This window comes from Miscanthus floridulus, chromosome 7, assembly GCF_019320115.1.
Source record: "Miscanthus floridulus cultivar M001 chromosome 7, ASM1932011v1, whole genome shotgun sequence".
NCBI lineage: Eukaryota > Viridiplantae > Streptophyta > Magnoliopsida > Poales > Poaceae > Miscanthus > Miscanthus floridulus.
Genome location: NC_089586.1, coordinates 28,895,484 through 28,967,572, shown reverse-complemented (window position 1 = coordinate 28,967,572; position 72,089 = coordinate 28,895,484). Strand labels below are relative to the sequence as shown.

The following is a 72,089-nucleotide window of genomic DNA, read 5'->3' as shown; positions in this document are numbered from 1 at the left end:
ACAGTTTGTTACCCTCTGCAGAGGTGGTGCACATTCACCGCGAGTCATGATCCCCATATGCCCAGGTTAATTACTCCCATGGCACTGTCAAGGTGAGCGGGCAGGGTACACTATGAAGCCATTTCATAGGTTTCACTAACAAGTTGGGGCCGCTAGGTTTCCTTGGCAGGCGGATGTAGGAACCCCCCTTTCCTATGGCACATATCCATCGCGGCTATACTCATAGGAACAGAGGCAGCCCTATACCCAATGTGGCAAGCCCCATTTGCGCCAAAAAGGTAACCTCTAACTAGCTAGAAAAGATCCTATTACTGAGCTAAAGTCAGAGCCATATGACTCTCTCGGTTGCACTATTAGTCCCAGCTTTTATCGACAGATAAGTCCTTATGGAGGGCTGGGAGCAACATGAACAAAGGTCATTTGCACTTTTTCCCTATGGAACAGTTGTTATAAATCATGTTAAACTCTTTGTTCCATAGAATCATTCATCATCATGTATATCAAGTTCAGTTAGAGCACTAGCAATCTACCCATATGCATTTAACCCATAGGAGACAAGGAACGGGATAAACAATCACTAGGATGTCCTTACGGGTATCAAAATTAGACACATGCAAATGAGTAATTGATTAAAGTGAAATAGGACATAAAGGTAGGCCCATGCTATACTTGCCTTGGTTCACAAACTCGTGCTGGTCTTGCTAGTCATCGAAGAATTCTTGGTCTCCAACGTTCTCCTCACCGTCTGAACGCGACCAACACGACAACATACAACATTCCAAAAGCATTCACACAAGGCAAACATTCCTATCATTAGAACAGTACACCAACAGTATTGAAAACAAGATAAAATGTTTGTGAAAATAATCTACGTCTCGCTACGATCACGTCAACGTGAAATTCACGAAAAACAGAGCTAAAATGCGAAAGTTGTGATTTAAACGGGTTTTCCTATAGCAATATATTTAATTAAATCTAACCATGAAATTAAAAAGTTCCAAACTTGACTAACAGTGGTTCCAACATGTAGGTTATGGAATTACGAAGCTAACGCGATTTGAATGGATCAATTCAGAGCTAAAACGACAATTTTATAAGCAAAACAGTTCAAATGGCATTTCTGTAAATACTAAAAACGTATTTTAGACTTAAGCAGTGAAATTTACGTTTTCAAAACGAGAATGCGCATTCGGGGAACTATGCATTGGACTGCGGGTTCAATTAGATGAAAACCGAGGGTCTCTTTAGAAAAATAACCTGCGAGGGGTATCGGATGTTCTCGGCCATTGGATTAGAAACGAGCGGCCAGGAATGGATCCGGGGAAAGGGAGAAGAAGGTGGCTGGCCGGAATAGTGATGCCGGCGGCAAACTCCATTGCCGGCGGCATGGAGGTCACCGGAGCGCGTGGCCAGAGGCCTACGGGCCACGGTTCGGAAATCCGGAGGCACCGGGAGAAAGCTGGGGAGGAGGGGAACTCGGCCAGGGCAAGGAAGTGGCTGGAGGAGTGAGCCGAGGCGGCGGGCGCCATGGCTGGTGGCCAAAGCTCGCGGGCACATGCGGCCAGGGCTCTATAAGCCATGAAAAACGAAAGTAACGGTACCGGGAGGTAGAGGGAGGCCAGGGGATTCTCACCGTGGGGAAGAACGATGACGGGGAGGCTCGGAGAAGGCGGCAACGCGGACGGGGAGGACGGTGGCCGGCAGAGCTCTTCCATGTGGCGGTTGTGGGGCTTCCGAGGCGTGAACGCGAGAGAAAACGGTGCGGGGGAGCAGCAGGGGGCGCGCGGGGGGGCTCGGCTGCTATTTATCAAGGCCGAGGAGTGGGGGGAGACGCTCCCACGATGCCCGTCGTGGGCGGCGGTTGCTCAGACGCCGGGCGCGGGCGGTTGCTGAGCCGCGCGGGGAAGGGGACGGCGCCAACATATGGGGCCGGGCGGTCCGCGGCTGCGGGCGCGAGGAAGGCGTGGCGGCTGGGCTAGCGGCTGTGCTGGGCCGACAGCGGTGCTAGGCCGGCGACTAGCGTTGGGCCGAGCGAGGCGTGCAAGGAGGGAGGCGAGCTAGGCCGGCGCAGTGGGGGGCTAGGCCAGCAGAAGGAAAGCTTGCGGGCCAAAATTCAAGAAGGGAGGGAGAGAAAAATGATTCTTTTCTTTTTATTTTTCTACAATTTTCCAAATCCAATTTTAAATTCAAATTTCAATTCTTTTTGAAATTTTTAATAAATTCCAAACATTCACAAAATGATATGCAACAGCATATATGCATCAAAAAGTTTCTAACCTTATTTTTAAATTTTAATTCCACAAAATTTATTATTTCCCTATCTTTTAATGCACACATAATTGCGTAAATAAATCAATTTAGCTATTTAAAAGAGTGCAAATTTTAGGATGTTACAGAACGTTATTTTGCAGGTCACAAACACAAATACATGGAATAATTCACCGAAAGGCGCTTTTCAACGCTGATTTGTGCAAAGGAACAAGGGGGACGCTCATCAACTTAGTGCAAACCGGGCAAAACACCATGAAGCAGGGATCCATGTCCAGCCCATGGCCTGCTAGGTGAAGGCGGTGGTGAGTAGACACGGTCAAGGGGTGGCCGACCCCAAGGGGTGGGCGACCCCCTACCGGCGCTGCTCAGCCACGCCTCGCTCTGCCGATGGCATGCTCCCATGCTAAGGCGGTGCATCCCATGCTTTTGCGCCAAAGATAGATAGAAGCACCGCCTTGCTCTTATATAAATAGAGGGGTACCCCTCCCTCTCTCAACACACTTGGGAAGCACACAACACAAGATACACAATGTAGCAAGAAGAGGAGGAGCTCCACTTTCATATCTTACCTCTTTGGCTAAGTTTAGGGAGTGAGTGAGGAAGAAAAAGAGATGGAGAACTACCAGAATTGTCGGCTACCTCTATTTGTTTACTTGGGGCCCCTTGTACACATAGAGGAAGGAATGCCAGGAATGTCAGCTCCCTCTTCACTTGTACCTCGGTGAATCTTGTACTATTTGGAGTGCAAAGGTTCGTGTTTATCTTTAGTGGTGAGTTCTACTTTAAGTTAGTCTTGTTTACTATTTACTTGCTGGTTCATCATCTGTTCTAATAGTGAAACTCTAGTAGAGGGCTCCTGATAAAGACGAATAACCCTGTATAGCGCTAGAGTAGTAGTCGATAGCGTAGACGTGGTGTCAAGGCTAGAGGCTACCTTTGTTTACCTTGTTCCCCACGGTTGAGGGGTAGGCAGCAGGTGGTGATAGCCCTATCCATCCCTCGTATTCCCCCATGTCTAGGTTTGACATAGGCTACAGGATGAAGCAAACACATGACCGGATGCACCAATGGCACTGTTCGTCATCACGATAATGTTTTCAACATGACCAGACGCAGCGGCACTAGACGACCAGACACAGGAACTGCAGCGTCCGATAGGGTCCAGAGAGGTTCTAGAGTTGCGCCAGCGTGACTGGACGCGTCCGATCAACAGTGACTGGACTCAGCGTAGAGTCTGATCAATGCGCGCGCTCCAATGGTCGTGACGACCAAACGCATCCGGTAAGGACGAAAGCAGCATCCGGTCAGTAGCAGAAAGCTGGGTTTCGCCCCCAACAGCTACTTTCTCAGTGGGGCTTATAAATAGACCCCCAACCGGTCATTTGAGAGGAGGAGAGCTGAAGAAACGTATCAAGAGTGTGGATACACCGATCAATGCGCGCACCATTGTTGTACATCGGAGGGGCTTGTAGTCTTGTGAGATCACACCAACCGCGTTTGTGGTGTGGCCACCACCGTGTAGCCAAGGGAATAAGGCCCATGGCGGTTTAGCCAGAAGCTTGATAGTAAAGATGGCGGGGAGTGGTCTAGGAGAGGCTTGCCGGAAGGCACACCGGAGACCCACTTGCACGTGGGGAAGGCCCGGGGCTATCCACGGAGTTACCCGACTAGGAGCTTGGCCCATGCGAGGGATTCCTTATGAGGGGCTCCAACGATGACTAGGGGGAAGCTTGTGTGCTTCTCAATACCTTAGTAAAAATACCGGAGTCATCGACGGGAGTTTGCATATCTCTACCTTACTCTTTAGCTTCCACATTTACATTGTCTGCATAACTCCTTTTGCAGTAGAGATAGCAACACACTAGCAAAACCATAGTTGCACATTTAGATACTTTATCCTTTGCATAGGTTTTGCTAAGAATAGAAAAAGAGGACATAGTTTTTAGTTAGAGTTTTTAAGTTGCCTAATTCACCTCCTCCCTCTTAGGCGTCACGGTCCCTTACAAGTGGTATCAGAACTGGTTGGCTCAATTTGGACCTTTGGCTTCACTATCATTGTACTCTTCTCTTCTGACTTCTTGTTAAACCTCCTAGACACCACTGCCCTTCCTACCAAACATACTCTTTATCATCTTCTTCTTCATAATCGTCCTAGTTCTGATCAACAACTCGCTTTCCAAGCCGATCATTAATGCTTCTATTTTTTAAGCGTCGATCCACATCATTACGTTGATATTCAATTCAATCATGGATAGACCAACGGTTGACTTGAGATTGCCTAAACTCCTAATATTGTTGGTTACATTCTAGGCAATTATTCCTAGTAGGCAATCTCAAACCTTCATTCCAACAATGTCTGAAGAAAAGGCAATTCCAATGTGACTCAACTTGTTCACTTTCATATCTCTCTTCTTCTTGTTGACATTGATATTCCTTCTCTTCTAACTAGCATTGATAATCTTTCTCCTTCTACCATTGCCATTTATTCAATAGAATTCGAGATGTAACACGTGGTCTCATCGCACCATCTCTCGACATTTCTCCCTGCTCATATCGGCTCTTGTTGGTCACGACACCTTTTGATTTCTCTAACTGATGTTAAAACTTTAGCTCTCCCTTTGAACAACTTAGCATCAACCATATTCAGATCCTTTGGGAAAGGATTATCATCAACTTTTATTTTTCGAGTTGTACCAAATTTAAGCTTCCCTTGTTGAATAGCCCTCTGAATATGCTGTCGAAAAATCCTACAATCATTAGTAGTTTGAGTAGTTTGAGAAGTAGTATTATGGTATTTGCAGAACTTCTTATTCTTCAACTGATTTAGAGGTAATATAACATGATTGCTAGGCAGTTTAATCTATCCCTTCTCAAGCAAGCAATCAAAAAGTTTGTCTCCTTTTGTAACATCAAAATCATAACTCTCTTCAACTTCTTTTCCCCAAGGATTTGGAACCATTACTATCTTTTTACCCCAATTCCAATCAGTTGCGGCAATTTCCTCTTCTTCTTCATCATCGTCGACTAAATATGGATTATAAGCTTCAGCGATTGTAGTATTCTTCTGGAATCGGGTATCTCTATGCATATTCTGGAATTGGCTATTAAGTGTTGCCACCCGTTGAGCCAACTGACCTAAATTGTCAAATTCTTGCCCAAGCAACTTTTTTCTCCATGTCGGCAACATTCCTTGAACGGCCAATGTAGCTAGCTAATCATCTGTCAAATTCAACGAAAAGCACAAGTTTCTTATTTCTCGGAACCTCTGAAGGAACTCAGCACCCGATTCATTAGCTCTTTGCTTTATAGTTATCAAATCTATGATCTTTCTTTCCCCTATCCTAGTGTAGAAATATGTATGAAATTTCTTTTCAAGATCACTCCAATTGACAATAGAATTAACCGCTAGTGATGAAAACTAAGTGAAAGCTAGTCCTGACAGGGACAAAGAGAAGAAACAAACTCGATGCGCTTCCTCAATAGAGGCTTCATCCAACTAAGTAAGATATCGACTAACATGCTCTATTGTACTTGTGCTATCTTGACCAGTGAACTTAGCAAATTCTAGAAGCCTGTAATTAGTAGGAAGGGCCACTAAATCATACCACTCTGGACATGGACGTTTGTACGAAAAGGTCTGCCCTTTTGGTTTTAAACCAAACTAATTTTTCATCATTATGGCTCATAAAAGATTAATCAGCTGATGTAGCCTTATAAACTATGATACAGATCGATAACTAACTTATATTATGGCTCATAAAAGATCAATCAGCTGATGCAGCTTTACAAGCACAATACAAGTCGTGATGGTACTCACAAGCAAGCTGGAGGTTGATCAGTCGATGCAGCCCTGTTTGTTGAAGAACTCATCGAGATCTGCAGTACTCCTACTCCTAATGCGATGGCGAAAGCTAGAAAGATTGTATTTATTGAATGTTTATTTTTTTTACAATAACCAGAGTCTAATATTTATACCCGGAACCTAAACATGAATCCTACTCAAATATGACTCGTTATAATTCTTGGAATAAAAGAAAAGTTCCTAACTTAATAATAACCTGAACCCCAATTTTCCTTATTTGTAGAGTCCGACACATCCTCCTGGCGCCACTCAAGTATAGCCCATTAACACCGTCTGCTGACGTCATCCATAAAATAGCCAATTCTGACATCACATCTAAATCAGCTGATACCGATTCACATCTAATCGATTCCTTGATGACACAAACCTGGAAGCTTCGAGTTCCCATATTCTTCTTCCCAAATTTTGGTGTAAACACTTAGGATCTCTATCCCTAGAAAACCTCACTACCCGAGCTATCTTTCTTCTTGTTATCTTAGGTGAACTAGTTAAGAGACTCTTACACATCCGTTCCCTGAGGAAATATGATACCCTGAATACTTTTAGGTGAAATGCTACAATGGTAATTCCATGCACTTGTGAATTATTTCTATATGCGTTAAGAAGTACCAATAGAAAACTTCCACATTTATATGCTACTTGTTTTGCATTGAGTTTGGTCAAGCTTTGTTGATCCTTATGAGAGGTTTTTCATGCTCTTAAAATCAAGATCACGTACACACCATCGACATATGCACTACTCCTACACTGGGGGTAGATGCAAAAACATGCTTTCCATTTAGATCCACCCAAAAATGTTTTACTCCTACACTGGCAGTAAGCAACAAAAATATTCTTGATAGATTCCATCCACCAAATAAATGCTCCAAGTTCTTGTTGCTATCTCTCAAATATTTTACTGCAAAAAAGAGGCATGGGCTATGCAAGAGTTATTCATAAAAAAGAAGAAAGTTAAAAAAAATGGATAAGTGTCCGAGATATTTAAAACAATGGGTACTTAGATGACCGCCTAAAAAAACAAGAAAAAAAGAAAAGAAATGAATAAGATAGCCCATATTTTCATGCAAATGTTTCTAAGTTTCAAAAGAGAGATACGTTTTCAAGGAGCATAGTAGAATTAAGCTAGCCACCATATATATCCACTATAAATTCCACATACATGGACATCTTGATTTGATTGTATGACTCAACTCTCTTTGGATCTATTGTTTGACTTTACAATATATGTATTGTAAGTATGCTCTTTCATATTATTTCTACTCCTATGAGCTCCACATAAGCCTTAGTTGTAGGAAGAGAAAGGCATAACATCACTATTTCCTTGGTGAGGATCCACAAATACCACACATATTGAGATACTTGAGAGTGTCATACAATAGAATCTCTGAGTTTTATTTTGAAAAATTACAAAAACTTCGGAATAATGGTTGAACAAAGAACATGAGACATAGTGACTTGATCATTCTGTCTAGGCCATAAAGTTTGACTTAATCGTTCTATCTTTCAATTGCTCAAGACCCAAGTGAAAGCTACAAGCCCCAAGGTTGAAGGTAATATGGGTAAGTTTGAAAATTAAATCAGTTTGTTCTAATTCGGAGAAGAATTCTTGTTAGAATGCATGTGTACTTTTGAGGAGTGAAAACATTGTAGCAACTCCTAATCCTTTGCTAAGTTTGGCATTGCTCAGGGACGAGCAAAGGTTAAGCTTGGGGGAGTTTATTGACGGTAGTTACCATCCATCATGAACCATCAATATAACTAGAAATCATGCATGAAAATGATCACCAGCATAGGCTTAGGGATTTAAACTAACAATTTTCATGAGTTTTGGTAAATTTATGTTTTCAGCAGGGTTTATCCAGAAAACCGTCAAGGTGAATCAAATTGTCAAATTAAATTCACACTTATCCGTAGCGAAAACAACCCTAGAAGGTTCTAGAAGACTCGAGAGGATACCACACCAAAGCGAAGGCCGAGGAACGTATTAAATGATGGTGGATTTTTGTGAAAGGGCGCCATGGAAAAATTTTATGTGAAATGTGTGGAAATTTGAACTTTGTCTCAAGGCATGAAAACACAAAAAATGGAAACAACTATCGAAAGGGCCAGAAGCACAAGTGCATGGCTGGGTTCACATCTGGCAGTGACCTAGGTATCATATGCCTTCCAAAACTAACTAGATCTCCAAATAGATGTTTTAGTCCATTAAGTTTTCTTTCATTTTTATATTGGCCATTACTAAGTAATAACGTATTAAATGACAGTGGATTTTTGTGAAACGGCGCCATGAAAAAATTTTATGTGAAATGTGTGGAAATTTGAACTTTGTCTCAAGGTAGGAACACACAAAAAATGGAAACAACTAGCCAAAAGTGCCTAAAACACAAGTGCATGGCTGAGTTCACACCTGGCAGATTGAGATTTCAGAGACCACCCTTCTCCTTTCAGGAAATTTTCTCCCTATTTTCCTAGAAACAGGATGGATTTGGATCTGAGATCTTAGGGATATATATATATAATAGTAACGTATTGAATGATGGTGGATTTTTGTGAAAGGGCGCCATGGAAAATTTTTATGTCAAATGTGTGGAAATTTGAACTTTGTCTAAAAACCAAAAAATGAAAACAGCTGCCAAAAGTGCCTGAAGCACATGTGTATGGCTGGGTTCACAGACCTGGCAATGACCTAGTTATTACATACCTTCCAATAGTAACCAGGCCTCCAAATAGATGTTTTAGTCCATTGAGTTTTCTTTCATTTTTATCCTGGCCATTACTAACTAGTAACGTATTTAATGTTGGTTCATCTTATGTCAAAGGGCGCTATGGAAAATTTGTGTGTGAAATGTCTGGAAATTTGAGCTTTGGCTCAAGGCAGGGAAACACAGAAAATGGAAACAACTGCCTGAAAGGGCCCGAAGCACAAGTGCATGGCTGGGTTCACACCTGGCCGTGACCAAGTTATCATAGGCCTTCCAAAACTAACCAGATCTCCAAATAGATGCTTTAGTCCATTATTAAGTTTTCCATCATTTTTGTACTAGTCGTTACTAAGTAGTAACGTATTTAATGATGATGGATTTTTGTGAAAGGGCACCATGGAAAAATTTTATGTCAAATGTGTGGAAATTTGAACTTTATCTCAAGGCAGGAAAACACAAAAATGGAAACAACTGCTAAAATTGCCTGAAGCACAAGTGCATGGCTAAGTTCACACCGGGCAAATTGAGATTTCAGAGACCACCCTTCTCCTTTTGAGAAATTTTCTCCCTATTTTCCTAGAAACAGGGTGGATTTGGATCTGAGATCTTTGGGATATATATAGTAGTAACGTATTGAATGATGGTGGATTTTTGTGAAAGGGCTGCCATGGAAAATTTTATGTCAAATGTGTGGAAATTTGAACTTTGTCTCAAGGCGGGAAAAAGGAAAAAATGAAAACAACTGCCAAAAGTGTCTGAAGCACAAGTGTACGTATGGCTGGGTTCACACACCTACTGGCAATGACATGGTTATTATATGCTTGCCAAAAGTAACCAGATCTCTAAATAAATGTTTAGTCCATTAAGTTTTCTTTCATTTTTATCCTGGCCATTACTAACTAGTAACATATTTAATGTTGGTTGATTTTTTGTCAAAGGGTGCTATGGAAAATTTGTGTGTGAAATGTGTGAGAATTTGAACTTTGTCTCAAGGCAGGGAAAAACAAAAAAATGGAAACAACTACTGAAAGGGCCTGAAGCACAAGTGCATGGTTGGGTTCATACCTGGCAATGACCTAGTTATCATATGCCTTCCAAAACTAACCAGATCTCCAAATATATGTTTTAGTCCATTATTAAGTTTTCTTTCATTTTTATATTGGCCGTTACTAAGTAGTACCATATTAAATGATGGTTGATTTTTTTAAAGGGTGCCATGGAAAATTTTATTATGTGGAATGTGTGGAAATTTGAACTTTCTCTCAAGGCAGGAAAACACAAAAAATGGAAACAACTGCCGAAAGTGCCTGAAGCACATGTGCATGGCTGAGTTCACAGACCTGGCAATGACCTGGTTATTATATGCCTTTCAAAAGTAGCCAGATCTTCAAATAGATATTTTTGTCCATTAAGTTTTCTTCCATTTTTATCATGGCCATTAATAACTAGTAACGTATTAAATGATGATGGATTTTTGTGAAAGGGCGTCATGGAAAATTTGTACGTGAAATGTGTGGAAATTTGGATTTTGTCTCAAGGAGGGAAAAACAAAAAATTGAAACAATTGCTGAAATGGTCTCAAACACAAGTGCATGGCTGGGTGCACACCTGGCAATGGCCAGGTTACTACATACCTGAAAAAAGTAACCAGATCTCGAAATAGATGTTTAAGTCCATTAAGTTTTCTTTCATTTTTATCCTGGTCATTACAAACTAGTAACGTATTAAATGTTGGTGGATTTTATAGGAAGAGCGCTATGAAAAATTTGTAAGTCAAATGTGTGGAAATTTGAACTTTATCTCAAGGCGGGTCCAAACAAAAAATGGAAACAACCACCGAAAGTGCATGAAGCACATGTGCATGGCTGGATTCACACACCTGGCAATGACATGGTTATTACATGCCTACCAAAAGTAACCAGATCTCCTAATAGATGTTTTAGTCCATTATAAGTTTTCTTTCATTTTTATCCTAGCAATTACTAACTAGTAACGTATTTAATGTTAGTTGATTTTATGTCAAAAGGCGCTATGGAAAATTTGTGTGTGAAATGTGTGTAAATTTGAACTTTGTCTCAAGGTAGGGAAAAACAAAAAATGGAAACAACTGGGGAAAGGGCCTGAAGCACAAGTGCATGGTGGGGTTCACACCTGGCAGTGACCTAGTTATCATATGCCTTCCAAAACTAACCAGATCTCCAAATAGATATTTTAGTTCATTATTAGGTTTTCTTTCATTTTTATACTAGCCGTTACTAAGTAGTAATGTATTAAATGATGGTTGATTTTTGTGAAAGGGTGCCATGGAAAAATTTTATCTGACACGTGTGGAAATTTAAACTTTGTCTCAAGGCAGGAAAACACAAAACATGGAAACAAAGCACAAGTGCATGGCTGAGTTCACAATTGGAAAATTGAGATTTCAGAGACCACCCTTATCCTTTCAAGAAATTTTCTCCCTATTTTCCTAGAAATAGGATGGATTTGGATCTGAGATCTTAGGGATATATATATAGTAGTAACATATTGAATGATGGTGGATTTTTGTGAAAGGGCGCCATGGAAAAATTTTATGTCAAATGTGTGGAAATTGGAACTTTGTCTCAAGGCAGGTAAAAACAAAGAATTGAAACAGCTGCCAAAAGTGCCTGAAGCACAGGTGCATGGCTAGGTTCACACTCCTGGTAATGACCTGGTTATTATATGCCTTCCAAAAATAACCAGATCTGATGTTTTAGTCCGTTAAATTTTTCTTTCATTTTTATCCTAGCCCATTACTAAGGACATATCTTACTAGTGGATGCCACTTGTGAGAAGCAACCAACGACCGGTAGTGCAAAATATTGTTGTTTACAATTCTTTGAGTTTTATGCATCGTCCATGAATAAAATCACAAAGTCTCCTCTTGTGTAATTTAACCAAGATGCTAAACAACATTTAGGCTTTCCATTTCTAAATTTCTTTTCTGTCCTCGACTATAAGAAAAACTCGATCTGCAGGGTAAGCCACCCCCGGGCATTGATGTAAGAGAAAAGACCTTCTCACTCAGGGTGAGAAAACCCCCAAACCCCTGCCCCACCCTGACATAGGGACACCGTTGCCCTGTGAGAACCGGGTCGGGCCTTTGACCTACGCTTTGGCCGTGGGATAGACGAGGGGATTTTTTTTAACCCCAGCCCGAGATTCGCTCCCACGGGGAGTCAAACTCAGGACCTGAGGAGTGCCGCCGAGGCCACCTAACCAGTTCAGCTAGGCACTCTTTGGCCCGTCCTCAACTATGAAGAATCTCTAAACTAAATCCGGTTAAATTTTAATGTCAAGCATTTGACTTAATCAGCTTAAGCAGGTTGAATCCTAGTCGTTCTAGGGATGTGCCGCTAGCACATCCCATGACAATAAATTCATCATGTTTCAAACCTTACATAATACATTGACGAGACTTCATAAGGTTCTCACAAACATAGTTCAAGTTGACATCACATGAAGATTCCATTTATTATATATGTCCAATATACATAGGAAAATACATATATAGTGTGTCACATAACATCAGACATCCACATGTACATACCCTCCTACACAAGCATCAAGCACTGCTGGGTTTAAAACATCAGCAAGTGATAATCTACTACCACAAGGGTTTTTATTACAAATCACCAACACCAGCATCACAGTCAGTTTGTAGTTACAACGGGCAATGGTAATAGGTTTGGACCCAAATTTTTTATTGAATTATGTGTTATAAGTTGCTCACCATGTGAAACATAGCAAAATTTACCAACCATCTTTAATGTGCCAATATGATGCTGTGACTCATGATCCGCTAATAGAGTAGTGCTGCAGTGGAAATTATTTTGTGTCCCTATTGTGTTGATCACATGTAGGCTAATGTGGAAATTAATCTAAAAAAAATAGCTAATAAATAAGTATAATTTTGTAAATATAGCGTCACCATAAGGGCAAAGGGTTTTTGTGGTGAAAAGTTTCATCACAAAATCTTATTTTGTCGCCACAAACCAGCCTTTCTGGCGAGCTTTTAAATCGCCACTAGTCGCCATAGATACTCGCCTTACAAATACTCTAGTGATGATTTTTCATTCCCCAGAAATAACCATGTAAGGAAAATAGACCATAGGCCCATTTACTTTGGATTTTGGTGTTTGATGACCAATACAACCAAATTGGACTAATGAATTTACAAGTGTTTGTTTTGTAGTTAAATAGGGTGCAAGACGTGACTTGGACAAAGATGACATGATGATCCAATGATCAACACCTTAAGCAAGACCCTTGGAGCACAAGAGAAGACCCAAGATATCAAGCATAGTCCAAGCACGAAGATGGAAACCAAGCCGGACGCAAGATCATGAAGAAACAAGCTCGGCAGAGGTGGCTGGACGTGGCCCTTATAGCGACCGAACGCGTTCGATCGGCAGTCCTGAGACTACGGCAAGCGTCAGCAGGCGACCGGAACGCTGAAGAAAACACATGACCAGGATGCACCGATGGCACTGTTCATCATCACGGCGATGTTTTCAGCGTGATCGAAGCAGCGGCACTAGACTGACCGAACGCAAGAACTGCAGCATCTGATCGAGTCCAGAGATGTTCTAGAGCGGCGCCAGCGTGACCTGGACGTGTCCGATCAATAGTGATCGGACTCGGCAAAGAGTCTGATCAATGCGCATGCTCCAACGGTCATGATGATCGGACACGTTCCAGTCAGGACGAAAGCAGCATCCGATCAGTAGCAGAAAGCTAGGTTTCGCCCCCAACGGCTGCTTTCTCAGTAGGGCTTATAAATAGACCCCCCCCCCCCCCCACCGGCCATTTGAGAGGAGGAGAGGTGAGGAAACATATCAAGGGTGTTGATACACCATTTTAATGATCTCCACTTGCATATATGGTGCTTACTGATTCATTAGGTGATTAGCGTAGGTGCTTTGCGAAGTGCTTAGGTTGATTAGGCCACCGCTTATGCGCTTGCGCTAGGTTTAGGCCTAGTGTTTAGTGAGGTTTGCACACCTCTTATCACTCGGTGCTTGCGCGCACCATTGTTGTACATCAGAGGGGCTTGTAGTCTTGCGAGATCACACCAACCACGTTTGTGGTGTAGCCGCCACCTGTGTACCGAAGGGAACAAGGCCCGTGGTGGTTCGGCTAGAAGCTTGATAGTGAAGACGGCAGGGGAGCGGTCTGGGAGAGGCTTGACGAAAGGCACACCGGAGACCCACTTGCGTGTGGGGAAGGGATCGGGGCTATCCACGGAGTTACCCGACTAGGAGCTTGGCCCTTAAGAGGGATTCCTAGCGAGGGGCTCCAACGAGGACTAGGGGAAGCTTGCGCGCTTCTCGATACCTCAGGTAAAAATACCAGAGTCATCGATGGAAGTTTGCATATCTATACCTTACTCTTTAGCTTCCGCATTTACATTGTTAGCATAACTCCTTTTGCAGTAGAGATAGCAACACACTAGCAAAATCGTAGTTGCACATTTAGATAGTTTATCCTTTGCATAGGTTTTGCTAAGAATAGAAAAAGAGGCCATAGTTTTGAGTTAGAGTTTTTAAGTTGCCTAATTTACCCCCCTCCCCCTCTTAGGTGTCACGGTCCCTTACAAGTGATATCAGAACCAGGTTGGCTCAATTTGGACCTTTGGCTTCACTGCCGTTGAGCCGACGCTATTTAGAGTGGTTGGGATGGATACCTCTAGGCCTCCGCACTTTGATGGCACTAACTTCCCCTAGTATAAAGCTAGAATGGCTTGTCACCTTGAGGCGTTAGATTTGGGCATTTTTAGAGTCACTCGTGATGGGATGAAACCCATTAAGAATTCCGATAAACCCACAAAGAGTGAAGAAAAAGAAATTCATTTCAATGCTAGAGCTAAAAATTGCTTGTTTGAATCTTTTAGCATGGATGTGTTTAACCAAGTGTTCACTTTAAATATGGCACATGAAATTTGGTTAAAACTCCAAGAGCTTCATGACGGCACAACTAATGTCCAGTGAGCAAAAACATTGTCTAGCTAAACAAAATTATGATTCCTTTAAAATGAATGATGATGAGCTCAGTTCGTGATATGTATTCTCGCTTGAATCTAATTATCAATGAGCTCCATTCAATAGGATTAACGAAAGCTAGATGATGCGGACTATCATGAGGAAGATCATCTTCGTGTTACCACAAAAGAAATATGCAAGCATCATCACCATCCTTCACAACATGAAGAACTTGAGCACCATGACCCCCGCCATAGTCATTGGCAAGATAGTGTCATTTGAAATGTCATAGAAGATGGGTCAAGAAGAAGCCTCATCATCAAGCAAAGGCAAAGCTCTCGCATGTAGTGAGAAAAATAAGATGAAGGGCAAGCAAGTTGAGACAAGCTCAAGCTCAAGCTCCTCAAGTGAAGATGAAGAAGAAGATGATGAGGATGAGGATGATGATTATGATGAATATTCAAGTGATGATGATCAATCTTCCTCCTCCACCTCTGACCTTGATGAAGAATCAATCAAACTTATCAACAATGTGGAGAAGATGATCCAAAGGCTCAATGTCAAGAGTGTGCCCATCCAAATTCAAGATCTCATCTTCACCAATCAAAGAAATGAGCAAAGAAAGAAAGGATGCTATGGATGCGGTGAGTTGGGGCACTTTGTGGAAGTTTGTTCAAATAAGCCCACACCCAAGACAAGGAAGAAGGCGTGCAAGGACAAAGCCCTCACATCAATAAGGTCATGGGATGATTCTTCAAGTGAAGAAGAAGACCACCATAAGAGGCACGGGCACCAGCACTCATCATCAAGCACCTCACGTGTGTGCCTTATGGCACGAGGTAACAAAAAGCCTATCCCTAGTGATAGTGACAATGATAGTGATAGTGATGATGAGATACCTTCTTATGATGAAATTGTGCAAGAAAATCTTAACTTTGCTAAAGTTTGCACTAGTCAACAAAAGAAGCTTGAGAAATTAAAAGAAAAACTAGATAGCTCACAACAAGCTTATGCTACTTTGCTTGAACAATATGAAACTTTTGCCAATCTTAATATGGAGCTATCTACTAAGATTGAGCAACTTGAGACTAGTGCAAACACAAATAATTGCACAATCAATGATGAGCAACTTGTAAAGAAAAATGAAAAATTAAAGGAAAAGTTAGCTAGCTCACAAGATGCTTATAAAAGTTTGCTCGCTAAAATGGAAACCATGTGCAAACATTGTGATGAGCTAACTAATAAAGTTGCAAATCTTGAAGCCATCGGTACAACCCTCACCAAGGCACCTAAAAAGAAAAGTTCTATCTTTGACATGCCTAAAAAGGATGCCTCTACTTCTTGTCAATGATTTATGTTTAGACTCACCCTTGTGCAACCAAGTTTGTGTTGAGAAAGTTGTTGTAGATACATGCACACAAGAGGTCACAATGGAGAATGAGCAACTCAAGCAAGAAGTGGCTCGCCTCACCAAGGACTTGACTCAATTGAAAGGCAAGACAGGAGAAGCCCAACTTCATCAAGATAACACCGTCAAGGGAGTGAAGAAGCTTGATGAAGGACAAACCGTGGTTTGCTACATGTGCCAGAAGGAAGGCCACAAGTCCTATGAGTGCAAGGTGAAGAATGGGGGAGGAGCTAAGAAGAAAGAGAAAAACAAAAAGGAAACAAGCAAGCTCTCCAACACCTACACCAACAAGGTGGACAAAAAGGCCTCCATACCTTATCTCTTGAAGAAGAAGAAAAATGACAAGGTGGTGGCCATCAAGGTGAACAAGAAAGCCAACAATGGGGCCAAACGCATTTGGGTGCCAAAGGAGATCATTTCCAACATGAAGAGCACCAAGAAGGTTTGGATCCTGAAAGGGAAGTGAGAAGTCCTATGACTTCGGGGAATTTGGAGACTTGGCAAAGTATGGGTGCATTTCATGGGGTGCATCGCATTGGATCATGTCAATTGCCAAGTAGGGTTAGTGAACACTATGGACCCAAATTCCCCTCCCCATGTTAGGTAACTAGATTTAATTTCTTGCAATCTCAATTAGCATCTAGTTCCTTTTCATGCCTAGGTTTGCATTTGCATGCTTAAATCTTTTGTCATGCATACACTAGATAATCATATGGTAGGCTTGCTCGGTTTCACTCTTAACCCTTGGAGCAAACCTACATGGTTTAAATTGTTTAGGAGCACGGCACATAGCGTGTTCTACAATTGTTCATCTAATATGTACCAAAGTCCAAATTGTAGATAATTTCTCCCGAATATCACCTTCAAAAATGATTCTCACATTCATGTGATGTCATCTTTCAAGTGGTATTTTTTATTCTAAAATCAATGTGCATGTCTCCTACAAGTATTCCATACTTGTGTGCACAAATTTAGGGAGAGGTTACTCGACAAGTTGGATGCTTTGAGACTAACACCTTTTCAAGCTTATCATGTGTGTAGTAGTCTCATTGCAAGGAAAATGGAGTCCCCGGAGTTAAGCATTATACTTCAAATATCCACCACCTATTGCAAGTGGTATAGATCAAATTGGTTTCCACATGTGGTATTTCTAAACCGATATCATCATGTTGATTTCACTTTGGTATTTATATGCTTTCTCTATGCATTATATAGAATAAACTCCCTTGAGCATTAATTTTCCAATTATGCATTAACTACATCTCCATCATATGATGCATATATTTAGGGGGAGCTTAGTCTATGTAATGTGAGAGTCAAATTTTGTGACCTATTCCACTCCACATACAAAGGATCACAAAGTTTGACCCTCCCTTGTACTACTAATGTCTTCCTTTTCGGTGTTTGATTCCAAAGGGGGAGAATTTATAGGACCAAAAGCAAGCCCGATCATAATAATTTATAAGTAGTAATGGTCCGAGAAAGGGAGGATAGTGGATTATAAAGTTAGGGGAGGCTTAAATCCATAATGCCACATGGGGACATTTACAAGGGCAAGATAAGTTTTCAAAGATGTTTACATGTGGTATCTTTTAACTTTACATGTGGTATCTTTTAGCATCATATAACCTTGCCCTTTGCATTGCATCCTAGAAAGTAAATAGTTTTTAAATTCTAAATTTTTTATTATTTGCTTGTTTTGGTCGTGTTGTCATCAATCACCAAAAAAGGAGAGATTATAAGGAAAATGGACCCTAGGCCCATTTACTTTGGATTTTGGTGTTTAATGACCAACACAACCAAATTGGACTAATGAATTTGTAAGTGTTTGTTTTGTAGTTCAATAGGGTGCAAGACGTGACTTGGACAAGATGACATGATGATCCAATGATCAACACCTTAAGCAAGACCCTAGGAGCACAAGAGAAGATCTAAGATATCAAGCATAGTCCAAGCACGAAGATGGGAACCAAGCCGGACGTAAGATCGCGAAGAAACGAGCTCGGCAAAGGTGACCGGACACATCCCTTATAGCGACCGGACACGTTCGATCGGTAGTCCAAGACTACGTCAAGCATCAGCAAGCGATCGGGCACTGAAGAAAACACATGACCGGATGCACCGATGGCACTGTTCATCATCACGGCAATGTTTTTCAGCGTGACCGGACGTAGCAGCACTGGACGACCGGACGCATGAACTAGCAGTGTCCAATCGAGTCTAGAGAGGTTCTAGAGCGGCACCAGCATGACCAGATGTGTTCGATCGATAGTGACCGGACTCAGCACAGAGTCCGATCAACGCTGCACGCTCCAACGGTCATGATGACCGAACGCTGTCTGGTCAATAGCAGAAAGCTAGGTTTCGCCTCCAACTGGCTACTTTCTCAGTGGGGCTTATAAATAGACCCCCCAACCAGCCATTTGAGAGGAGAGCTGATGAAACATATCAAGGGTGTTGATACACCATTTTAGTGATCTACAGTTGCATAGTGCTTAGTGATTCATTAGGTGATTAGCGTAGGTGCTTTGTGAAGTGGTTAGGTTGATTAGACCACCGCTTATGCGCTTACACTAGGTTTAGGCCTAGTGTTTAGTGAGGTTTGCACACCTCTTATCACTTAGTGCTTGCGCGCACCATTGTTGTACATAGGAGGGGCTTGTAGTCTTGCGAGATCACACCAACCGCGTTTGTGGTGTGGCCGCCACCGTGTACCGAAGAGAGCAAGGCCCGCGGTGGTTTGGCCGAAAGCTTGATAGTGAAGACAGCGGGGAGCGGTCTAGGAGAGGCTTGTCGGAAGGCACACCAGAGACCCACTTGCGTGTGGGAAAGGCCTGGAGCTATCCACGGAGTTACCCGATAGAGAGCTTGGCCCTTGCGAGGGGCTCCAACGAGGACTAGGGGGAAGCTTGCACGCTTCTCGATACCTCGGTAAAAATACCAGAGTCATCGACGGGAGTTTGCATATCTCTACCTTACTCTTTAGCTTCTGCATTTACATTGTTTGCATAACTCCTTTTGCGGTAGAGATAGCAACACACTAGCAAAACCATAGTTGCACATTTAGATAGTTTATCCTTTACATAGGTTTTGCTAAGAATAGAAAAGGAGGCCATAGTTTTGAGTTAGAGTTTTTAAGTTGCCTAATTCACCCCCCCCCCTCTTAGGCGTCACGGTCCCTTACAAACCATACTCATTAATGACGAAGTGTGGTGCCACTAGTAAAGTGGCCATTTGTGGCCCCATTCATTGCCACAAAAACATAAGTATTAGTGGCACCAAAAATGCCACTTATAGTGTTTTTAGTGGTTAGAATAGTTGACACGACTATAGAGTATATATGGCAATTTGGTCGTCATAGTTACCATTTGTAAAAGTGACAAATTATATGGTCACTAAAGACTACATATCAGTGACCAAAGTTTCGCATTATACAAGTTTACTGTGTCAAAATTTGTTCTCACTGTTTTAGTTGCAATTGTGTCTAGTTGATCGCCACAATTCATATGGGAAAAGGTGGCGCCTTATCAACACAAATGCATTTTATTTGTGATGTAACTCATCCTCACATATATATTACAGAGGCAAAACTTTTCCTCACAATATGATCTTTTTGTGAGAATTGATAAGACATGTTGTGTTGATAATTTCATCACCAAAAAAACATAGCATTTGTGTGAAAATATTAGTTATGACAAGTTTTCTCACAAGATAAAACCTCCATTGTGTGGAACAATAGATATTGTAGCAAACGATTTATCATTATCGCACATGTTGTAGTGACAAAAATGGCTCAACAAATATGTACCAATACAATTCTCACAACTGTAGACCAATAATTCTTTAACCATGGTAATGGTGCAATCCAGCAATACACAAAAATTGATTACACTTGGAACTCTCTAAATAACTCACACACTACTTTCAAATCTCAAATAATTTATTCAACTATAGGTATTAAACTCTATGGTGGAGACAGTGAAGCACAAGAATGAATGTGTGCAAAGAAATCAGCCATTTGATGATCAAGTTGCTCTCTCACTAGACGCGCAACTTCTCCACTCTGCGTTTGACCCAAAAAAACTAAGCTCATCACGTTAGAATTGCTTCTCTTCCTGTAACTGTGTGTTTGTTTCGACCACCATCGAGACCTGGCCTTCCAAAGCTTGTGCTCATTGCTCAGCAGCCTCGGCACGTTGCTTAGCAGCATCTGCATGTGCTTGAGCTCCATCTTCATGCTATTCAGAAGCCTCGATTTGTGCCTGCAATCTGATCCTTTCCTCGGCGACTCGGTTTACAGCACGAAAGCCAACACCACGTGAATGTTTTGGCTTCCGACTAGGAACTAGTGTGAAGTGTTGCACTATTGGCACGTGCGCATAAGAAATATTTTGTTGATGTGTCCCAACAACTTCATGTGCTAGGTGCACCCAGTCCAGTGCACCCAGATGTGCTGACCGAGGGGCCCATGCATCAACTAGCCCCACCTTCCATCCACACAGAGAAGGGGTCGACCAGCGAGTCCTCGCTGACGGCGAGGTCTCTGGCGAAGGAAGGGTACCCACGTGCTCCCCTTTGACCCCGCGCATCGATATAGTTAGGTGGTTGCTTCGAGGGTGGTCTCGAGCTACGGCAACGACGCTCATGGCGGCACGGTGGTGACGGGGGAAGGCAAACTTGCCAACAACAGCATGAGCAAGGCCTCATTACGGGCCTAGGGGTGTAGGCGAAACCCTAAGTTAGGGTTTGGGGCTCGGTGAAGCACCAGCGGGCTATGGCCAGGTGCATGGAGACTCGGCAGCGGGAGCACAATGCTGGCAAGCTGCGTTCTGGTGCTGGCAGAGATGGAATTGGTCTACTGCCAGCCGTGGGAGCTAAAGAAACTCTAGGTGGCTATGGACCAAAAGAAAAGGAGAGCAAAAAGGGTCAGGCAAGGGGTTGTCCACGAGCGAACTCGGCTTGGCGTCCATGATGTCCGTAGCGTCAGCTTTTGACCCGAGGCCCCTTACCTTGGGACGAACGATTGTGCGGCTAGGTCAAGAAGGTAGAGCGGCTCATGGTGAAGCTGTGGGTGCAAGGAATCAGCTAGAGGTGAGCCAGTTCACGGCGGTGTGTGCGGGTAGCAATACCACTCGTGGAACCAAGAAGGAGAGGGACGGTGCGTGGGAGAGGAGAGTGGGTGCAAGAGAGAGAGAGCAGGGAGCTAGGCACCCGACTTGGCTTCTCCACTCGCGCAAGGACCCGAGGCAGGGGTGGGGGTAACGACGGTGTACGGACGTCACATGGTGCACGCCCTGACATGGTCGGCCATGCCCAAGCCCAGCCGTTCAAACGGCCAAGTCCCGAACTAAAACTGCCTCATTCTCCCCTCTCTATCTCCGAATCAAAGCGACAATAGCTCAAGGTACATCAACAAAACTTGTAGGGCTACATGAGATCTACAAGTTTGCTTAAACATGCATTGCCAAAATCGAAAGAGGGGCACATGGAAATTGAATTTCAGTCCATTTAGGACTTAGGCATATTTTTGGGGTTCAAAACAGCACTGGATTGGTTTTTGTGGGCCCTGTTTGGCTAGGTTAGAGGCTGATCTAGTCTTGGGTTCAGTCCTTAAATAAAGTTTGTTGTACTCAACTAGAACTACAACTTTTATTTAAGGTCAAACATAAAAACTGGAACAGAAGCTATAGTTCTATGTTGGTCAAAACAGCATCATGAAAAAGGCGTGCAATTTCATGATCCAACACTTAGGAAGCACTTTTAGGCAAGTTCACAAATATAAACCCTACTTCATTTTTAATCCTAAGTTGCTTTAGGTTGCTTAGGTGATCAAACATCAATCACTTGTATTACCAAACATGAACACAAGAGGTTGCATAGAATCTAAAGCATCACATGATATCAAACATAGGCATGAACACATGCTTATGCTTATGAAATGAATGAATGATGCTTATGCTCACGCAATGCGTGCTCATGAGATGCAAGTGCAAAGTGCAAGCTTAACACCTACGGTGTTACACTAACCTCCCTCCCATCCGTACTGCTCCCATCCATTGCCACAAGGCAAGACACCGCAACAGTCGTAGCCAACTTTTCCGTTCAGAAGTTCTTCCTTGTTGATGAGATGTCTGATCTCTTTTATCCACCTCTGTCAATAGAAGCCTGGTGCTGATGGTGCGAGCCAGGCTGCGATGCGCAAGCAGATGGTAGCCAAACAAACTCGTGTAGCTGCACTGATCCTGGCCAGCACGAGCCTGGTGCTGATGGTGCGAGCCAGGCTGCGATGCGCAAGGAACCAATCACGTCCTTAGCACCCGAGTGCTTCTGAAGCGGAAAAATATGGTTCTCGAATATTACAATTGTGTGCTATGTCACTGGGTTACTGAGGAAACCTTGCTCCATCTTTTTCTGCACTTCCTTTTGCCATTTCCTGTTGGAATTTTTTGGGCCCGGCACATCTCATCCAAGGGGGCCTACTGGTAACACTCTCGTCATTCAAGGAGCAAATCCAGCAGCCTTTTCATGGAGATTATTGTTGCTATGAGCTGGGCCATATGGACTGCCAGAAATGATTTATTTTCAGGAATGTACAACCTTCGGTGGCTTCGTGCAAAGGCACCCTTCGGAAAGAACTTGCTCTAGTTAAGCTACAAGAAAGAGCCAAGTATCAACCTTCATTAGACAGATGGCTAGATGCCCTTGTGTAATTTTGTTAATTTCTTTGTTTCTTGAACTACTATCTTTGTACACTAGTTTGTTTTAAAGTTAATAAATCCCAGTAGGGGGCAACCCCTCCTGTTTGATCAAAATAACAGTCGTAGCCAACATCATCTCACACAACTAGGAATGGTAAGCTTCCTTCCATTTCTTTTTGGCATATAAATCTAGGAAGTATCTCTTCTGTTGTGCCATATTTTTTGTTCCATGTATATTATGCGATCTATTATTTCTTAGGGTCAAGTGATATATGAAATCCCACTATTTGGCTACCATTATGTGGTTGCCTTTGGTGATTTTTTGTTCTTGATTTAATTATGATTTCTTATATCTATGTAGTCCAGTAGCAACAAGTTTTCAGGATTCAATCTTTTAATGGCAATATTGTTCCCTTTTCTTATTTTCCTTGCATGGGGGTTGTGGTTTTCCCTATGCAAGGGAATATATTTTTTAGAAATGATTTGCGTCTCTAGATTCGGCGCAACCTATGATGAACCCTAGACCATTCCCCGGTAGACCGCCAATGGAACTATAAACATGTTGTCTATAAAGGGAAGAATCTATTGGAATATATGGGCTTGGGGCCCATTAAGAAATTCTAAAATTTCTAGGAAAATCTAAAAGGTCCATTCATATGTGCAAAGATGATCGGAGAAGCGGGAACTCTTTAGTCCCACCTTGCTTGGGAAAGTAGAGGTAGTGATACTTAAATTTGGACGTCCTCTCCACTTCCTCAAGTCTAGTGTGAGGAGAGAAAGGAAGCCCACACGTGCACGCTCGCTTGGCTTTCCGGGGCAGGGTGGGGGAAAAGGGCGCGGGACCTTGCCACTTGCGTGAATGGTCCACCGAAATTCGGCCCCTTGCCATGTGGAGTCGCGGCCTCTTTTTACAGATTTACAAATTTAGTTTTTGGCTACTTGGCCTTTAAGTTTGTGGATAGGAGTCCTAAATAGTTTAGATCGTGATAGCGACTCGAGATCGGGGCTGGACAATCCTATATAAACAGCCTATCGCCCCATGCCAAAATGCATCTAATCGAGCTTGCCACTTCTTGCTACTGTGCCATCGTCGTAGCTTCTCCATCTCGACCGTCTGCGTGTATCGGTGATCAAGAGATCAAGTCTCTAGAACCATCATCCTTGGGATCGTGCACCGGGAGAGGAAGAATAAGGTTTTTGGGAAGCGCCCTTTGCGCGACTGCTCCCAACCTCCATGATGGGTCATTTTCCATCGAAGTCGGGCGGTGCTACGTCCCATAGTATTCGTCGTCAGCTGCTCCGAGCTCTTCCTCCGCCGCTTATTGATGACTTCATACCACTAAATGATTTCAAATAAAAAACATGTCAACTACAAAGTCTTTGGGCTCATAGAGCCTTGCAACTTTGATAGAAAGATATTCATCCAACTTCATTTGGAAAAGTTAAGAATTTTTCTACTCGACGCCTATTATTAGGGGCATTATCAACTGCCCATAAAAATCGATTTGTATGGATGATGTCTTTCGGTAGCACAAATAGATTTTAGGAGACAGCCTTTTTATTTACAGAGACGGTCACAAATTGTCACGGTCTCCTAAAATAGCTTGTGAACTTCTTCATTTACCAAGATAGTTCAAATGGACGTCTCTTAAAAATGATTAACAAAGGTGGGCTTCCTAAGAGGTTTGCCTCTAGTGCTTCTCTGATGCGTCTTTCCTGTCCCAGCGTGGCAGCGCCCTGATCTGGTGAGGGAGGGTGGATCAGTGGTGGTGGCGGCCGAATTCGTAGCCGACAACCCGACAGCGAGGCCGGGGAGGATATAGGGTGGTGGTCGGTGGCCTCTCCATTCTCCGGCACTAGCGACCTAATCCAGTTGGGGCAGAGCAGATCCGATCTTGGTATGGTTAGCCTGATCCGCAGCGAGCAGCCAGTCTCCCTCACAGCCCCCTGTGCGCGTAGACCCTCTCACTACTGGAAAGCTGAAAATCCCTAACGGTGCAATTACCGTCAAAGAAATTGAAAATAGTGTCAGGAAATGTAAATCTAATTTCCCTAATAGTACAACATCAGGGAATAACCGTTAGAGCTAGCTCGATAGGGTAATTAAAAAGTGCTTAACGGTGAACCGTCAGGAAAATCAACAGGAAAACAAATTCCTTGTCTGTTTAAAACCGACAGGATATAAGAACATTTACCTTGTCCGTGGTCAAACCATCAAAAAAATAATTTTTTCCCTGACAGTGTTTGTTTTTCCCTGTCAACTTCTAGCCATCAGGAAAAATACATTTTTTCTGTCAGAACTGTTTTCTATATAATTCAATAAACAAATATATTTAATATAATGCACAGAATCATGGAGATATACCAGCATAAATATAAATATAATACACAATCATCGATATATAAATAGATTATAGTCTCACATAAATCTATTTCATACAAAGATGTCTTGTTTGCATCAACACAGATACATACATAAGAATATCCAAACATTTGGCACTGGACGACATACAACTTCTGGTCCACAAGCAATACAGCACAAGCACACAGCCATGTGACTCTATTTACACAAGCACACAGCACAAGCAATCCGCATTTCGTCGCTAGCAGAAATAATGTGATCTCCATCTGGTGTAAATGCTGCAGGGACTTGACTTGTACTTCGTAATCCTGAGAACAGCACAAAAAAAGGCATGTTAACTTATGTGTCAACAATTAATTCAAGAGTCATCTTAGAAGAGCAGCTCAGTACCTTTGTAGCTGGAAATGACATGAACCCCATCGAGAATGGAACTTGTGAGTCACAAGATGTCACCATCAGTTCCTTTGGATCAGATGGGCAATACTGTTCATGCAAGAAATCAAAAAGGCTATAAGAATCGGTGGCCATAAAGATACACTGAATATTCAATATAAGAAGATAGTGTATAAGAGTGGACAATGTCAATAGCTCCATACCTGGAATCCAATTAATCTTTTAAGTGAAGGTTTCTTTCTGCCATACAGAGGGACTTGGGACTCCATCTCTAGATGGTTTTCTGAATAATGCAATAGACAATGAATTAGAAATTGGTTAAGCATAAGCTTTGATAAGCATCATCATTCTTAAGTCCATTAAACAAATTGGCAGCTAAGGAAATTAAGATTCTTATACTACACAAAAAAAAGAGAACGGTTTAACAGCTCTTTGCAATTATGCCTTCTTATAAAGTCATTTAAAAAGTTTACTGTTTCCCAAATAGTCAAATATCCTAATCAGTAACTTATACTGATATAATATAGCTTAAAAACAATAAATCTTAATGGAAACAAAAGGGCGGATAATATAAGGTGCTGCTTGTTTCTTACGAGCAGGACATGAACTCTGGCTATGATTTATGACTGCAGTAATTATCTCTTTCCTGTCAGCCCTAGCCCACGACTAGGCATCTAGGAACATCCCAAATACGTACCATCCCATCAATACAACCACTGATGAAATAATTGTCATTGGTAGATTTAAACAGAATGCATGTTACTGCATAGTAGAATCGGATGCCAGGGGAACCTGAGGTAAAGGGTTGGGGCTCACCTTGGTGTGGACTGAATGAGTAGGACGTGTGGACGCCGGATTGGTGATGGAGTCGCCCGGGAGGGTCGAGGACGCGAGGGGCCGTGCCTCGTCCGCTCGCCGCTGAAGATGACGGTGGGGGGTGGGGGAGCGGAAGCCGCACCTTGTCTCGTCGGAGCTGGGGCGTACGGGCGGTTCGACACTACATCGACGGATCTGCAACGACGACGGCCATGAGTCCAGGCGCCGCCGCCGCGTCTCCGGGCAGCCTCCTCAGGACATATGGCAACACCGGCTCCTCACTAGGCCGCGACGTCCGCACACCACCATCGGCCGCCGGAGCCGCGACATCCGCACGCGCCACCCTCGGCCGCTGGGGCCGCTACATCCGCACGCCGCATTAGGGTCGCCCGCCGCTAGCGCCTCCGTGCGTGAGAAGCGAGAAAGCGGCGGCCGATGGGGAGAAAAAGAGTGCGAGGACTGAGGAGCGTCGCTGGCTAGGGTTTCATTAGCTTACATATGTGGTTTTCTTTTCTGGGTGAATCCTGACCATTAGATTGAGATCAACGGCTGCTATCGTTTTGGCATTAGGGTTTCCCTGTTTGGGCCTTTGCTGGGCTTCAGGGAGTCTCACGGGCCTTAGCAGGCCGCACGTTTGGAGCATGAATCAAGGGCTGTTTTGGGCCGTTTCTTTTTTTCAAAGGCCAAATTAAGATTCATTTATTTTTCAGGTATAAGTTTGCTTGGGAAACAATGTTTTTGGCTAAATTTTAAGTATGTTTTTGGGAAACAAAGTGTAGTACCACTTTGTTAAAATTGTTTGAATTTTTATGCAATTATTATACACCAAAATCTTGTTGTCATGCAAGTTTGTAAATTTTCCTAACCAAATTTGGATATTATTACATTTGTACTATGGTATTGCGACAAATAATTACAATAACAACTAAATTTGGTCAGATAGTTCTGCAAATTGACACATGGCTTGCAGAAAAATCAAGGCATTTCAATAGATCCACAATACACATGGTTTACAAAATGGATGTGTCATTGCATGGAACCATGACTACAACTCCTAGGTTTCAACAGTTCTCATGCATTTCGAATATCGTATGAGCCTTAAACTTTTTCTCAACCTTGTGTGTGTCACAGGTTAAGGACACACTAAGTTTTAGATTTTTTAGAAATGATTTGTAATTTTCTATAGTTTAAATTAATTTCTACATGACGGTACCAAGTAATTAGATTTTGAACTAAGGCTACACCGAAAATGATCCAAAATGGGACCAAATTTTATACTGGGTCTCACATGGCCTAGTGAACCAATTTTGGTAGAGGTGGATGGAAAATTATATTATTTTGAAGGGGTAGTTCAACATCTTTTCTCTAGTTTAACACAAAATAAATGTAATAATGACCAAAATTGATCGAAAAAATCTAAGATTTTGTGTGGAGTAATAATTTTGGTCTGCATGCTTGCCATAAAATTTTAAATCATTTTAACAAAGTGGTACTATATGTTGTTCACAAATAGAGAAATCTCTCGCATAGTTTATAAACTATGTGAGAGAGATGTACCATTTGTGAGTAATATATGGCATCTCTTTTTAAAAAACATTTGAAATCTTTATTGGAACATTGTACACCAAAAACATATTGTCATGCAAGTTTGTAGAATTTTCTAACAAAGTTTCGAATTATTAAAATTATTTTATGTTAATTTAGAGATAGAAGGATGAATTATCCATGGCAAACAAATGTTTTTTATCCATCTCCGGATATGGACTAGAGTGAAACATATGAACATAAATATAAATTATATAGTGTTCTTGGAATCTTATTGCAGGTACCTATTGTTCAATTTGGAATTATTTTCGATAAGCGCGCAGAAATTCATTTAGACTATAGAAAATAGAAAATCAGCTCAAAAAAATTTTAAACTTCTACACAACAGTATGTATGTAGCCTATTTATGTACAAAAAAGCTTAGAGTATGAAAGACATTTTTGAAAGGTTATTTCACAAGGTGCTTTCTCTATATACATGATTGGAAAACAAACATATGCAAAAGAACCAAGAAATAATAATTGGTATCCAAACAAATGTTGTTTATTGGTAGATCATGATTTTAGATAGAACTAGGAAAAAGAAACATATCACTTGGAGTTAGCACGAAGGAGAAAGACTAGTTATAAAATTTCACCACAGATTAAAAAGAGAAAACCTTTTGTTCATGTTCTTGAGTTTCTAGTATTTTCCTGTGTGTTTTCTCAGAAATCGTTAAGATAATTCTATTTACCCTGACGGTTTATGCAATAACCATAAAAAATATGAAACCTGTCAGGGAACTAGGAATTTTCCTGACGGTTATGCGCACTCACAGGATAAATAGGAATTTCCCTGACGATTATTTAATTTCCCTATGTGTTTTCTAGAAATCGTCAAAATAATATCAATTTTCCTGTGTGTTTTCTAGAAACCGTCAAGGTACCCTGACGATTTATGCAATAGCCGCCAAAAGAAATCGAAACTGTCAGAAATTTTCAAGTTTCCAGTAGTGTCTCCTTCCTACGGCAGGGCCGGGCCGGCTCCCTATCCGCAGCATAATGCTCCTCTATGAATTACTGTGAAATGTGTCAGTTTAGGTGGCCTGTGGCCGGGTCAAATGCAGTCATCTTTGTTTTCTAGAAATCAATGGAGTTGAAAATTTTATTTGAAGAGCGACAATGATATCATGCACTACTAGCTAGGATCGTCGCCAAATGTTTCACCTTTACGAATTACTGGGAAATGTGTCAGCTTAATTAGGTGGCTTGAGTCGGTGCGTGAGAAATGTAGTACCAACAATCATGCATGGTCAGTAAGTCAATGCATATGCTTGTCTTACCCCCGGATGGATGAGCACTTGGCCACTCGGGTGTGTATATACCTGTTTGAACCTATATATGTTTATCATCAGATAATGTAGTTTAACTCCACATGATCAAGATATATACATGTGGTTCAATTCAACTAGTGCGGCGCCAATATCCCAGCCCCAGTTGTTGGTTGCTTCTGATGAACGGTTTATCTGGCCACGCACACGCAGGGAATAGCTGAACCAGGTGCGTGTTTCGTCTCCTCTGATCTGCCCGCGTTAAGCAATCTCTGAATTTCACACAAACCAGAGTACGTACGTACTTGCCTTTGAAATTTACACGGATCTCGAAGCGTTGATGTCGTTGGGAACAGTAGTTCAAATGGCGAACAATTCAGCTTGGGCTAAAATTTTCTCTGCCTTTTCTCATCTCAAAGAGCGACGGCCATGATCGCATGCGAACTGTGAAGGAAGGCGCCGAGGTATTGGTCGTCCTTCCGCAGGGTTGATAGTGGAGTGCCCTCAAGCGGTCAAGCACTCAAGCATCAAGCCTGCTGGTCGCGTCTTCTCCACGTTCAGCCTCGTCCTAGGAATGTGCGCTCTGCTCTGAAGGCGACGACGGCGACGACGACACGGTTTCGGACGTATAGGCTGCGCTGCACCCAGGCTGAAAATTCCACACCAGGCTTGGCTTCGCGAAGAAGGCACTAGTACGCGTCGCACTCGCTTTGCCCGTGCGCTGGCCGTCAGACAGGACTGCACTGTACTATTGCCGTCATCTTTGTGCCTTCGTTATTGTGTACTGTATAGAGGAGAGACTAATGCCCTGTTAAGCCATGACTGAAAATATTATTGGCTGATTTATTGTGAAAGAAAAATATTATTCGTTGACTGAAAAAGTACGGCTTATAAGCCAAGCGAACAGGGCGTAAGACCCTCTTTGGTAGGGCTTTGCTCACCGTCAGCTTCATTATATTGTTCATACATTCACCCTCTTCGCTTGAACTTATCAGCCTTGGAACAGCGTTTTTCTCTCACAACAAATCAGCTTCAGCCGGCTTATCAACCGCAGAAACCATCAGCCGACTTCGGACCAGTAGAAGCCCCAAAGCGCTGGTATGTAGTTCATTTTGCGGCAAACGACTTTGGGCATGTTTGGATCCGATTATAATCTAAGTCTTGAATCACCGACCACCAGAATCAAAGACAATATAGCGACAAACTCCCCGCGGTGTTTGGCGATTATTTCAACTGCAACAGACACAACTACCGCAAGAATACACTACCGCTCACAATTCCTATACTGTAGGTTGATAGCCATGTTTTTTTTTCTCGAATACGCAAAGGATCTTTGCACATTATTTTAATTAAGGTAGAAGAGTTTAACATACAACGACGTGCTACTAACGAGGCCCTAGGTCTACAGGGTTACAGCCTACAGCTGGACCGTCCTAGCTTACAGATTCAAGTTTTGGTATTACACACAAGGTAGACAACCTTAGATTTGGGCAGCAATGTAACCTAAGAAGTTGGCTTCCGCCTCCGCTGCTTCCAACGTGGCCCTGTTTCGACAGCCGTGAAAAGCGCTTCCCGTGCTTCGACATTGGAAGCATTCAACTCACCTTTGAAGAGCCCCTCGTAGGCCTTTCATCCCGACATGCTTGGCGTTGATAGATCCATGACCAAACCCATACGCTGCATGACAAGGACCTCACCTCGCTTGGACATAGGCACCCGAGAGAGACTCTGAGCCATCAGCCACTTGCTCCGCAGTGGGAGCACCGGCTTAGCAGGTGACGGCTGCTTGGGGGCCTGACGAATTAGCGGGGAGTCAACCTTCCTCATCACCCGCTTAGTGAAGCCCTTGAGACGGCGTGTGGTGGAGTTGTCGCTGTCTAGAGCTGGATGGCCGTCCCGCCGTGGCATACTGAGCAGGTCAGCGTCCATCGTGGTCTCGTACCAAAGCCTGGTGGACAGCTTACCTCGTCCTCTAAAGATGCATCAGTGCCCGAGGGGGTGTCCGTGCCACCCATGGTAGCGTGACCTATGCCTATGCCTGCCCGGGTGACAGGAGAGGTGAGTCTGTTACCAACTGAGCGGGGTGCAATGGAGCGGCCCACTCCATCGCGGCCAGGGCGATCGTCGCGCTAGGACGACAACTGCAGCCCACCCGACGCAGGTGCACACGTAGATGGCCATTGACGAGGTCCAATCTTTTGGAGAGGCCGACACTGGAGTTGTGGACAGGCTCCCCGGCGTAGGGCCTCCCGCGATCCGGCTGAAAGCGAGCGAAGCCACAAACTCCTACAGCATCAGGTCCTTCATGGTGTCACGATACATGTGTGGCGTCCAGGTACGACATCAGCGTCAACGGGTCGAGCTTGGCATGGCCCATCTCGCTGGTCACCTCACCAAGTCCGGCCTAGGCTCCAGCAGCAGTGGATGTGTCGCCCGGTGCTACCGGGGCGTCGGCTGCCGACCAACCCTGACACCTCCGTCGTTGGCGCCAGCGGTCGTCGCTGATACGACCGGTGTTGTCCAGCATGGCCCCGCCAAAGTCTCGTGAACCACCGTGGTTTAATTTATGTGGACCTTATGTCAACGGCCGACGCAAAACTTCAAAAAGAATATATTAGATTTCTCTTTCTAAAATAATTATTTACATTGAATCAGTGAACAGCATAGTCTTTTGCTATCAATTTGTATATAAACTGTCTCAAGCCTTTAGGGCAGTACAAGGATTTCTTACCAAACCTACAGTTTCACATTTGTTTCAATAAAAAACTTTTCAGTTTTCTCAAAATTGACAACTCAAAACTCATAGCAGCTTTTCTACATCTTAAAGCCCACAACTTTTTTCACAGCTCACGGCCGACCAAACAGACCCATAAATTCTTTGCCTAGTAGCATTTTTAGAAAAAGGAATAATTCCAGCCTCTACAAACGTACACAGCCAATCTCTTACAAGATTTTCAACATAAATGTTGACAAACAAATAAAGGGAAAGAGCACACTTTAGAATGAAAATTATTATCAAAGTCTATTATTGTTTTTCCATCTATTCTTGGCGAAAATATCCAGAGCGATCACCTCCAAAGATTTGCTCACCAACCAGATCATCTCCCTAGCAGTTGCGGATCTAGGATGAAAAACTAGGGGGGCTTAAGTTCACATGCGGACAAAGGCATAGCTCAGTTCAACGCTCCAGCATCGTCTTCAACCTCAGCTCAACGCTCAAGCTCCTCCTTTCTATCCTCCAATAATAGAAAAATTTAGGGGCGGGGGGGGGGGGGGGGGGGGGGGGGGGGGGGGCTGAGGGGGGCTCCACAGGCTCAGCCACGGTAGGAGGGGCTCGAGCCCCCCAGCCCCCCTGGCAGATCCGCCGCTGCTCCCTAGTGTCCTCACGCTATATCAATGCCCAAAACCGTAGCCAATATGTTCCCCTAGAGGTAGCATGCAAAAAGAAAGTATATTGTTTTTTCTCAAAAACAATATCATTACGTTGAACACCAATTGATCAAAAAAGAGTTGCGCTCTCCCACAAAAATGTTTTTTCTCCCCGTCCTTGCTAGGCCCGTTAGCCAATTCACCAATATATGAGATATGGATGTAGGTGGGTATAACCCAGTAGCTATATGAATTATGTTCCAAATTGTCTTAGCATGTTGACAATAAAAAAACAAATGTTTAATTGTTTCATTGCAATTACAGAAACAACATTTTTGGCTATCCTTTCTTTTGCCTAAATATCCTTTGTTAAAATCACACCTTGTTGAAGGTACCAAAGGAAAATATTTATTTTAAGAGGGAGTTTCAGATTCCAAATAATTTTCTTGGTAAAAGAGATGTCCTGGTTTTATCATAAATCGGTACATTGACTGCACTGAGAATTGACCATGATTATGTGAGTCCCAGTTAAAACCGTCCTTACCCTCCGAAAGCTGAATCTTGGTTATTCTCACTACCAAGTTATGCCAAGCAATTAATTTGTCTCCGGCTAGGGCTCTTCGAAAAGTGATATTAAGAGGCCCTTGACTGATGACATTCTCAATCACTACTAGAGAACAGACTTTAGAACGATGTCCCAATTTAGCATTAGCCTCGGCATTTTTTGCCCCCGGGACTAAAGGACCCTTTAGTCCCGGTTGGTAATACCAACCGGGACTAAAGGTCCCTGCCCAACGGTCGTCCGCGGGGCAGGGATCTTTAGTCCCGGCTGGTATTACCAACCGGGACTAAAGGTTTACCTTTAGTCCCGGTTGGTAATACCAGCCGGGACTAAAGCTTTTAGTCCCGGTTTGGGTTATTCCCCGGGAATAAAGATTAATATTTAGTCCCGGTTTGGACCCCTAACCGGGACTAATTATCCCGGCCTATAATTCTGCTCAATTCTTCCTCCCCGAGCCCGAGCCATTCCATTATTCAAACTCACTGCCTCTGTTCTTCAGCTTGCTGTTGTTCTTGCACTCTCCCCCTCCATTGGTGTTGCTCTTCGATTTTGGAGGTAACAAACTTAATCCTCTTATGTTTTATCAGTAGCTTATCTCATTTTGCAATGTAGATGCATGTGTAACTTTATATGTTGGACTTTATTATGATTTTATATGTCATTTTTAGCTCAAAATCACATGATGATTTGCATATATGTTTGGATAAACAAAAGTTAAATTAGTTCATCAAAATCACGCCTCGCTCGTCCTCGCTGGAGCACGCGCCATTCTCGTCCCCGGTGGCTTACGTGATCTTAGAATTAATTTTTCCATGAAATGAAAAACTTAGAAAATTGTTAGAAAATTATAGAAAATCCGTACTAGTTGAACTTGCGGACCGTGTTCATCTCGGCGAGCATGTTCTCTGCCTGAGCGGTAACGGACGTCAAGGAGGAGCTTTGATTCTACGAGGGAGAGCGGCAACGGTCGTGGAAGACCGTGTTCCCTTTCTCGTAGAACCGGAGCTCTTCCTTGGCCAAGTACGGTGCCGTCCGGTGGAGAAAATGCTCGTCGAGATGATCACGTAAGCAAGGTCAACTAGTACGGATGGTTATTTATTGAAACATGTTTTTGAGCTATAATTTGATGGATATTTGAAAATATGAAATTTACACTAGTTTGCAAAAATAAGTATAGAAAGTAGATGACAACTGTTACTGGATCCTCGGCCTCTCGTTCGGTTGCGAAACGACTGAGGCCAGAACTCCCTCTCATTATCTGCGGCAAGTGTAAGCAGAAGATTGTGATGGAGTACCGAGTCAAGAGACAGGGACCCAACAAGGGTCGTGTTTTCTACAAGTGCCCGGATCGCGATGTGAGTTTCTTACGCATTTTATAATTATGGCTAATTGACCTGCTTTTCTTGAATATTTTTGACTAAATATTTTTTGGCTTTAATTTCAGTGGGAGGGCAATGGATGCGATGGTTGGTACTGGGAGGAAGATTATGCTACATACGTGCAGAATTTGGGTGCGCTTGAGGTAGCGGATGCTGCTGATGAGGCAGTGAGCCAGCAGGAGAAGCTTATTGATATTCAACAGAAGAATGATTTGTCTGTTTTAGTTGCGTACGATCACAAAATAATTATGTTACTGAAGTGCATTGTAGTTTTAGTTTGTTTAGTGATAGTTGGGATTGCTTACGTTGTAGCCAGGCTTAGTTAATTAATCAACCGTGTGTGTGTCATTTATGTTGTGTAATAAAATACTTAATTATGTTCAAGGTTTTCATAATTTGTCGTGTAATACAGATTATGTCACGCCATTGGATGTACAATGCCGATCGTCGCTCCCAAGACTTTATAGAGGGCTTGCACTATTTCTTAGGTGTGGCCGAGGCAAATAAGCGGGATGGTTTCATATGCTGTCTATGTGCCCTATGTAAGAATTTAAAGGAATATTCAAGCTCAATGAGTCTTCATTCACATTTGCTTAAGTCAGGTTTCATGTCAAACTATATATGTTGGACTAAGCATGGAGAAAGCGGGGTCATGATGGAAGAAGGTGAAGGAGAAGATTTAGACATTGATGACATTATTGCTCAGTATGGTGCCTTTGATGATACTACAATGGGGGGAGATGAAGAAGAGGTAGCGGTAGAAGATGATCTCGGTGATGCTCTTGGCGATGCCATTCGTGATGCACAACAAGAATGGGAAAGTGAAAAAGAGAAAGTTAAGTTGGAGCGCATGCTTGAGGATCATAGGAAGTTGCTATACCCGATGGCCGAAGAGGGGCAAAAAAAGCTGGGTACAACACTGGAATTGCTACAGTGGAAGGCAAAGAATGGTGTATCCGATAAGGCATTTGGGAATTTATTAAACCTCATAAAGAAGATGCTTCCGAAGCCAAATGAATTGCCCACCACTACGTACGAAGCAAAAAAGGTTGTCTGCCCTTTGGGATTAAAAATCCAGAAGATACATGCATGTCCTAATGACTGTATCCTCTACCATGGCAATGAATACGAGAATTTGGATGAATGCCCGGTATGTAAAGCATCGCGGTATAAGATCAGGCGCGATGATCCTGGTGACGTCGAGGGTGAACAACGTCCTAGAAAGAAAATCCCTGCCAAGGTTATGTGGTATGCTCCTATAATACCACGCTTAAAACGTTTGTTCAGAAATAAAGACCACGCAAAGTTGTTGCGGTGGTATAAAGAAGACCGTAAGGTAGACAATATGCTGAGACACCCAGCTGATGGGTCCCAGTGGAGAGCGATAGATAGAGAATTTTCAGAGTTTGCAAATGAGGTTAGAAACTTAAGGTTCGCCTTAAGTACAGATGGTATGAATCCTTTTGGACAGCAGAGCACTAGTCATAGCACTTGGCCAGTTACTCTATGTATCTACAACCTTCCTCCATGGTTATGCATGAAGCGGAAGTTCATTATGATGCCGATCCTCATCCAAGGTCCGAGGCAACCTGGCAACGATATTGATGTATATCTGAAGCCATTAGTTGAAGAACTTCTAGTTTTATGGAACAAACCAGGTGTACGTGTCTGGGATGAGTACAAACAAGAACACTTTGACCTACGAGCAATGTTGTTCGTAACCATCAATGATTGGCCTGCTTTAAGTAATCTTTCAGGTCAGACAAACAAAGGATATAATGCATGCACACATTGTTTTGATGACCTTGACAGTATATATTTGAAAAGATGTCGAAAGGTCGTGTACCTTGGCCATCGTCGATTCCTTCCTTTGAACCACCAAGTAAGAAAGAAAGGGAAGCATTTTAAAGGTAAGCCAGACCACCGGAAGAAGCCTCATAACCGAACCGGGGAAGATGTACTCGCAATGGTCAAGGATGTGAAAGTAGTATTTGGAAAGGGACAAGGCAGTGAATCTGTTCCCAAAGATGCTAATGGACATGCACCCATGTGGAAGAAGAAGTCCATCTTTTGGGAGCTACCCTATTGGCAAGTCCTAGAGGTCCGCAACGCAATCGACGTGATGCACCTGACAAAGAATCTTTGTGTGAACCTGTTAGGATTCATGGGTGTGTACGGGAAGCCAAAGGATTCACTTGAAGCACGCCAGGACTTGCAGTGCATGAAAGAACGAGACAACCTTCATCCAGAGAAGACAGGTGATGGACGTCATTACTTAAGTCCTGCTAGCTACACGCTTAGCAAAGAAGAGAGGGACAGCATGTTCGAATGTCTAAGCAGCATCAAGGTCCCATCGGGATTCTCCTCCAATATAAAGGGTATAATAAATGTGCTAGATAAAAAATTCCTAAACTTAAAGTCCCACGACTGCCACGTGCTTATGACGCAATTGCTTCCAGTTGCTTTAAGAGGAATTCTACCTCCACATGTACGTCTAGCCACCGTTAAGCTATGTGCATTTCTCAATGCAATTTCTCAGAAGGCAATCAATCCAGTGGAACTAGCTACTCTACAGAACGATGTGGTTCAATGTCTTGTCAGCTTTGAGTTGGTGTTCCCTCCATCCTTCTTTAATATCATGACACACATCCTAGTTCATTTGGTGAAGGAGATTAGTATTCTTGGACCTGTGTTCTTACATAACATGTTCCCCTTCGAGAGGTTTATGGGAGTCTTGAAGAAATATGTGAAAGTCCGTTCTAAGCCTGAAGGAAGCATCGCCCAGGGCTATGGAACAGAGGAGGTCATTGAGTTATGTGTTGACTTTATTCCTGACATTGCTCCGATTGGCGTTCCCGAATCACGACATGAGGGGAGACTCAGTGGTAAAGGAACTTTAGGGAAGAAAACATATATTGGCATGGAAGACGATTATTTCAATAAAGCACACTACACAGTTCTTCAGAACTCGTCATTGGTGCATCCGTACATCGAGATACATAAGGAGTTCTTACGATCCAAGTTTCCAGGGAAGACTGAAGCTTGGATTAGGCGTCAGCACATGAAAAGTTTCAGTGGTTGGTTGCGAAAAGAATGTCAAGGCGATGACAATATTGATGAGCAACTGTATTTGTTGGCTAGGCAGCCATCGTGGCATATCCTCACGTACCAAGGGTACGAGATAAATGGGAATACATTTTACACAGTTGCCCAAGATAAAAGGAGCACCAATCAAAATAGTGGTGTTCGCATAGATGGCACAGATCCAAATGGGAATATACAAACATATTATGACCGCATAGAAGAGATATGGGAACTAGACTACGCACCTAATTTTAAAGTCCCTTTGTTCCTGTGCCAATGGGTGAAGCTGACCGGAGGAGGGGTAACAGTCGACAAAGAGTATGGAATGACAACAGTGGACCTCAACAATATTGGATACAAAGAGGAACCATTCGTCCTTGCTGCCGATGTGAGTCAGGTGTTCTATGTGAAAGACATGTCTACAAAATCAAAGAGAGGAAAAAACGAAGACATCAACTCAATGATCAATGAGCCAAAGCGCCACATAATTCTTTCTGGGAAAATAAATATAGTAGGAATTGAAGACAAGTCAGACATGTCAGAAGATTACGAAAGAAATGTCCGAATTCCACCCTTCATAGTGAAGAAAGATCCAAGCATCATGTTAAATGATGAAGACACTCCATGGTTACGACAAGATCATAACCAAGGGTCATACGTCAAGAAGAAATTCACTGTTGTGCCCGCATGATACAACGATGCATGTTTAATATATTATGTTTTAGAGACGGATATTATGTAATATGTTTTCGGAACCCTAGATTGTCTAAAATTGAAAAGTTTTGAATACCAAGTTTGTTCATATCATCAATATCTACAATCCTTATATAGACCATTTTTTCATTTGAGAAAGCTTGAACAAAATGTAGTTCAATTTTCACAAGTGTGTGACATAGTTTTAGAAAGTCTATAAGAGATAAGGAAAATTGTGACTAGTGTTTGATAAAAATTTCTCAAATGGGAAAATGATCTATGTAACAATTGTAGATCTTGCTGAGATGATCAAACTTGGTATTCAGAGTTTTTTCATCTGAGGTCATTTAGTGTCTCATTTGAGCAAGTTTGACCAAGTCAAATTTGGTCAAATGAAAAAACAACACTTTGACCCTAGTATTATGGACTCTAAATGACTTCGAATTGAAAAGTTTTGAATACCAAGTTTGTTAAACTCAAAAAGATCTACAATTGTTGTTTTGGTCAACTTTCCATTTGAGAAAGTTTGGACGGTTCAAATTTATGATTTTTAAATTTCGACGCCTACAAACTAGTTTTCGGAACCCTATATTGTCTAAAATTGAAAAGTTTTGAATACCAAGTTTGTTCATATCATCAATATCTACAATCCTTATATAGACCATTTTTTCATTTGAGAAAGCTTGAACAAAATGTAGTTCAATTTTCACAAGTGTGTGACATAGTTTTAGAAAGTCTATAAGAGATAAGGAAAATTGTGACTAGTGTTTGATAAAAATTTCTCAAATGGGAAAATGATCTATGTAACAATTGTAGATCTTGCTGAGATGATCAAACTTGGTATTCAGAGTTTTTTCATCTGAGGTCATTTAGTGTCTCATTTGAGCAAGTTTGACCAAGTCAAATTTGGTCAAATGAAAAAACAACACTTTGACCTTAGTATTATGGACTCTAAATGACTTCGAATTGAAAAGTTTTGAATACCAAGTTTGTTAAACTCAAAAAGATCTACAATTGTTGTTTTGGTCAACTTTCCATTTGAGAAAGTTTGGACGGTTCAAATTTATGATTTTTAAATTTCGACGCGTACAAACTAGTTTTCGGAACCCTAGATTGTCTAAAATTGAAAAGTTTTGAATACCAAGTTTGTTCATATCATCAATATCTACAATCCTTATATAGACCATTTTTTCATTTGAGAAAGCTTGAACAAAATGTAGTTCAATTTTCACAAGTGTGTGACATAGTTTTAGAAAGTCTATAAGAGATAAGGAAAATTGTGACTAGTGTTTGATAAAAATTTCTCAAATGGGAAAATGATCTATGTAACAATTGTAGATCTTGCTGAGATGATCAAACTTGGTATTCAGAGTTTTTTCATCTGAGGTCATTTAGTGTCTCATTTGAGCAAGTTTGACCAAGTCAAATTTGGTCAAATGAAAAAACAACACTTTGACCCTAGTATTATGGACTCTAAATGACTTCGAATTGAAAAGTTTTGAATACCAAGTTTGTTAATTTTGGTCGAATTGAAAAAACAACAATCCTTATATAGGCCATTTTTTCATTTGAAAAAGTTGTACAACAAAAAATACTATATTTTCTTTATTTTTATAGGTTTAACAAAAATTTCCTGTCAATTTTGGTCAAAAACCGAGAAAAAATTGAAACATTGACGTTACAATAATGTGATAATAAATTTCCTATCGAATAATATTAGTTTTATTAATTTTAAGTTACAAATATATTTTTGCATTAACAAAATACTTAGTATTAGTAACATTTATATTCTATATTCATAAAAGAAATTAAAAACTATAGGTTACAAAATTTTCCTATTTACAATAAATAATTAGTTAATCAATAGAATTTTTTAAAATAAATATTGCAAAGTATTGAAGTTGCTATGGAATTAATTGATTAACCTAGTATTAAACAAAATCAAAATCCCAGGTCTTTCCAATTACGCTGGCGGGTTGCCAAAATTTTCGGTGCCTTCAGTCCCGGCCCAGACCAAGAACCGGGACTAAAGGGTGAGCGGCAATTTCGGTGCCCGCCCAAAATACTTTTAGTCCCGGCTAGTAACACCAACCGGGACTAAAAACCCTTTAGTCCCGACTTGTAAGGCGAGCCGGGACTAAAGGGTTGGACCTTTAGTCCCGGCTGGTAATACAAGCCGGGACTAAAGGGTTTTTAGTCCCGGTTGGTGTTACTAGCCGGGACTAAAGGGTCCCGGCCTATATATATCGAACGGTTTCATCTTCTACCTTTTGATCTACACGTCGATCATCGCCGCCGCCACCGCCTCCGTCGCCCCAGCCCCGGCCGTACATCGAGCTCGTCTCTGCCGCGCCGCCGTCGTCTTCTACCCCCGCCCGGCCGCGCCATCCGCCCGGCCCCGTCTCTGCCCGCACCCGAGCCCCCTCCATCGACCGCTTCCCGCGCGCCCGGCGGCCTCGTCGTCGAGCCCCGCCGTCTCCGCCGCCGTACGTCGTCCTCGCGCGATCGAGGTGCTCAGCTCGGCCCTGCGCGTGGCCGGCCAGCACGCCCTGCCGGCCCGCACCATCCGCCTCGATCCACAGCCTGCTAGAGCTTAGCTGCTTGCTCTCGGCCGGCCAATATATATTAGATTAAAATGTTAGATTTAATTAGTAGTTTTTGATATATGTTAGATTTAAATGTATTAAAATTTAATTAGTACTTTATTTAGATAGTTTTTTTAGATAGTTTTTTATTATAGTATTTGATATATGTTAGATTAAAATGTATTAAATTTTAATTAGTACTTATTTAGATAGTTTTTTTTAGATAGTTTTTTATTATAGTTTTTGATATATGTTAGATTAAAATGTATTATCTATTACTAGTTTATCTAATTTCATGTTAGATTTATTTAATTGGATTTAGTAATTATATATTCTATCTCTCTCTATATATATATCTATATGTTGGTACTTAATTAATTATTTCTATATGTATATATACATGTACTTATTTTCATGTGTTGAGAGAGAGAGAAAATTGTATCTAGAGAGACATTCTATGTGTTATCACATGCATATCTAGAGATATAGACATATGCACTTATTTCTATGTGTTGAGAGAGAGAGAAAATATATTGTATCATTCTATGTGTATATATATACATGTACTTATTTCCATGTTTTTGGATCGAAGTGTTTTTGATTCGATTCCAAAGCCTATACCTTATTATTGTTTATCCTTATGAAATATTATGTGTTATTATATTTAATTGGATTTAGTAATTCTATATGTGTTATCACATGTACTTATGTTATGTACCATAATAATTCTATCTATGTGTTATCTTGAAGATACAAATGGCTGCTCCGGATGATAACTTGAGTGATGACATAATGGCGGATATTATCAACGCCGGCACCAATGTGGATGTAGATGACACGAGTCAGTACTTTGCTGATTATGAGGATATCCTGAATATGCCGGTGGTTGAAGATCAACAAATTGTCGCGCAAGAAAATACTGGCGAGGTATATTCGATTATCTATCATCTCTTATAGATGCATGCGTACGTATATTTGTTGTTAATCGTTGTGTTTCTACTCATGTAGCCGGTCTCTGGATCTACATCAACCACCGACAAAAGTAGGAAAGTCCGAGGGCCAAAAAAGCCATTAGAGGGCCGTTTCATAATATCAGAATTCGACACCGACACCGGCAAACCATTGGGACCACATGCTCAGACATATGTCAATCAATGTGGGTTCATTATAAGGGATAGGATCCCAGTTAGTGCTCGTGAATGGAAGCAGAAGATATCCGCTCCTAATGTTAGTTTTGTATCTGATCGTGATAAGAACCTAGCTTGGAGAGATATCACTCAGCATTTCACATTACAAGCAGATGATGCTTTGAAGGAGCTAGTGAGGGATTGGACAATGAAGAAGATGGCAACATTGTTCCAGAGTTGGAAGAAGACATTGTATAAAAAGTTTATCTTGAAGAATGCTACGCCGAATTTTAATGCTAAGGCGTTTGTCAAGTTGGAGTCCCATTGGGATGCCTTCGTAGAATACAAGACATCTCAAGACAGTGAGGAACGTGTGATGAGGAATCGGCAGAATGCCCGACAGAAGCAATACCATCATCGCATGGGATCAGGTGGTTATAGGAGTGCTATTCCCAAGTGGCAGAACCTAGAAGCAGAGATTACTGCCAAGGGAATCATACCTGAAACAATAGAAAAGAACTGGCCTTAACACGCGAAGAATTGGTTCTACGCTCATGGGGGAAGCCTAGACCCAGACACTGGCAAGCTAATTTTCGGCCAAAAAATTGAGAGAGCAACACAGAGACTAGCTCGTGCTAGGGAAGAAGCTGATAGTGGTGTTTTCAAGCCCAACAGAGAGAAGGATGAATTGACATATGCCCTAGAGAATCCCGAACACGGTGGTCGAACAAGAGGCTATGGGGCGGTTCCGTGGCTACACGCATTCCCAGCAGACAAGGATACCTACAGAAGCCGCCAGAGAAAGAAGGATGAGGAGGCAGAACGAATTCGTGCATTGGAGCAATTTGTTGATGAGTCACGACAAGCATTGCTTGAATCACGTGAACGAGAAAAATCTCTTGAGGCAAGAATGCAGGAGGAGATCAAGAGGCAAGTGCAGCTAGCAATGAGTCAAATGCAATCGCAATCAACGCCGGGAGTCACCATTAGCCCTGTTGGTCAGATGAAAAGCAGTTGTGCTTCTACGGAGCTGCCAGTTATTCAAGACGACGCTGGGTTGCGCTTCCCTGTTGATGACATTACCGAGCCTCTAACAAAATGTGAGCTGCACATTCCAGATGGTAATGCATCAATCATGGTGGCTGTCGGGGTTGTATCTCCAATAGACCGAACGAAGACACCAAGAATCCATGGGTCAGTTATTCAACCTGGATATGCTAGCGTCTCGGTCGATAGAGTGCTCAAAGGTTACAGCAATGTTCCTCTTGACATTGAAGGCGGTGATGGGGAGAAGACACTAAGAGAAACAGAGAAGACATTTATTCAATGGCGCAAACGCTTCATCATCATTCCTGGGGCGCCACCGCTTCCCCTACCTCACCCTAGGTACGAATGAAAGTGAATGAAATATTATTTTCCATTAATTTTCTATTGGCTTCAAAAATAATTGACACACAAATTGTTTTTATAGCAGGGTCTCTCCCCAGCCTAGCCTAATCATTCATTCCCCATCTCATCACAGCGTCGCGGGGGGCGAGACGACTTCATACCCACGGCGATCGCCAACTCCTACACTGGCCCCATCGCCTCCACAACGATCTCCAACTCCTACACCGGCCCCATCGCCTCCACAACGATCTCCAACTCCTACACCGGCCCCACCGCCTCCACAACGATCTCCAACGTCTCCACGCCGGTCTCCACCAACACTGGCCTCATCGCCTCCACGCCGATCTCCAACACCGCCCCCACCCCCTCCACAGCGACGCACTACAAAGACGTCTAAGGTCCCGGCGGCAAAGAAGACCCCAAGAAAAAGAGTTATTTCTCAAGAAATACTTCCTGAAAAGACTGATGAGCAAATAGCAGCTGAAGAAGACAAAAAAGTAAAAGATTTTTTTATAGATATCAAAAACAAGAGTCAAGCAAAGCTTAAGGAGAAGCCGTACTTTTACATACCACGAGATGTGCTGAGGCAGAAGGTCGATGCTCACAAGAAAAAGATGATTGAACTTCGTAAGCCTTCGCCACTATCAGACTATGACCGCTCCCTCGTGAAGTCACATGATGCAGATAAGAAAAGGAAAAGAGCATCAGGGAAGGATGTCCCACAGCTCGGACAACAGAAGCAACCAATGCAAAATCTTGTTGTTGCTAATGAATATGGTTCCAACATAGAAGTCTATCGACCAGACAACTCTGGAGAAGTGTCGGTTCAAGCCCTTAATGCTTTTTTTAAAGATACTGGTTTAACCTTGGATCAATTGACGGGCAAAGCTCCAATCCAGAACCTGGAAGTTGATACCTGGAAGACTTATAAATATGGCAAAAGTCTATACAACCCTGCGGCTCTGAATGAATTGGGTACGCAAATGTACTTGCTCAACAAGTGGTACATGCAGGCGTGTGGCAGGGGTGAGCAGTGGATCTTTGTCAGATTTAGAGACCATCATTACTTCCGTGGCGATGACATCTTACATATTAGTTTCGAAGAATTGCATCAACTATTCCACTTGGACGCTCTGGACAAATCAATCATGAGCTCCTTTTGTTTGTAAGTGATTCTTACTTTTATTTAATAAACTCACTTCCATGCGTACATGTATATAATTATCCTCACATGTAACTTATATTTATATATAGATTCCAGATGTCAGAGCTCCAAAGAATACAAGACACCAGTGTTGGCTTCATTGATCCTTATATCGTATTCAAAACCGATATTATTGTCAAGGACCACTGGGTATCTGAAGCATAGACGAATATCATGAAGTTCTTCGTGAAGCAGCACGACAAGACAACAATACTTTTCCCGTACAACTTTGAGTAAGTGTTAATAATAATGTAGTCTACACATTTTATGTAATATCAATACAACTTATATGCATGTACGTGTGTGTATAAACCAATGCAGTTTTCACTGGATACTCATTGTCATTGAGTTAAACTCAAGTCGGTTACTAATCTTTGACTCGTTGAGAAAAGAACGGGCACTATACCAAGATATGATAGACATTATCCAGGGGTAATTTCGATCTCTCGCGCACAACTATTATTGAATAGACTTTGCCATAATTTATTAACGATCGTACATTATTGGTCGCACAGGGTTTGGAAAGAGTTTATTCGGCAACATCGCAAGGATTGCAAGGCACCACTTAATGTAGTTGAAATACCAGTAAGTTGTACTATATACACTTCCCCACGTGTTTAATTACTATATCGTACTTCAATTTACGTGTGAGATGATGAGAATAATCTTCTTCTCGTACAGTGGTGTTTGCGGCAGGAACCAGGTAATAACTTGTGTGGATACTACGTTTGTGAATTTATCACTGCGCACATAAGAAGAACTCCTGAAGATGTCCTCAGAGTACGTATATATCAATTTTTATTTATTTTTAAATGAATATATATACATATATGTGTATTAATACTTTTCCTTTTATTTCAAATGCAAGACTGAATGGTTGAAACGAAGGGTCATGCAAAAAGACCATCTAAAAGCAGTTCAAGAGTCAATAGCAGGATATCTTCTAGAAAAAGTGCTAAATCCCAACGGCGAGTTCTACTTTGATCTTAAGGAATAAATGATGTAAATTAAATGTTTATTGATATCGTTATTTTCGAGAACAAGATTATGAAAGTGTTGTATATATACATATATATATATATATATCTATAATATATATAGTTTCATACTTTATTCGAATATAATAATGCTCAAGATGAGAATTAGATGTAATTATATGCATGCGTGTATTTATATTAGCAACGTAGAATACGTACATAAAAACATATTATATATTAAATAAATATGTGTAACTGAACTGAAAACAAATTAAACAAAAAAAAAAGAAAAAGAAAAGGAACCTTTAGTCCCGGTTGGGGTTACCAACCGGGACTAAAGGGTGAACCATTAGTCCCGGTTGGTAACCCCAACCGGGACTAAAGGGTGCGCCAGGTTCGCTCGGCTGGAGGGCCTTTAGTCCCGGTTGGTGTTACCAACCGGGACTAAAGGTCCCTCTTTAATCCCGGCTCGATGACCCGGGACTGAAGGTTCCACCTTTAGTCCCGGGATCGTTGTCCCGGCGCGGTAACCGGGACTAAAGGCTGTTACCGCCCGGGACAACAGGTCCATTCTGTAGTAGTGAATAGTGACATGACGACAATTGATAATATTATACACAAGCTAGGAAATTGTTCTTTCAGGGTGTAGAGCCTATCCATCTATCTTTCCACGATCTGATTTGTGAGCCATCTCTTATCCTAAATGTCTCGTATCCTATAAAATCATCCCTAACCTTTAAAAAACCTTTCCAAAAGTGAGGATCCCTAGGCTTAATTTGAATCTGGGTCAAACATTTTGAGCTCAGGTATTTATTCCTGAGTAAGATCTACCAGTTTCCTTCTTTATTCAGCAATTGAAATAACCACTTGCTTAGAAGACATATGTTTTTAACTTCAATGTCTGTTATGCCGATCCCACCTTGGTCTTTAGGGCGGCATAGAATGTCCCACTTAGCAAGACAATATTTCTGTTCATCATTGTTGCCTTGCCAAAAGAATCTTGTTGATCTATAAAAATTAAATCATTTAGGGACACCCGTTGGAATTTCACGCCTGCCGTTTTCTCAACGGTAATGTTGTGTGTAGGGCGTCTGTGATCTTCCTGAACCTGCAACTGCATTGCACGGCATGCCTCCTGTTTTTTATTGTTATCGCTCGCGTCTGTCCCTTCCATTGCGTTGGCCAGACAAGGATAAGAAAAGGAGACCACCCCTGCTCTGCTTCGTCCATCGCCCATGCCGTTCCCTTATTTTCCTTCCCCAAAATCTCTATCGCTGCCACCTCCACCGCTCAAGCCCCCACGCCCATCGGACCTCCCTTGTCACAGCTCCTGCTCCGCCGTCCTCCTAGATTGACGGCGCGGGCGCCGCCGCACCCACGTGTGGAGACCGCTTCCTCGGCCGCCAGCTAGCCACCGAGGTCGCCAGGCGCGTGCTCACGCTTGACAACGCCGATAGGCGCCGCCGATGCAAGGAGAAGCGCTGGGCCCTGACGTGGAAGCCCTCTGTCCTCGCGCTCCTGCTACGGCTGCGGCGCCCTGCTGTAGCTAGCGGAGGAGGTCGCATCAGGATACGTCGTATGTTGCAAATATATCTTCCAAATGTTTTATGTGTTTTAGAGATATGTTGCAACTGTTTTATGTGGATGTTGCAAAAGTAGATCAAGATGTTGCACATGTTGCAACGGCTATACACATATGTTTCAAGTGTATGTTCCTAATGTTGTATATATGTGCTAGTGTTTCAGGTGTTTCCATACGTATGTTGCAAGTGTTTTCATCTGGATGTTGCAATGTTTTGTAACGGCTACACACATGCTTTCAAGTTTTTTCTAGTGTGTTGCAAATATTTTAAACGTATGTTGCAAGTGTTTTAATATTTTGGACGTATGTTGCAAGTGTTTCATCTAGATGTTGTAAAAGTAGATCTGATGTTACACATATTGGGTTCCACCTGCCACAGCCGTCTAGTGCTGGGGCGTCACCCAGCAGGTGCTCGCGTGTCCGGGTAGCGCGGGAGACGTCCACGCAGCGCGGCCCCCACCTAGGCGCGCAAAATGAGCAGGCGCAAGAAATGAGGTGTAGGAAATGGACCAGCAGGCGCGGGTGTGCGTTCGAATTTTTTACAATTTAGCCCTTTTTTAAGTTTCTCACAAATAGACCCCTGGCGGAAAGAATTTAGAAAATGGACCCTTAGCTCGGCGTCATTGATGCTGACGCCTACCTCGGCGCCAGCATCTCTGGCACCGAGCTCCTGGGCATGGCGGATGGCATGACAGGGAGCTCGGCGCCAGTCACTTTGGCGCCGAGCTCGGCGCCGTAGATCTTGGCGCCGAGCTCGGTACCAATGTTAATGGCACCGAGCCTTTAATACCTACTGGGACCGCGCCTTTCCTCTCTTCTTCTCCCTCTCTTGCCCTAGGATAGCCGCCGTCGCCTCCGCCCTCGCCCGCGCCGCGCCGTGCCACCACGCCCGTGTTGCGCCGCGCGCCCAGCGGACGGCCCGCGCCCCTTGGCCGCGCCGCCCCCCCCACCCCGCCCCCCGTGCCGCGCCGCGCCGTTGCCCAAGGCTCTATAGTCTTGTGTTTTCTATACCGGCAGCTGTGCGAGGGGTGTCGTCGGTCTTCGTCAAACCCGTCACTTGGTGGATGTGTGTACCTGTTACAGCTGTGGATGTGGGCTCATCTTCCAGTTGGTCGTCCTGAGGTTCTGGATCGTCGTGAGTGGTTCCAAGGTCAGCCTCCAAGACGGCAGCCGATGTGGGCATACCTTTGGGACTAGGCCAGGGTTCCGTACGTGAGGTTAGACTGGGTGTACATTGAGTTCACCAACGAGCTAGACACGCTGACGGCGTCTAGTGTAAGTAAATTTTATTTTCCATACTGGTTTGAAAAGGATTAGTATACCATCTAACATCTTGTTTGGACATGTTGTAGGTGGAGTGGGAGCCGTACGGTGGAGAGGACACACTTCCTTTTCAACTGAGCAACGTTTGTGGGGCCGACGATGACTTCTATAGGATGAGGTGCCCTCTAATCTGCTTCTATGCTGTCGAGTACCATCTGTCAGATAGGGTTGCACGCCAATTTGGAGTGACACAGCTTTGGCCTACGACTCTGTTCTCGACTAGGGTTGACTTACACAAGTAAGTGTTTTGATATTTCAAATGTCTCATGATGATGGTCCATTTCTATTAATATGGTGGCATGTACATGGATTCAAGTAACGATGACATAAGTGCAGGTTGGATCGTCAGAGGAACAAGAAGATATTTGACTGGGAGAGGCACCACCAGTCCTTCATTGAGGAATGGGAGGAGATGCACGACAACGTGGACGACAACAACGAGCCACACATGAACCGTGAGTTTAGGCGGTACCAAGCTTGGTACCAGCGTGCGACACGGTACAGGCTGAGGCTACAGTGGACCAAAGCTGACTACACCGACATCGAGTCCTCTGATGATGAAGACACGGCGTACGACCAGTCGACTCGTGCAGGAAGACAGGTGGAGGCAGGACCGATCTTGGACAGAGTGATAAGCCAATTGCCTTATTTTTGTACGTTAAGTTGCATAACAATACATTAGGCATTCTTGGACCGACATTAGGAGTTATCTATTGTAGTTAGTGCAACCTTCGAGCTGTATAACCCTTATAATACGTTAGATTCTTGTACAACAAAACAAAACCTATTGCTATCTGTTCAGAAGTGTTATTATTGAGAACTTTGTTGTAGGGCAATACACTCAAATGCTCAGTTGAAGAGATCGAGCGCGTTCGACCGAGATTCAATGACGACTACATACTTGGCTTCCTGGACGTAAGATTAAAAATATTCTTTCAGACATATCATTAATACGTTAGATTCTTTCAGTTAACATAGTTTTGTACAATAGATGCTGTCACGTCGTCTACGTCGTGCGGCTAGTCGTTGTGGTTGTAGGACAGACACGACGCAAGACGTGTACGTTCCTTCCATAGGCAGAGGTGGCTTGGGTTCCTCTAGTCAAGCAGCTACAGGGGATGGGGACGAGGACGAGGAAGACGACGATGACATGGACAAGAGGCACGAGGAGCTTGGCCCCTCTCAGCTCCATGACGCTCCCTCGACTCATCCTACACCGCCTCTAGGCACTAGGTGACGCCGTCTACGTGACCCTTACACTCTAGGTATGAGCGCTCTCGGTCATAAGGGTAAGGGCAAGAGTAGGAGGCAGTGAGGGATGTGGTAGCTGTTAGTATGCACTATTATGGATTTTGTATTAACTTTTCTATAACTATTTAGGACTGTATGGATATTGTGGACTATTTGGACTGCGCAGGACATATTATGCTGGTTGTGATGTTCGTTGTGGTTGCATTTTGCTCCTTCGATGATTAAATGTTTGGAATATATAATGATGTCTCTGTTTGTAACTGTGGATGCTCCTAAAACAAGGGAAACTCTTGTGAATTTTTTCCGTGAAACAATAATCATACTACACTGCTAAAAAGGCACAAATGTAGTACACAGATTAACTATAAATTTATTAGAAAGAGTATAATCCAAACGTATCGTACATACGCTTTGTAGATGAATCTAGGGTTACCAAGCAACAGTGAATTATTCTATGGTTTTTAGATAATAAAAATAGACTTTTCAGATATAGGGACAACATCGATTTATCACATCACTGACATAGTACTGGCATGCAAGGAAGCACAACTCCACTCTATCTCCACCATCCATCTTATTATTGTTTGATCCAAGGGCTTAGGTGAAGAGGCACACGGATCGCTAACATGGCACACTGAGAGGCCTCCATTCCTCCTCTCAACCTATAAATAACCACTCACTTCCTTTCATTCACACACATAACAAAGAAGAAGAACACTCCTCAGCATTTTCTTTTATTGCAGTACCAATGTCTGGAGGGTCGTCCAGAGGGAGAGGAAAGGGAAAGGGAACTACCTGGGGGTGGGAGGGTCCTCTTGGTCCCAATTTCTTTGAGGAAGCTCTTTATGAGAGGTTCCCAGTTGAGAGCAAAAGTTATTTTACCAAAGAGGCACCACTAAGAGGATACGATGAAAGGAAAGAAGAGTGGCCAAAATGCATGCATGGTGAGGACTGCCTAGTGCAGATGTTTACCGAGGGAATAGATGAAGGTCGTCGTTTCTTCAAATGCCCATGAGCATGGGTAATTGCTATTACTTTTTGTTTCTTCAATATGTTTCTTGTAACAGAACCGCCCAATTTATACAAGATCAAGTACGGCTATCCCCGCTAACACGTTGACACACACATACTTTCACTCATATAAATCTGGTAGTCCGCCGAGTGTCCCGAAAGGCCTCAGTAAATCAACATCACAACCAAAATCGCGTGATTAAGCAAATACACATCACATACATAGGGTTGCAGCGGAAAATAATATCGCAAGTGGATTCACAAATAATAGTACAAGTTTGGGTTTCAAAACCGATTAGTGAAAACAACATAGCTTTCAAAAGATTACATTAATATATGTTCCAAATACATTGCTAGCATAAGTGACATCATCCGACAAAAGCATATAGATGAGAAGTAACTATAGAATCACCGAGCCACCGGCGGTTAGCCACCATCTTCACAGGCCGAGAACTTCACCTGCAACATGGTGGGATAAACCCTGAGTACGAGAAGGTACTCAGCTAGACTTACCCGTCAAAACCAGAAATAAAGGACACCAAGGGTCATGCAAGGCTTATAAGGTGGGCTAGCTTGACACAGTTGCATAAAAGAGCTTATGAATATAGTGCCCAATTTAAACTTAGAATCAAGTTTATCATCATTTACCTGTCCACTAGATTAGCACCTGTACTATAGCACTCACTTATTAGGAGCAAACAATATTAACCACAGCAGGTATAAAAAGGCTGTCATCATCATATCATCATTTCTGAACCATTATGTTATTTAGTGTATCTACTTTGGAGATAAGCCCGTCAAGTTCTCACTAACCGGGAGAGACGGCGACTCGAATCGAATTACAACTCAGCTGAGGGGGTATTCCTAACTCTCACCCTGGCATACTTTGCAAGGGTAGCCATGGGTCACCTTTGGGACAACTTAGGAACCAAATTCGTGGGTTCGATCAGCGCCAGCACTCTCAGGGATTACCCTTCTGCCAGGATGATCAGGACTTTTAACTCATCTGCCTTTGGACTCACGCCTATGGCTCCCTTCCAAGGCGCACTTTATACTTATCGACTCCCGGCCTAAGGTGAGCTACTCGGCTTCATGGTCGGTCTCCAGACCCGGCCAACTAAGAGAGAGGCATGCGTTCAACATGAATAGGAAAGGCTCTAAGATTCAGTCCTTAAGCGACACAGACGGAGTCACTACAAACCGGCAAGCCTCCGTCCGGTCTTCATTTCAAATTAAGACTGGTTCTTTTCCACGATAGCAAATATAGCCAACCGTGCCATATGTATCTTCCTATATCTCGCAGGTGACAGGAAATCACCTGACTTCTACCTTGTTTATGCAGGGCTAAGCACTACATGAACCTGAGCTACATAGGATTCAGGGTATCAATATCTGGACAAGGATTGGATAACCAATGCAACAAGTGTTTGCATCCAACACCTAAACTTAATGCAACAATATATATGTAACAATAATACTTTAACTGCATTTCAGAAATTAAGAGGCTTAATATGCTCCGGGGCTTGCCTGGGATCCAACACAAGTCAGTTCAGTTAGCTTGCACCGTCCTGGTGACATCTCAGGTCCTAGCACTTGCTTAGTCCTTCCATCTTCGGGATAGATCCATCAAACGCTGTCTTTGGGTTTGGCTCCAACATCGCATCCTTCACGTGGTGCATCTAGCATACCTAGATGAGATGCAATATGCAAGTGTATGAATACATGGAAGTGCAATAGACAATGCATCGCATGCAGTAAGTAAGACAAGCACAAGGTTACATTAACATGCACAAGCACTTCGCATTGCCTACTTTAAATATCGCACAATTTATCATCCCACGATAGCAAAGAAGACGACAACACCAAGCATGACACAAGTTTCCCAAGATCTCAGGTACTCTAACTCAACCATCATCAAAGGTATGAACCACACTTAGCATTATACCAGCAAACAACTATAATTGGAATCTATCAATTTCTAGACATGCAAACAGCAGCTACAAGATTTAGCTATAACTGGAGTTACACAAATCCAAATGACTTACAAGAAAACATTCTGGAAAGCTTATGAAATTATCTACATTTCATCTATAACCATCATAGCATGACTCATAAGTTAAGTAGGTCGAAATTATACATTTACAGAAACTGGTTCATACAAAACAGAGACCAGCCATTTCTAAAACCTAACTTTCAATAGGCATAACTCACAAACCATAAGACCAAATACCACCCAATTTTAACATCAACTAGATACATGAATTATCTACAACTTTGTTATTATCACCAAAAGCTCATTTAAACCCTAACTAGATCAAACACTAGCATCTTTCAGATCTGCTCAGAATACAATCAAAACCTGATAGAAGACTTAAAAGTCATGTAACTCCTACACTATCTAGCCTATGACAATACAATTTGAACACAAGCAAGATCATGAAATTTTCTACAACTTTTGTATTCACTACAACCATAGCAAACATCATTTACACCACGAAAATAATTGCACAAGCAAAACAGCAAATGCAACCCAACAACAGTGGTACAGAAAACTAATAGGAACTTCAGAGAAGCATAACTAGAGTTCTATACCTCCAACAAACATGAACCATAACTTTTTGAAAAGCTTAGGAAGTTACCTACAACTTTATTATTCTCATATTAGGATGATTCTACAGTTAGAAGGGTCAATTAATTCAATAATTGTATCTCTGTCCAAAACATAGACAGAAACTGACATGTCACTTTAAACAGCTATACTTATACATGTCCAATAAATGTGGTTCTAGACTTTTTAGAAAGATTATCAAATTCTAAACAACTTTGTTGTAAACATCTAAAGCTAATTCTACTATTAAGAAGGCCCCACAATACCAACAAGGTAACCCTGTCAGAGTTTGGGCAGAAACAGCGACTGATATTTAAGCAAGTATAACTCAAGATCTACTTAAGTAAAAATCATGATATTTTGCTTTTTGAAAAGCCTAATAAAAGTACTATAACTCATGTATTATCACAAAGTCATGATTCAAAACCTAACTAAGCCAATTAATTTAATCTTGCAGGCCTATTCAGAATAGGGGTAAGGCAATATAGGTAATTTGTTATTTTTATAGATCTTAAACTATCAAGCCTAAAATACTGAAATTTTTACCAGACATCACTAATCACATCAGTAACACTCCATAAAAATTTCACATTTATTTGAGTAAAATAACTGCAGTTATAAAAAGAACAAGACATGACTAGCATTAAGAACCTAACTGCCTAAATCTATTTTTACAGCTAAACCTTTAAACTAAAACATGTAATATTATTGATCTAGTATATAGAGAATTTCACAAGGATTCCAAAAAGTCCACATTTACTATTTTACGAATTTTCTACGATTTACTATGAATTTCCAAAGTTCCTGCAAAATAATTACAAACCAGTCCTTATGGCACTATTCACATGAGTCACTAACTTCGCAGTTAGAACCTTCCCTTTTTTTGAATTTTAAGACAAGGTCCCTGCTCGCGATTTTTGAAGGAGCCGCGCAGGAGCTCACCGTTTGCCGGCCGGAGGAGCCTCGTCGCCGGCGGGGGAAGTGGCGGGGAGGGACCATGGGCCCGTGCGCACCCTCTGGACTTCCCAGCTCGGCCTGAGGCGGCCTGTGGCCTGCCGGCCGCGCGAGCAGGCGAAGCGCCGGCGGCTGCTCCAGCGGCGACGGCGCTACGGCGGCTGCGGTGGCCGGAAAAGGGGAGCTGAAGGGGCGGCGCACGACGGGGAAGGTGTTGGCGCACACTGTAGGACTCGAGGGAGCTCGGGGCGGCGGGAACGCTGCGGCGGCAACTTGGCCAGCCGGCCATGGCGGACGCGGCCGCGCACGACTTCACAGCGCGAGAAAGCGACGAAGGGTGAGTGAGGAGCGCAGAGGGAGTGAGCGGAAGTGGAGGGGGAGCCTCTGCCACCACACCGACATGAAGAGGAGGTAGGAGCACGAGCCACGCAGCAGGGCATGCGTCGGCAATGGCAGGGCGCACGACATCCATGCATGACGCCACGTCGGCATTCGGTCGAGCAGGTGGCGGGCGTCGGAGTAGACATGGTGGGGAGCAGATTTGGGCCGTCTCGGGTGCGAATTGGACTTTGGGCCTAAAATGAAGTTTGAAGGCCGTGAACTGCTCTTCATTTTTCATTTAGAGACCAAGGTCATTAGAGCTCTAGATCAGCAAGTAATTATGCCCCAAAGTGATAGTGTCAGCGCGTTGACAGCGATTAACAAAAGTCCAAAATTGATGGTCAAAACGAAGTCCAACGAGTGCCATCTTTTTATATGCTCTTCTCCATAATATAACCTTCAACTTTTATTTTTGGACCAACTCAAGTTGCTTAGCAAAATTTGGAGAACGCGGGATGCCGATGTCGTTGCTTAGCGAAATTCCAGACTTAGAATAATTCTAAGTGCTGAAGACTGCAGCAGAATCAATCTTGTGACCTTTGTTTGTCAAGCTTAGAGATAGATTTAGACTTGGGTCTTTAAATAAAGTTTGTAGTACACAAACTATACTGCAACTTTTATTTAAGGTCAAACCTTGTATCTTGACTATAAACCATTCTTTTACTTTGGTCAACGCAGCATCTTGTTAACCCTAAAATTAGAGTTTTCGACCAATTGAGGCCTTTTCTTGACATGTGCTCAACACAAACCCTTCATGACTTTTGTTGTAGAGTTCAATTAGAGTTGTTTGAGCAAGGTTGCAAGGTTTGGTTGACTTCATAGGTTTCCATCCACTTGATAAAGCAATTCATGCAAAGATATGACTTATCATTTCATGTGACTTTTTGATTCCAAACTTCATGAAACTTTTCTAGTGATCCATATAGATGGGTATTGATGTGAGACACATGAAGATATTCCAAGAACACCAGCCAAGCATATATCTTGAAAAGACCTATATGTAAAGCAAGGGTGCAATATCCGAGTTTAGGTTGGGGCTCATTTCCATAGGTTTGACCTTGACATCTTCATCACCACTTAACATGCCATGTTTGAGTTTAAACCCATTGCTTAACTGGTGATAAACACCTGGGGTGTTACATTTCTCTTGTATATAACTTACATGACATACTTATTGTAGTCTTCCTTGGCCGAAGAAAACTATGGGTTTAGTAGGTGGGTCGATCCTCGACCTATTTATCTGCATGCGGGGTACATCTACTACCTACAGGACCGTATCTTTGATCTAGAAAGGGAAGTAAGCAGCGGTTACAAGGACGACGGATAGGACGACAACAACAATGATGTCGATTCACAGGAGGTACTCTGTAATGATCCATATTGCACCTGCCCTAACCACAAGAACAAGGGGCCTCCCCCATCACCCCCGCCGCCACCACCAATAACAACGGGAGGCTACTATGGAGAAGGTGCAACACAATTTGCTATGTGGCCACACTACTAGGATGACTTTATCTTTTTCACATACCACATCTATGTGTTTGTTGTTTGGTTTAATTACCTAAGGCATGTTAGGTTTAGTCGAAGGAAACTCTGTACCCAGATTCGGTACATATAATCACATGCCATTTCATGTGTTTCGTGTGTTGATTTATATAATGTCGTATGTCGTTAGTTTTTTTTGCAGCAAGTATTCACATTTCAATACGTCTGTATCATTAAGCGGAATATTAAGACCATAAATAATGAAAACAACCACATAATGAAAAGTTTAATACTATGCCACATTAAACAACATATTAATACTAGAAGTTCGTGCCGATAGTAGACATAGGGGCAAATGCACTTTCAAATCCTCAGTCTGAAACGTACTGAGTAAGCAACTCATCATCCGAGTATCAGTCCTCTACCACAACCCTATTGTTGTGGCTAGGCTCACCTGCGTTGCTCTGACCTACCTATCGCCTGTAGTAAGAGGCCTCCGCTTCATCTACGGCCGCTGTGGCCTGAGTGAAGAACGCGTCGTCATCCTCCTCTGCCTGTAAGCGTGCCTCTGCTATAGCGATGAGCTCGCTCAGTCTGCCAGTGTCGTCCTCAGCCTCCTTCACCTGCATGCCCGTCTCTGCTAGAGCGATGAGCTCGCTCAGTCTGCCAGTGTCGTCCTCAGCCTCCTGCGTCTGCATGCCCGCCTCTGCTAGAGCAATGTGCTCACTTAGTCTACTAGTGTCGTCCTCATCCTCGTCCCCCTCATTAGACAACACAATCAGTGATTGAACGGTGCGACCAGCTCGCGATCTATGCCCATCTAACTTCTTCTCCTCATACCTTACACGAGCCACCTCTGCGGCATGTTCCTCGCTGAAACCAATTCCTTCATGTATAAAATGCAATCAGTTACCAACGCGATTATATTACTTTTAAAATCAGGCAACGAAAAAAAGGCTTTCAAGCACTCACTGACACATAATGTAGCAACATGCTCGTTCAAGACCTGCATCTGTACTCTTGTCTCCTCCGTTGCCTCATTCCTTGCCCTCTTCTCCTCTAATGTCATCCGCCTCTCCAATCCCCATTTGTTAAGCCCAACATCGATCGGGTTGCAAATACCGCGTTGTCTAGCAAACTCATGCATCTTTTCTTTGTGATGTTTAACGAATAGGTTGACGTAGTCAGGTCCATATCCCCTCTTCCATGCAATTAGTTGCCTCTTCTTCAGTTCATCCAAGAACTTAGCTTGACCATCATAACATTCCCACCTGCATTTTCTAGTGCTCTGTTCAAAAGAAATATTATATCATATATGTCTTAGCAAAAGAAACAAAATACGATTCCATGTTTACCACAAAAATAACAAACCTCATCATACTCAATCATATGGCCGCAATAATGACCTATTCCAAGCTCTGAAGGAACTAGGCTATAGTTGGATTTAACACCACATTCGCACATGACAGGAGGTGCTTTGTAGATTACCCTTTCTTTCTTATTTTCCTTAACCCTCCGTGGTTCTTCTGGCCATTGGTTCTTAGGACCATACAACCATTCCTTGAAACAACAATTCGCCATTGAAAACACCTAAATAATGAGACATTAGTACATGAACACATATAGCTCAAGATTTGAACACATACACTTTGCACTTACTTAATGCTTGTTTGGACACACAAACTCCAACGTATTCTCAGGGTTTATCACAGCTCAATCTCCGCAATCGTATAGAGAAGGTTCCTCGAGTCGTCTAACTGTGGCTAGGTGCTTCTCCTTAGCCGTCATTGACGGAGGGTTAGGGGGGTGGAACCCACCGCTTGAAGTGCTCATGTGGATATCTCCCTCTAAACCAATCGTCGAAAAGGAGGTACCTAGGATCAAACTTGTCTGCACCGCCGATCCACTAAAAGAAAAAGCACCTCTCATGGTCCTACACAATGAGATTCCAACAAAATATTAGTAGCATACTTACACAAATAAAGAAAAAGGATAATGGAAACAATTTCTTACATTAAAATGACTGCATATGTAGAAGCAACGCGTCGCTGTGTCCGGATGTTTCGATTGAAAAACATGGGCCGGGAAACCACAGTCACAGTTAGGGACAGGGAGGTCAGGAAGGACGGAGGCATCTTTGCTAGATGCGTCGGGGTATAATTCTCGAGGACGACCCTGTTTTCGCCAAAACTCCTCCCGAAACATTTTTTGCATCTAACAAAACGGATGTAATTTAACAAACATAAATCAAAACATCACAAATAAATATCAATGAGAACCATAACTACAATACAACCAATTTCGTTCTAAGAAACGAAAGCAGTTAACATTAAACCCTAAACATAGGGTTTCTCATTTGATGCACAACAATGAACCCATAACATAACTACATGTGCCTAGGTTTGCTAGCTTTTTTTATGCCTTGGCATCATTCAATGGTTGTATAATATATATATTGAGGGATACAATGAAACCCTAAATGATGACGATTCTTAGGTTGAAAAATCCGACTAATATATACCGAATCGATGCGAAAAAAACTAGGAGGGGAGCGAGGATACCTTGCTCTCGTAGATCTACGGATCAAATCAAGGTTTTCAAGGTCCAATATGCAGATTCGTGAGGTAGGGTGTGTAACACCCCGACCTAGGGCTTAATAGGATCAATAGGATACTCATACCAACAAGTTGCAACTTCTTTTTCGGAAGCCCATCTGCAAATAACTCCGAGATTAAGTGTGCTTGGCCTAGAGCGATGGGTGACCGACCGGGAAGTTTTTCCCGAGTGCGCACGAGTGAGGACAAAGTGCGCAGAAAAGACCTGTGTTGGTCTGTAAGGGCAGTCTATATCCTAGAGAAGCTGCCAGATGTAAGTGGGCCCGGCCTCGGAGAGGCGGGACGTTACAGAATGGTATCAGAGCCGACTCTCGCGGTTTCACGGGCGCGTGTGTCGTAGTTGCGCAGGCATGGTGCGCATGGCTGGTGTGAATCCGGCGTGGTCACACAGCATGGCACATGCGCTGGCTCTGGACATACGGACGTGGCCAAGAGAGGACGCTCCTAGCTTGGGATTGATCGACGAGGACGTCGATCTCTTAAGGGGGTGAGGATGTAACACCCCGACCTAGGGTTTAATAGGATCAATAGGATACTCATACCAACAAGTTACAACTTCTTTTCCGGAAGCCCATCTGCAAATAACTCCGAGGTTAAGCGTGCTTGGCCTGGAGCAATGGGTGACCGGCCGGAAAGTTCTTCCTGGGTGCGCACGAGTGAGGACAAAGTGCGCAGAAAAGACCTGTGTTGGTCTATGAGGGCAGTCTATATCCTAGAGAAGCTGCCAGATGTAAGCGGGCCCGGCCTCGGAGAGGCGGGACGTTACAGGGTGAAGTGGGGAGAGAAAAAAATCCGAGAGGGAGGAGAAATAAGAGGAAGAACGCTCGGGCAGAAAGGTTGGGCTAGGGTTAAATGCTGGAAGCTCGATGCCAGAGTGACTGGCGCCGAGCTCCCTGCCATGCCATCCTCTGTGCCCAGGAGCTCGGCGCCAGAGACGCTGACGCCAAGGTAGGCGCCAGCATCAATTGCGCCGAGCTAAGGGTCCATTTTCTGAATATTTTCCACCAGGGGTCTATTTGTGATAAACTTTTAAAAAAAAGAACTAAATTATAAAAAATTCGGGGTGTGCGTCGGGAGTCGTGCGCTAGCATCCTTGTTTTCTCAAATACAGTGGTTCACGGGCTGTAAACCCGGGTACTGCAGAGGCCGCACGCCCGCACATAGATTTGAGATGGACGGAGCCATGGAATGTTCGAATGGAAAGTTGTGCTGCTGAAACGGCTTCGAAGCTACCGTCAGTCTAGTGTACAGTACTGAGGTTTGGCAAGCAGGGTGGAAAACGAGAACCAGTGCGTTCCCAAGTGCCGGACGGGATCGTTTACTTCTCCTTTCTGTTGAGTGATGAGAGATACTGATCTACCTCCTTGATCCTGACCGGTTAATCCACCAGCGGTGTCTATATATATACGCACCACCTGCTCAGCTTTCCTCATCACAAACTGACACAGCCACACATCCACGACGAGACTGCATGCAATGGGATCAACGCTTTCTTGCATCCATGGCAATAGTGTCTCCAGTCAGTCGCAGCAGCCGGCACCACCGGAGCCGGCCAGGGTGATCGCCCCCGACGGCACGCTGAAGGAGCTCCCGGCCTCTGACCCCCTCGCGTCCGTCTCCGACGTTCTCGGCGGCGGCGCCTCGTTCTTCATGTGCAACTCCGACGCGCTCTACTTCAACGAGCCGCCCCCGGCGCTGGCTGCCGCTGAGCGGCTACGGCCGGGGCAGATGTACTTCGTGCTCCCTGCGGAGATCCTCGGGCACCCGCTGTCGACCGCCGACATGGCCGCGCTGGCGGTGCGCGCGACCTCCGCGCTCGGGCCCGGCGACAAGCCGCCGCAGCGCCGCCGGCGGCGGCGCGTCGTGCCGGTCACGCGACTGGAAAGCAAGGACCACGACGAGGGCGAGCAGAGTGTGTTCTACGAAACGCTGAACGAGCTCACGCTCGGGGGCTCCGCCGTGTTCACGTTCACGGCCCCCGCGAGGAGCGCCGAGAAAGTCGCGGCGGTGGCCTCGAGAGAGACCAAGAGGTCGTCAGCGTTCACGAGGATGCTGAGCATGATTCGGGAGGACGCTGAGTGAGGCCAAGGTGCAGGACTGTAGAGGCAGGACTGCAGGAGCTCAGGTAGTTGTACTAGGCCCATGCTGTGCGACCTTGCTAAGCGCGTAAGCCCAACAAAGGTTCTCCATTGGCCCAATTGATTTTTTTTTCTCGATAGTGTCACGAGGCACGTTTTTTCATTAAGAGAAAGGTGCTTATTTTGACACTTGACAGGGTTGTAAACTTGGACACCACTGTAATAATATGGTTTCCCGCTGCACATAGCTGCAAAAGTACTGTAATTAATACCAAGAGTAGTTTCGATATTCATAGTCCATTCATGATTACCTTCTTCCTCGGTTCATCCTAATCTCCTATTGAGGAAGCCAAGGCACTCTGCAAAGATTTACCTCAGCATATCCATCAGTAATTCAAAAAAAGGAGTAGGACAGCAACCTACTAATTTCTGAATCATGGGGATGCATCTTGTAGCTTGTGTTCAGCTTTGAGATCCAAGCATCAGAGAACCTGCTTCGATTGAGTCAACCGTGCACCGTCGTTCTGGCTGAAGAATGTAAATATGATTTTGTAATCATATCATGTTGTCATTTCAGTCTGTGGCCTTCCCTTCGTTAGCTAAATACTTTCACGTCCTTACTTCAAGATCAGCTTAAATGTTTGGGGGCACCGACCATTGATCACCAACTGATTACTGGAAACGGCACAGTAAGGACTTCTTCCTGGTTCTCACCATGGTTGTGACTTGCAAATTCAAAGGTATTCTGTTATTCTGTATGGATAAGAAATGGTTCAGTCCTAATGTCCATTTTTTTTCTTTGTGGATTTTCTAATAAAAAAAATCCTTTCTGGCTTGTTTGTTCGTTTTTCTTTCTTTTTCTGAAGTCAAAACAGTCACTCTGTTTATCTGACCAATGTTGATGTGTTGTTGGGGTGACAGGATGGCAGAAAGTGGCATATGTTCAACTCTCAAAGCAGCAGTGAAGTGGCCACCACGTCGATATACTAATTATTAGATCCCAATGCTCACCTGGACTGCAGAAAGCCCAAAAAATCTTACCATGTTTTCAATCTATGGCCTTTCCTTTGTTAGTGAACCAATCAACATTCAGTAAAGCCTAAAAGTAGAGCTAAGCATTTTCACCACTAGTGCTTGCCGAAAGATCAACTGCATGTTTTTTGACTTGTTCATGTTTCCCTGTACACAACTGAATGTTTAACCTATTGTGCTTGCCTGCTTGGTAACTTTTGGTCCATTTAGGGCCCCTCTTTTACAAAATTGACGACACAGCTTTGACAAAAAAAAAAGTCAACTGGATGTTCCTTCCTTATTTCCTCAGTTCTCCCCATGGTTGTGACTTGAAAATTCAAAGGCATTCTCTTTGAACATGAATTGGTTTAGTGAACTGCCTATTTCTTTGTTTATGCAATGACATTTAATTCTCTTGTGTGTTTGAGGAAAAACTCAGTTCATTTATTTTCGTTTTTTCCTCCTTTTCCCCAAAAAGGAAGCAGACGCTGAGTTCTCTTTGCTCCCTCTTTGTGGAAAAAAAAACAAAATGTTCAGATCTGAACAATGCAGTTAAACGACCATCGAGTTGATATACTAGTTATTAGATTCAACAGTGCAAATACTCAATAGGACTATAGAAAAGCTTAAAATATTTTACAAATGACTTATTTTCTCTTTCAGATGGCAAATGGCTTACTCTGACAAGTAAACACTGCATCTGGGATGAGATTACTTACAGGATGTGCAGTATAAGATGAGATTGCACTGCATCGGGCACAGAGAATACACAATCCAGTTTAGCAAAATGGAGGCACTAGTGCCCGGACGTCCGGTGCCCGCAGCGGGCGCAACTCCAAGTCCAAGCGAACAGAACCATGGCCCAACTCCCAGCCACAGGCCCACCGCAGCCCGCCCCCCGTCCGCCTTCGCCCCACCCCATGCGCACACTCCGCCCCCGCCTCTGCACCCGCCAGTCGCCCGTGACCCCCTCCTCTCTCTCCGTGTGGGCGGCACTAAGGGGCCGGGAGGAGCAGCTAAGGATGAGCACGCCCCAAGCAAGCCCCGACCGCAGCAACCCCGTCTGCCGGCCCGCAGCGCCCCCGCACGCTTAACATTAATGCAACATAAGACGGAAAACAGACAAAACATTTGGAAACATGCTTTTACAACATGTGTGTGAAAACACATGAAACATCCAAAATAAAACAATTGCAACTTGGAACATAAAACCACTTGTTGTAACATAAGACTGAAACAACTAAAATATTTGAAACATATTGTTGGAACATATGCAACATCCAGATAAAAACGATTGCAACATACGTCTGAAATTATATGAAACATTTTGAACAAACGCTTGCAACATGCCTCTGAAACACTTGCAACATGTCCAACCCTCGATTTACTTTTGCAACATCAAGATGAAATAATTACAACATACGTCTGAAACACTTGAAACATACATATGCAACATAGGGGAGAGAAAAGCCGGGCTGATCGATTCCGGCCATCGAGGTCGGAGCCGGCGGGCGCGAGCACCACCCGCGCTCGTGGGTGCCCTTGGCTCGACCAGGGAAGACCTGAGGCGCCACGACACATGCGCCCTAGCGGCGGCGGGGGAAGAGGCGCGGACAATGAGCGGCCATGCTGCTTCTGGGCCTTGCGGATAAGCACGAGGGAGTGGGGGAATTTTGTTTTTTTGTTTGGAGCTCGGAGCTCCTGGGGAGCCGCATCCGGACGGGAGTCACGGATGATCGCCTGAGTTGGATCATTTCCGTTAGTAAAAAAATGTGTATGGCGTAAAAGATGTTTTGTGAACCTTTCAAATCTGCAGAGTTATTGTCAGTTTCGGTCTCTGCATCCACCCTTTGTTAGAATTGTCAGTGAACTAATAATGGTATAACAATATTCAGTAAAAGATCATTTTTCAGAATGCCGGTGACCAACTCCGGTGCATCTTGCACTGTAAACAGGAGTACTGGACTTTTGATGCACTGCTTCAATAGGACTTTTGCGAACCAACTAATAATTTTTTTCTCTCACAGTATTTTAGCATAAGCATCAGCGTAAGCTAAATTTCAGCGAAACGAACAGGGACCATAATGTTTTAACACTTTTAATCACCATTTTTTAGATAACAGAACAAAGTTTGAGTTTTACATCAACGTTTTAAGGGTCTACGCCCAGCTGAGGCCACAAAACAGCGCACATTTGCACAAAGTCTGAATGGCGAAATGATCAGGTGGGGGATTCTCGCTCCCCCACGCCACGTTGACACTTAAAAAAAAAAGTTTGAATGCACATAGGAGTAGTACTGCCACATAAGCACGCATGTGTTCAGTCCCTTTCGGCAATTATTTTAGCTTCTAATTCCGAAGTGGAAACAGTTCGCTTCATCTGAGGAAGAGCAATATGTCTTGTTTGGGTGATAATAAAATCTAAGAGTTAAATGCACCATATATTCTTAAACTTGCGCAGCTGTATCAAATAGGTCCATCAACTAGAAAACCAGATATCTGGCCTCTCAAACTTGCGAACCCGTTCACTCTAGGTCCAAATACCAAAACCAGCCCGGTTTTGGTGACGTGGCATGTCCACTGTGGACTGGGCCCGCGCCATTTATAAAAAAAAAACCTTCTTCTTCTCCAGCGCGAGCAGGGTGACGCCGTCGCTGCTCCTTGCCGCGGCGGGAACGGACGGCGGCGTAGCTTGGCCCAGCGCCAACGGCACGGCGGAGAGATAGAGGGCCGCACCATCCGCGGCCGCCGCGACCTACTGCCGCCCGCACCTTCCGTGACCTGCTGCTGCCCCCGAGCCACGCGCTAGACGGCGGCGCGGGCGCGGAGCAGGGGCGCCGGAGCGGGCACGTCGCGGAGCTGCGGGTGCGTGCGGCGCGGCGGCACGGGCGCGGAGCTGCGGCGCGCGCGGCGCGAGCGGCACGATAGCGCGAGCAACACGGCGCGGAGCAGGGGCGGAGCGGCGGCATGCGCGGCTCGAGCGGCACGGCGGCGCGGGCGTGGAGCAGCGGCGCTGCGGCTCGGCGCGAGCGGAGCGGCGGCAGCGGCGCCGGCGCGGGCACGGGCGCGGACGCGTGCGGCGTGGCGCGGCACGGCGCGGCTGCCCGGGCGCGGACGCGTGCGGCGCTGCGCGGAGCGGCGGCAGCGGCGCGGCGGCAACGGCGCGGGCGCAACGCGGGCGCGACCAGGGACTCGTGCTTCAAATTGAAGCTTTCCCAGGGGTCTAACTGCGAAGTTGATGTGGGACAGGAAGGCCACGTCAGGAAACCAGGCTGGTTTTGGCATTTGGACCTGGAGTAAACGGGTTCGCAAATTTAAGGGGCCAGATATCTGGTTTTCTAGTTCTCGGACCTATTTAGCACAGCTGCGCAAGTTCATGGGCGCATTTAACTCTAAAATCAAAGATGCATTTCTCCTTTACAAGTTACTGGTACGACAAAACAGTTCTTACTAGTAGGCTAGTAGCTCAACGTTCTCACCAGAAATCCTCGCTGAAAGATCAACGGTACATCCAAGAACTGGTCGCCTCTTGTTTTCTTTCTTGCCGAAAATGCTGCAATACGAAACTTGCAGCATGGTTCTGTTCTTCTGACGAATGTGATGTGTTGTTCCAGCGAAAGAAAAGGAGTAGCTGAAGCGGCAATTTGAGTGGATTTGTTTGTACTAGTGATCAATGTAAAACAAATTGATGAAACCAATGATGCATTTATTTGTTCTTTCTTAGTACAATCTTAGTACTAGTATAAACACAGCTCGATTCCAAAACTGTTCAAATTCTATGCAATTTTAACTTCTACACGCTGATCCGCACGACCATCGGAGATCCGGAGGTGCCGTAATCCGAGGGATCCCAGTCCAGCGTGGAGTTGTACACCGCCGACAGCGAGACGAAGACTTCGTCCATGGCCGGCCGCGCGCGGGGCTCCGTCGCCACGCACCGCAGCGCCAGTGCAGCCATGGCGAGCGCGAGGTCCATCAGGAAGTCCCCGTGCAGGCGCGGGTCCATGAACGCGTGCATCTTGGCGCGGTCCACGTCCTCGCCGCCGTCCGCCACCAGCGCCTCCTCCGCGGACTCCCACAGCAGCGTCTCCTCGCCCGTGCCGGCGTCCGCGAACGCGGCCTCCTTCCCGGACAGCAGCTCGAGCAGGACGACCCCGAAGGCGAACACGTCGAGCTTGCGCGTGATGAGGCCGTGCTCGAGGTACTCGGGGGCGAGGTATCCCTGCGTGCCCACGACGTGGCGCGTGAGCTGCGCGCCGCCGTCGGCCGCGGTGACCGCGCGCGCCAGCCCGAAGCTGGACACCTTAGCGCGCAGGTCGGCGTCGAGGAGGACGTTGCTGCTCTTGAGGTTCTTGTGCACGCACGGCGGGTTCGTGTAGTTGTGGAGGTAGTTGAGCCCGTCGGCGATGTCGAACGCCACCTGCACGCGCTGCCTCCACCGTAGTGTGCTGCCGCCGCCGCCGCCGCCGTGGATCCAGTCGCTGAGCGCGCCGTTCTCCGCGAACTCGAAGACGAGGTAGGTGTCGCCGCGGTGGACGCAGAGGCCGGAGAGGCGGACGAGGCAGGAGTGGTTGACGCGCATCAGGATGCCGACCTCTCCGCTCACGTCGCCGGCCACCCGCTTCACCGCCGCCGCGTCGCCGTTGATGACGGCCCGGTACACCGACGTGCCCGGCACCTGCCGCTCCTCCGCGAACCCCGCGGTGGCCTTCTCCAGCTCCGAGTACTTGTACACCGTCAGCGACTCCACGGCCCCGCGCACATCGCTGGCCACCAGCGACCTGGTCCCGGAGGACGTCGAGGACGTGGTCGTATTAGGGGTCTGCTTCCCCGACGCCAGCGCGCCGTACTCCGCCGACGAGGACACGTCGATGACCACCTTGCTGCGTTGACGGACACTTTCCCCATCCGCGAACCGCTGCCGCCGCCGCCGCCTGGCCCGTAAGCAGAGCAGGCCCAGAATTCCTGCCAACGCAAGCGCGCCGCAGCTTTGGCCGACGCCAACGCCGACCGATTTCCCGCTCCCCGACCCGCCCGACGGCGCCGGCGTGGGCTGCGGCGGCGCCGGGGAAGCGAGCATGTCCGGCGTGGGCGCGGCCTTGAGCGGGATGAGCAGCGTGGTGAAGGGGAATATGATATCGTCGGCGGTGAGGTTGTTGGCGTCGAGCACGTCCTGCGGGTCGGCGCGGAACCTGGCGGCGATGGAGGGCACGTCGTCGCCCCACATGACGAGGTAGGACAGAAGGTACCTGAACCCCCTGGCGGCCTGCGCGGGCGAGGGGCACGCGCAGCGGAGCGGCACGGTGAGGTTGTTCCCGGAGACGAGGCCGCGGCTGTCGCGGAGCGGGTTCTGATCGATGAGCGCCTGGCAGGTGGTGAGGCCCTGGTAGGTGATGTTGGCGATGATGAAGTAGGTCTCGCCGAGGAACTGGATGGTGTAGGAGGCGTTGTGCTGGTAGTAGCCGCCGGGCGTGCAGGCGCAGGGGACGGGGACCAGGACGAGGCTGGAGGCCGTGAGCGGGGACAACGTGGGAACGGCGTTGGCGGCGGCCGTGGCGGAGACGGAGGAGTTGAGGAGGTAGGAGATGGAGATCGGCGTGTCGTAGTAGGCCGGGGAGGAGCGGAAGATGAGGTAGGAGTCGCAGGCCGGAGTGGAGGCGGTGGTGGCGTTGCAGGTGTAACCGAGGACGGAGCTGGTATTGGTGGCGTAGCAGGCGTTCTGCTTGTTGGCCTCGTACTCCTGCTGCGCGCGCGCCGGCACCGGAGCCGCGGCGGCGAGGAGGAGGAGGACGAGGAGCGCGAGCGCTGCAGCGGGGAGCGGCGGCTGAGCTGGCGGAGCCATCGTCTGTGTGGGAAACGCGGCGACTGAGCGGCGGATTGGGTGGGTATGTGACGAGCGCGGCGGAGGGGCAGAGTCAACCGGTCAAGGTTGCGGTTGCGTTGCGTGGCTGTTTGGGTTCCGGCGTTCTCTGTTTTCCAGCAATGGCTGGCGGGGGCGGGAGCGGGAGCGGGAGCGGGAGCGGGAGGGACCGAGCGCCTGAAGTGATGGTACTGAACTGGACTCCACCCAATGGAGGGCCCAGGCAGGTCAACACGGCACGCAGAGTCAACCCTGTCAAACCTATAACACTCCTCTCACTGTGATCGAAAATTATAGGTTCCCTTTCCTATCATTCATTCTAAATTTTAAATCTCTTCACTGTCATTGTCGTCCAATGCAGAGAGATCGTTGTTAAATAGCATATGAAAGACAATTTTACCCTTAGAAATTTTCTCTACAACAATCCATTGATTGCCATTGAACTTTAGAACACAGGCAAATCAATTAGAGACATGTCAGCAATATGCAGTGATAAAAATAATAACATTTCAACACATGCATAGAAATATGACAACAATATTATATTCATATAATACTTAATATGGTTCACAACATTCATATAATATATTGATATTCATTAGTTCAAATGTTTACCGACCAAACTAGCAATTCATTGGATACCAAACAAAATAACAGGTTCAAGCAGCCATTATTGTTCATTCAATTCTCAGCTAGGCTCATACTTGCTAAGAAAAATAAGGAGCCATAAGTTTATATATCAAGCAAAATAAGAGGGTTGCACAACATTACAGACCATACAAATGAGTTGCTTGAACTACAAATTCAAATCTGAAAGTTTTCTCTTGCTTCTAGTGTGTACAGCAGGGCTTTGCCTTAGAGGGTTCTTGCTTCTAGTCCCCAATTGCTGGACTATCTGGTGGTGATGTAACTTGCTGCTGCTTTTTTTTTCCTTGTGCCTTTGCCTTCCTTTTACCCCTTTTCTCTACTATAGGCATGGATGTGACAGCCGGTGGTGTGGTTTCACCTAAAGTGAACAAAGGGTACTCAATGGAAAGTGTCTCAGATTGGTTTGAGCCACTACTAGACCTGCATGTGAGTGAGTTTTACACTTGTAGAGAATAATATTGAGAATGCTATAGTTAAGAACAAATGACATTGGATATTGGGCACATACTTGAGAGAGTTTTCAGAATCTAAGATAAACGAGACACTTTGGTTGTAATACAAAAAATGAAATGCATGTTTTAGAAAAATAATTAGAATTTAAATTTTAGATCTCTAAGTATATGGAGGCATACCTAGGTGGATACCTGAGAGATATAGGTGGATACCGAAGCACAGTTGGCTATATTTGCTATCATGGAAAAGAACCATGGGGTAACGTAAATGGAGGTCGGGCGGAGTCTATGTGTAGGTTAACTCATATGATCCCGCATGTGCCGATTAAGGACCGTACCGTTGTTGGCACTTCTGACAAGATTGAACGCATGCCTATCACTTAGCTGGCCGGATAACTCATTCTAACCGTGAAGCCGATTAGCTCAACTTAATCCGAGCCTCGCTCTATTAGAGTGTGCACACTAAATAGTAGTAAGGATGTGTGGGGAGCCAGCCATGAGCCCAAGGGCAGGGTAGTCCTGATCGTCCTGGCAGCTGGTTGTCCCTGATTGTGCGGCGCTGGGTGAACCCATGAAATGTGTACATGAGTTGTACCAAAGGTGACCTAAGGTGATCGAAGGGCCAAGAGTGATGGGAGCTCTGACGTGCGCTAAGTGTTCGAACGTATGCTTTGTTTGGCTTTAGAGTTCTAGAGCCAAGCAGAGAGAATCAGAGTGATCCGTCTGTTGTTCGTTGGAATCATCTTTCTTTTAGAGAGAGCGCATCCCCTTTTATAGATTAAGGGGACGGCTTTACATGAGAGAGTGTGAGAAAAAGAGAATGTGTGTGCTACCTAGTCTTGTTGCCCGCGCTGTTGGATACAAGGTGGTTTGTCGGTGCCCACAATACAGTTGACGCCCAGATGCATGTGGTAGGCTCCATCGTATTCTTCTGGTATGGCCAATGTCGGCGCCTACCATACTATAGAACAAATATCGACGCCCATAACACTTTTTGTTCTCTAACATGTCTGGAAGGTTGTAGAGCACCCTTCTAACATGACCTAACAATACTGTCCTACAGGTGTGCAGGGTAGGGTCCTCGGTATTGCAGTTGACTTGAGAGCCCTGCCTTACTTGCTCCACCTAATTCTTTGGGTCCTTACCAAGCGGGCGTCCCCGTTCGGTTGTCTCCTAGTCGGCTCCAACCGCGCTGGTTGGAGAAGAGCTATAAGCAGAGATTCGGTGTACTCCCGGTCGGAGAGGCAGGTTGGAGTCAGAAGCGAGCGTCGCCCTATCCTTGGCCAAGCCTTCCGGTCGGAGAGGCGGGTCATAGTTAGAAGCGAGCTCATCCCTCCTTGGCCAGGCCTTCCGGTCGAAGACTAGATCGCTCTTTCGGCATGTTGTTAGGTATCTGGGCTGGCCCAAGAGTTGTGCGTCGTTTGCAACATCGTCTACTGGGCCAACCTTTTGCTAGGAAGCAAGTTCATGGCAACTCGAGCAAGTCATGCATGGTTTGGGGATTCAAACAACCAAGCTTGTGGATCAGGTACTCGCAGGTTGTCTCAGAAAGGAACGCGCTGATGATGTCCGTGTCGACGACATCAGGAAGGGAGTTGCACCGCTTTGAGAACCTATGGATGTAGTCCCGTAGGGACTCGTTGGGCTCCTGTTGGTAGCTCTTGAGGTCCCAGAAGTTCTCCGGGCAGACATATGTCCCCTGGAAATTCCTGACGAAGATCCTCTTGAGGTCCACCTAGTCACGGATGTTGTCATGCAGCAGGAATTTGAGCTATGCTTGAACATGTTCCCTCACGCAGATGGGGAGGTATTGAATGATGAAGTGGTCATCATCCACTCCTCCGGCTTGGCAGGCGAGTCAGAAGTCTTCAAGACATATATTGAGATTCGTCTCCCTAGTATATTTGGCGATGTTGGAAGGCAGTCAGAAGCGCTACGGGAATGACTCTCTCTGGATGCGGCGACAAAAGGCCCGTGGTCCTAGGCCATCTAGGCTAGGACTTTAGTCGTCGGGTCGGCGACCATGCCTAGGGCGTGTTTCACCGCTCCCCTTGATGGTCCAGCTAGGGCCCGTGTCACCTGCTCTTACTGCCCCTTGATGGACATCATCATCATGCCAGGCTTGACGCCGGTTGTTGATGACGCTATGAGCGTCTTGGTTTGGCCCGAGCCTCTCGTGCATAGGGGTCAGTGTGGAGCGGGCGTAGGGTCGGGCTATGGTGCAGCTACGGCCTCCTGTTCTACACCTGATGACTGTAGTGGTGAGCGGATGGAGCGATTTGTCTGGTGCGTCCACGCTCCCCTGGTGGGGAGAGAGGCCGTGAGTCGGTGTCACGACGCGGAGCTCTCCGCCTGTTGAACGGCGACGGATTCCACCAGCACCTGGAGGTTCTGGTGGATTGTCTACTCCTAGGGGTCGATAGGCTCTGGAAGGCCGTGTAGAAGCATCGCCATAGCGGCGATGTTCTGGCTAGCCCGAGCGAATTGTGGGGGATCGTTCCCCCCATCCATGATGTCGCGCTAGACCTAGCGGGCGCGACCCTAGGCGCCACTCGCCGAGTTACGCGTGTGTGGCGTAGCGTGCTATGCAGAGCGCGCTGGTGCAGGTGGCGGCTAGTTCTACCACCTTTGTTGTAGCTCCTCACCATGCTCCTGCACACACGTGGGGGCCTCCGCGCGAGGGTCTGGGGGGTGCGGGTCTGTAGAGACTCCGCTACCACCGGTGGTTGTCTAGGGACGTCCGCCATAGCGCACTCCTAGGATAGAGGGTTGCTAGGTGCTACGATGTCATCGATGCTGGAGCCATCGCTCTCAACATCGTCATCCATGAGGTCGTGAAAAGAGGTAGGAGCGTAGCCCGCCATCCCCCTGAATTCGGATGTGAGAGGGGGCGGCGCCAGCATCTTTTGGAGCCCCCGTGCATCCGCGTCCATGGGGGACACAAGGCCATAGGGGAACCAGTCGCCTAGCGGTCATGGTAGGGACAACAGGGTCCCTCCAGAGAGTCGGCAGAAAATATAAAAAGCGAGTAAAGAATAGTATGTACGTTACTCACGGTGGGGTTTGAGCCCAATGGAGGCTCGGAGCAAAGCGC

General features: G+C 44.6%; 2 protein-coding genes and 1 long non-coding RNA gene across 3 annotated transcripts; 1 reads left to right on the top strand and 2 right to left on the bottom strand.

Moving 5' to 3' along the window:
- Nucleotides 1–25,348: 25,348 nt before the first annotated feature.
- On the bottom strand, nucleotides 25,349–26,965 carry LOC136462941 (uncharacterized). The gene is made up of 4 exons (XR_010760848.1): nucleotides 26,515–26,965; nucleotides 25,902–25,981; nucleotides 25,696–25,788; nucleotides 25,349–25,613 (listed from the first exon to the last, which is right to left on the bottom strand). It is a non-coding gene; the product is annotated as an uncharacterized lncRNA (long non-coding RNA).
- Nucleotides 26,966–60,412: 33,447 nt separating this feature from the next.
- On the top strand, nucleotides 60,413–61,029 carry LOC136465278 (uncharacterized). The gene has a single exon (XM_066464080.1). The coding sequence runs from the start codon at nucleotides 60,424–60,426 to the stop codon at nucleotides 61,027–61,029; it is 606 nt and encodes a 201-aa protein (XP_066320177.1). The 5' UTR covers nucleotides 60,413–60,423.
- Nucleotides 61,030–65,793: 4,764 nt separating this feature from the next.
- Nucleotides 65,794–68,010, bottom strand: LOC136462939 (protein LYK5-like). The gene has a single exon (XM_066461983.1). It carries the CDS (start codon nucleotides 67,875–67,877, stop codon nucleotides 65,829–65,831), a length of 2,049 nt encoding a protein of 682 aa, XP_066318080.1. The 5' UTR covers nucleotides 67,878–68,010; the 3' UTR covers nucleotides 65,794–65,828.
- Nucleotides 68,011–72,089: the final 4,079 nt, after the last annotated feature.

Bases quoted from the DNA above. Each gene is read 5' to 3' on its own strand.
- LOC136462939 (XM_066461983.1), bottom strand. From the start codon at position 67,877: ATGGCTCCGCCAGCTCAGCCGCCGCTCCCCGCTGCAGCGCTCGCGCTC.
- LOC136465278 (XM_066464080.1), top strand. From the start codon at position 60,424: ATGGGATCAACGCTTTCTTGCATCCATGGCAATAGTGTCTCCAGTCAG.